Source organism: Ascaphus truei, chromosome 21 (genome assembly GCF_040206685.1).
Source record: "Ascaphus truei isolate aAscTru1 chromosome 21, aAscTru1.hap1, whole genome shotgun sequence".
NCBI lineage: Eukaryota > Metazoa > Chordata > Amphibia > Anura > Ascaphidae > Ascaphus > Ascaphus truei.
Window position 1 is genome coordinate 6,698,591 of NC_134503.1, and position 71,604 is coordinate 6,770,194.

General features: G+C 44.8%; 4 protein-coding genes across 17 annotated transcripts in view; 2 read left to right on the forward strand and 2 right to left on the reverse strand.

Moving 5' to 3' along the window:
- Window positions 1-8,647, reverse strand: part of AK8 (adenylate kinase 8) — a 58,526-nt gene extending 49,879 nt beyond the window's left edge. For 2 of the 4 annotated variants that reach the window (XM_075578756.1, XM_075578753.1), the window contains exons 1-2: window positions 8,442-8,646; window positions 7,114-7,198 (exon numbers count right to left, since the gene is read on the reverse strand). In XM_075578756.1, the coding sequence (XP_075434871.1) occupies window positions 7,114-7,198; window positions 8,442-8,525 (169 nt within the window). In that variant the 5' untranslated portion in view covers window positions 8,526-8,646. Of the gene's footprint in view, window positions 1-7,113; window positions 7,199-8,441 lie in introns of all 4 variants that reach the window. The other 2 variants (XM_075578755.1, XM_075578754.1) reach the window with 2 other exon arrangements.
- A 5,674-nt stretch (window positions 8,648-14,321) lies between these two features.
- Window positions 14,322-21,651, forward strand: SPACA9 (sperm acrosome associated 9). Of its 4 annotated transcripts, none has more exons than XM_075578759.1 (5): window positions 14,322-14,486; window positions 16,046-16,208; window positions 18,528-18,730; window positions 19,561-19,789; window positions 21,582-21,651. In XM_075578759.1, exons 2-5 carry the CDS (start codon window positions 16,065-16,067, stop codon window positions 21,588-21,590), a joined length of 585 nt encoding a protein of 194 aa, XP_075434874.1. In that variant the 5' UTR covers window positions 14,322-14,486; window positions 16,046-16,064; the 3' UTR covers window positions 21,591-21,651. The 4 variants fall into 4 exon arrangements, with proteins under 4 accessions (XP_075434874.1, XP_075434873.1, XP_075434872.1 ...); XM_075578758.1 differs by lacking the exon at window positions 21,582-21,651 and adding an exon at window positions 15,591-15,639 and having other exon boundaries at window positions 19,561-21,545; XM_075578757.1 differs by lacking the exon at window positions 21,582-21,651 and having other exon boundaries at window positions 19,561-21,545.
- A 503-nt stretch (window positions 21,652-22,154) lies between these two features.
- On the reverse strand, window positions 22,155-54,218 carry TSC1 (TSC complex subunit 1). Of its 3 annotated transcripts, none has more exons than XM_075578761.1 (22): window positions 53,986-54,218; window positions 46,073-46,261; window positions 45,523-45,626; window positions 43,703-43,855; window positions 42,860-43,004; window positions 42,148-42,302; window positions 41,435-41,508; window positions 39,502-39,668; window positions 38,866-38,972; window positions 38,450-38,573; window positions 38,021-38,133; window positions 37,823-37,892; window positions 35,968-36,057; window positions 32,406-32,967; window positions 31,608-31,651; window positions 30,960-31,126; window positions 30,682-30,864; window positions 29,310-29,420; window positions 27,339-27,461; window positions 26,711-26,898; window positions 25,902-26,063; window positions 22,155-25,326 (listed from the first exon to the last, which is right to left on the reverse strand). In XM_075578761.1, the coding sequence occupies exons 2-22, from the start codon at window positions 46,176-46,178 to the stop codon at window positions 24,843-24,845; spliced, it is 3,432 nt and encodes a 1,143-aa protein (XP_075434876.1). In that variant the 5' UTR covers window positions 46,179-46,261; window positions 53,986-54,218; the 3' UTR covers window positions 22,155-24,842. The 3 variants fall into 3 exon arrangements, with proteins under 3 accessions (XP_075434876.1, XP_075434877.1, XP_075434878.1); XM_075578762.1 differs by having other exon boundaries at window positions 53,859-53,996; XM_075578763.1 differs by lacking the exon at window positions 53,986-54,218 and adding an exon at window positions 53,761-53,846.
- A 10,818-nt stretch (window positions 54,219-65,036) lies between these two features.
- Window positions 65,037-71,604, forward strand: part of GTF3C5 (general transcription factor IIIC subunit 5) — a 50,180-nt gene continuing 43,612 nt past the window's right edge. For 2 of the 6 annotated variants that reach the window (XM_075578782.1, XM_075578787.1), the window contains exons 1-2: window positions 65,039-65,319; window positions 71,399-71,513. In XM_075578782.1, coding sequence (XP_075434897.1) covers window positions 71,402-71,513 — 112 coding nt within the window. In that variant the 5' untranslated portion in view covers window positions 65,039-65,319; window positions 71,399-71,401. Of the gene's footprint in view, window positions 65,320-66,494; window positions 66,549-66,578; window positions 67,122-71,398; window positions 71,530-71,604 lie in introns of those variants that run through there. The other 4 variants (XM_075578783.1, XM_075578786.1, XM_075578785.1 and 1 more) reach the window with 4 other exon arrangements.

Consider the following 71,604-nt stretch of genomic DNA (forward strand, 5'->3'; position numbering starts at 1 on the left):
ATATAACAGGGCAAATGGCATGTGGCTGACAGCCTAGCCCCGTCTCTCTATATCACCAACTAACCCCGTCTCTCTATATCACCAACTAACCCCGTCTCTCTATATCACCAACTAACCCCGTCTCTCTATATCACCAACTAACCCCGTCTCTCTATATCACCAACTAACCCCGTCTATATCACCAACTAACCCCGTCTCTCTATATCACCAACTAACCTCGTCTCTCTATATCACCAACTAACCCCGTCTCTCTATATCACCAACTAACCCCGTCTCTCTATATCAACAACTAACCCCGTCTCCCTATATCACCAACTAACCCCGTCTCTCTATATCCCCAACTAACCCCGTCTCTCTATATCACCAACTAACCCCGTCTCCCTATATAACCAACTAACCCCGTCTCCCTATATCACCAACTAACCCCGTCTCCCTATATCACCAACTAACCCCGTCTCTCTATATCACCAACTAACCCCGTCTCTCTATATCACCAACTAACCCTGTCTCCCTATATAACCAACTAACCCCGTCTCTCTATATCACCAACTAACCCCGTCTCTCTATATCACCAACTAACCCCGTCTCTCTATATCCCCAACTAACCCCGTCTCTCTATATCACCAACTAACCCCGTCTCTCTATATCACCAACTAACCCCGTCTCCCTATATAACCAACTAACCCCGTCTCCCTATATCACCAACTAACCCTGTCTCTCTATATCACCGAATAACCCCGTCTCCCTATATCACCAACTAGCCCCGTCTCTCTATATCACCAACTAACCCCGTCTCTCTATATCACCAACTAACCCCGTCTCTCTATATCACCAACTAACCCCGTCTCTCTATATCACCAACTAACCCCGTCTCTCTATATCCCCAACTAACCCCGTCTCTCTATATCACCAACTAACCCCGTCTCTCTATATCACCAACTAACCCCGTCTCCCTATATCACCAACTAACCCCGTCTCTCTATATCACCAACTAACCCCGTCTCCCTATATCCCCAACTAACCCCGTCTCTCTATATCACCAACTAACCCCGTCTCCCTATATCACAAACTAACCCCGTCTCTCTATATCACCAACTAACTCTGTCTCCCTATATCACCAATTAACCCCGTCTCTCTATATCACCAATTAACCCCGTCTCTCTATATCCCCAATTAACCCCGTCTCTCTATATCCCCAACTAACCCCGTCTCTCTATATCCCCAACTAACCCCGTCTCTCTATATCACCAACTAACCCCGTCTCCCTATATCACAAACTAACCCCGTCTCTCTATATCACCAACTAACTCCGTCTCCCTATATCACCAATTAACCCCGTCTCTCTATATATTACCAATTAACCCCGTCTCTCTATATCACCAACTAACCCCGTCTCCCTATATCACCAACTAACCCCGTCTCTCTATATCACCAACTAACCCCGTCTCCCTATATCACCAACTAACCCCGTCTCTCTATATCACCAACTAACCCCGTCTCTCTATATCACCAACTAACCCCGTCTCCCTATATCACCAACTAACCCCGTCTCTCTATATCACCAAGTAACCCCGTCTCCCTATATCACCAACTAACCCCGTCTCTCTATATCACCAACTAACCCCGTCTCCCTATATCACCAACTAACCCCGTCTCCCTATATCACCAACTAACCCCGTCTCTCTATATCACCAACTAACCCCGTCACTCTATATCACCAACTAACCCCGTCTCTCTATATCACCAACTAACCCCGTCTCTCTATATCACCAACTAACCCCGTCTCTCTATATCTCCCACTAACCCCGACTCTATATCACCAACTAACCCCGTCTCTCTATATCACCAACTAACCCCGTCTCTCTATATCACCAACTAACCCCGTCTCTCTATATCACCAACTAACCCCGTCTCTCTATGTCACCAACTAACCCGTCTTCCTATGTCCCCAACTAACCCCGTCTCTCTATATCACCAACTAACCCCGTCTCTCTATATCACCAATTAACCCCGTCTCTCTATATCCCCAACTAACCCCGTCTCTCTATATCCCCAACTAACCCCGTCTCTCTATATCCCCAACTAACCCTGTCTCTCTATATCCCCAACTAACCCCGTCTCTCTATATCTCCAACTAACCCCGTCTCCCTATATCACCAACTAACCCCGTCTCTCTATATCACCAACTAACCCCGTCTCCCTATATCACCAACTAACCCCGTCTCCCTATATCACCAACTAACCCCGTCTCCCTATATCACCAACTAACCCCGTCTCCCTATATCACCAACTAACGCCGTCTCCCTATATCACCAACTAACCCCGTCTCTCTATATCACCAACTAACCCCGTCTCCCTATATCACCAACTAATCCCGTCTCTCTATATCACCAACTAACCCGTCTCTCTATATCACCAACTAACCCCGTCTCTCTATATCACCAACTAACCCCGTCTCTCTATATCACCAACTAACCCCGTCTCTCTATATCACCAACTAACCCCGTCTCTCTATATCACCAACTAACCCCGTCTCCCTATATCACCAACTAACCCCGTCTCCCTATATCACCAACTAACCCCGTCTCTCTATATCACCAACTAACCCCGTCTCTCTATGTCACCAACTAACCCCGTCTCTCTATGTCACCAACTAACCCGTCTCCCTATGTCCCCAACTAACCCCGTCTCTCTATATCACCAACTAACCCCGTCTCTCTATATCCCCAACTAACCCCGTCTCTCTATATCCCCAACTATCCTCGTCTCTCTATATCCCCAACTAACCCCGTCTCTCTATATCCCCAACTAACCCTGTCTCTCTATATCACCAACTAACTCCGTCTCCCTATATCACCAACTAACCCCGTCTCCCTATATCACCAACTAACCCCGTCTCTCTATATCACCAACTAACCCCGTCTCTCTATATCACCAACTAACCCCGTCTCTCTATATCACCAACTAACCCAGTCTCTCTATATCACCAACTAACCCCGTCTCTCTATATCACCAACTAACCCCGTCTCTCTATATCTCCCACTAACCCCGACTCTATATCACCAACTAACCCCGTCTCTCTATATCACCAACTAACCCCGTCTCTCTATATCACCAACTAACCCCGTCTCTCTATATCACCAACTAACCCCGTCTCTCTATATCACCAACTAACCCCGTCTCCCTATATCACCAACTAACCCCGTCTCCCTATATCACCAACTAACCCGTCTCTCTATATCACCAACTAACCCCGTCTCTCTATGTCACCAACTAACCCCGTCTCTCTATGTCACCAACTAACCCGTCTCCCTATGTCCCCAACTAACCCCGTCTCTCTATATCACCAACTAACCCCGTCTCTCTATATCCCCAACTAACCCCGTCTCTCTATATCCCCAACTAACCTCGTCTCTCTATATCCCCAACTAACCCCGTCTCTCTATATCCCCAACTAACCCTGTCTCTCTATATCCCCAACTAACCCCGTCTCTCTATATCACCAACTAACTCCGTCTCCCTATATCACCAACTAACCCCGTCTCCCTATATCACCAACTAACCCCGTCTCTCTATATCACCAACTAACCCCGTCTCTCTATATCCCCAACTAACCCCGTCTCTCTATATCACCAACTAACCTCGTCTCTCTATATCACCAACTAACCCCGTCTCTCTATATCCCCAACTAACCCCGTCTCTCTATATCACCAACTAACCTCGTCTCTCTATATCACCAACTAACCCCGTCTCCCTATATCCCCAACTAACCCCGTCTCTCTATATCACCAACTAACCCCGTCTCCCTATATCACCAACTAACCCAGTCTCCCTATATCACCAACTAACCCCGTCTCTCAGTCTCTCACACTCTGACTCTCGCCATTTGAACTGAAGCTTTTCCTCCTCCTTACTCTGCGATGTCCTGCAGGACGTGACCACCCCTCTTACAGGACTCTGCGATGTCCTGCAGGACGTGACCAGTCCTCTTACAGGACTCTGCGATGTCCTGCAGGACGTGACCAGCCTTCTTACAGGACTCTGCGATGTCCTGCAGGACGTGACCACCCCTCTTACAGGACTCTGCGATGTCCTGCAGGACGTGACCACCCCTCTTACAGGACTCTGCGATGTCCTGCAGGACGTGACCACCCCTCTTACAGGACTCTGCGATGTCCTGCAGGACGTGACCACCCCTCTTACAGGACTCTGCGATGTCCTGCAGGACGTGACCACCCCTCTTACAGGACTCTGCGATGTCCTGCAGGACGTGACCACCCCTCTTACAGGACTCTGCGATGTCCTGCAGGACGTGACCACCCCTCTTACAGGACTCTGCGATGTCCTGCAGGATGTGACCACCCCTCTTACAGGACTCTGCGATGTCCTGCAGGACGTGACCACCCCTCTTATAGGACTCTGCGATGTCCTGCAGGATGTGACCACCCCTCTTACAGGACTCTGCGATGTCCTGCAGGATGTGACCACCCCTCTTACAGGACTTTGCGATGTCCTGCAGGATGTGACCACCCCTCTTACAGGACTCTCTAGAAGAATATATATGACTGCTTTGGTTTACAGTAACGGTCTATTTCCAATTTTCACTTGTTGCAAGATTGTCAACAAATACTATTTTTGTTCCTGCTTTTATTTCTCAAACCCAGATCTCCATACTGTACATGCACGCATCCGCTAGGTGTACATAGAATACGAAACAAGAGCAAAATCAAAGACGCAACCATTCTCACTACTGTACATGCAATCCAGTTTAACCCTTTCACTTCCAGGGGGGCCAGCAAAGCCTTGATTTCCAATGTGTTTCAGGCCCATCTGGCAGCGGGAGAGTTAGAGCTCGGCTAGACCATATAGCCCAGGGGTGGGCAACTCCGGTCCTCAGGGGTCACCAACAGGTCAGGTTTTCAGGATATCCCTGCTTCAGCACAGGTGACTTAAACAGTCTCTGCTTCAGCACAGGTGGCTCAATCAGAGGCTCAGTTTTTGACTGAGCCTCTGATTGAGCCACCTGTGCTGAAGCAGGGATATCCTGAAAACCTGACCTGTTGGTGGCCCCTGAGGACGGGAGCTGCCCACCCCTGGTATAACCCGCCAAGGTCTGACCATTTACTAAACATCATAGTCCTGAGAAATACATCTGTTCCTGTTATCTCTCAGGTTATTGACACATACTGTATGTCTACTGGTGAGAAGAAAGGCTTGTATGCTGATATCTCTCTTAACAAGTTGACACAACAGAAAATAAGGAAATGTTCCACTTCTGTGACTAGAAGCCTTTTACACAGGATGATAAAAATCAATACATCTAATAACCCAGCTTTGCTAGTCAGTCACCGTGAGAGCGGGGAATACTTGTTTTCTCCACAAGATTCCTCTACTGTATGTGTCAAATAAATTCTGCCTTATGGCTGCATTTTGTTCTCCCAAAGAAGGGCACTTTAGAAGGGATATGTCATCAAAGATATATATGTCTTGTATATAATGTATACCCTGTTCACTTATGTAACTGTATTTGTAACCATGTATTATTTGTCATTATAACTCTGTGCCCAGGACATACTTGAAAACGAGATGTAACTCTCAATGTACTAATTCCTGGTAACACATTTTATAAATAAATAATTAAATAAATAAATAAAGGGAATTAGGTGACTTTTGGGTCCAAGTACGTCTCTTAGCAACAATCACGACGCATTGAGTAACGAGATTTATCGGATTGTGTGCCTGTGTGTCATGTTCTCATTTTAATCTGCGTAACAAATGCTACGTGTGGTGACACTATCGTCTGTAAGAAACGGTCTGTACATTTAACACAAGTGTGCACCGAAAGGTGGAACAGCACATCATAACCCGCTTCTCAGACAGAGGCGTCTAAGTACCAAGTGTCGCAAAAGGAATACTTCGCATTAAATTGATGCATGAAAACTAAAAACGTACATTGCCTGTGTGCGTCTATGTACAAAACCAGTGGTTTCCAACTTTTTTGGTTAAGGAACCCTATGTGAAATTGTGAAGAACCCCAACCCTCTCTAATAGTGTGTCTGCCACCAGATGCATTGTAAGGAATCCCAACCCTCTCTAATAGCACGCCTGACATCAGATGCATTGTAAGGAACCCCAACCCTCTCTAATAGTGTGTCTGAGATCAAATGCATTGTAAGGAACCCCAACCCTCTCTAATAGCGCGTCTGAGATCAGGTGCATTGTAAGGAACCCCCAACCCTCTCTAATAGCGCGTCTGAGATCAGGTGCATTGCAAATTCTTCTGTATTTGGTACAATTTTAAACATGACCTGAAGATTACAGGGAACCCTGGTTGGAAAACACTGCATTAAACGTTTGTTTTTTCAATGTGTGCGGTAAGTGCAAAAAAAACTTTCTGAGTCAGATATTGCGGCGCAAACAGGTGTTTAAAAGCGATGGAGCAATATTTATGTCCATGACTGACAGATGTAAGTGGTATGTACTAAATGTATGTACTATATACATCAAAAGAATAGTCACAACTGCATCAAAATTGTACGCCAAGTTGTAAATCCTACCATTTCTCTTCATTGTTAGCACAGAATTGGCAATTCTTCTGTTGCTACCAATAATTTAAAAAAAAAATATGTGGGCACAGCCCGAATGATTATAATCAAGAACAAAATGTCATTTTTACATTATGGCTATTTTAAAATATATCAAACTAATAACTGATATATACTGATGCTAGTTATAAAATAATGCACACATATCATTCTGATTTAAATTGTATCAAGCAGGTATATGATGACGCATTGCGTCAAACATTATGTCGCGCAACAAACTAGGAGTCGTATGTAAAAAGTCATATAACGAGCTTCATAAATACCAGGCACATTTCATAAAGGGTTGTACTACATTTTGCCACTACAATCCTGATAGGAAAAGAAAATGACAAATATCTGTTAGGACATAGAACCCAGAGACCTCCATGGTCTTTATATGACTTATTACACATCCAGGATAGTCCTTCTGCATAGCTACACGGGCCATTTCTTATAGAATCAACTTCCTTGATCCTTGTTATGATGTATCAAGTGTAGGCACCTCCGGGTACCAATCAGACGTACTTACTTTCGTCGTTATCATTCCGTAAATGATCTATCAGGTATTGAATAGGGTCCTCAGGTCTGTCCACTAGAAGATTCCCCACCATTTTCTGGAAAGCAATAGCAAATTAAATGATCATATGTTTTAGGTGACAGTTTGTCACTATCCTCAAACCCAAGTTCAGCCCTCGCTCCTCAACTGTAACAGAGTCTTACTGATTCAAGTCACTACTTTTCTATTAACCTATTTGTAGTGAGTTACAGACCTGTCTGACAGCCAAAGGGTTAAAATGTTGGTATATTTTTTATTTTGCCCAGAATCCACAAATAACATGCGGATGTTTGGAAGATGACATTGCTGTGCCCACTCTAATCATGTGCTATTTGTTTTTCGCATAGACCTCCATGTCTTACTTTTCTCCCTCTCTCCCCTACAACCCACCTCCTTTATTCGCCCATACTGACCCTGGTTCTTCTATTGTATATCTCAGCATTTCCCTCTCCCTCCCTATATGTATACTAAATCTGTACTACATTCTCTCCCCCTCAGCCTACATTCTCTCCCTCGCCCCCTATGACTTTATAACTCTCTCGCTCTGCCTCTGTACCCCCTACAACCCTTACCATACCCCCCAATAACTCTTCCTCTGCACCCCAACATCATATGATCCTATAAACACACCCCTGCAACTCTTTCTCTAGCCCTAACCTCTTACCCTTTCATCTGGCTCTCCCTGTCCCAGCACCATATCCTCCCCTCATCCTATCTATTCCCATGAACCCCTACACCAACTCTCCCCCACTTCCTACCTTACTTCATCCTATAACCCTCACCCTGTCTCACTCTCTCTTCCTCTCCCCCTAGCCTACATCACCGCATATCCGTCTGCCCCCCTTTCTCAATCTGAATGGTCCCCTTAACCCTGCCCCTGCCCCATCTCTCCCTCACTCCATCCTACATCACCCTATAATGCTCTCCCTCACCCCATCCTACATCACCCTACAAAGCTCCCCCTGCACTATGTCCCTATCCCCCCTCCCCCCATCCCATTCTACATCACCCTACAAAGCTCCCCCTGCACTATGTCCATATCCCCCCTCCCCCCATCTCTCCCTCACCCCATTCTACATCACCCTACAATGCTCTCCCTAACACCCCTACACTATGTCTCTAGCCCCCCTCCCCCTATCTCTCCCTCACCCCCATCCTACATCACCCTACAATGCTCTCCCTGCACCCCTACACTATGTCTCTAGCCCCCCTCCCCCTATCTCTCCCTCACCCCCATCCTACATCACCCTACAATGCTCTCCCTGCACTATGTCGCTATCCCCCCTCCCACGCCTCCTTACCTGGAGGATATCGAACACCTTGTTCTCCTCGGCATACACTGACATCTCCGGGGGGATGCGCAGGGGTTTCGTAGTGGCGTCCATATCGGATCCTTTCCCCCAGGAAACCTACCCAATACTCAGGCCTCTCCGACCCCTGCACCTAGACAGCTCCGCTCCCTAGCAACCAACCGCACTTGCCGGCTCCCTTGCCAACCGACGTTACCAAGGACTCTCGTGGCGTCATCACCTCGCGACGTGCTGCTGCCTTGCGTTCCACTGCATGCATGCGCGCTTTGCTCAGGCTGGCTTGAATTAAAGCTCTGTTTGTTACCAGGAACAAATGATTGAATGAAACGTGTGTATAACCTCATTAATCCAATGCAACGGGCTGCAGCCCCCTCTGGTGTCAAGGGGGGGGGTCAAACATGTTTTTAAATTGTTTAAATTAATATGAGAGAGGAGAGAGAGTAAAAGAGAGAGGGAGAGGAGGAGGAGAGAGAGAAAAGAATGAAAGAAGGAAAGAGAGAGAAAGAAAGAGGGGAGAGAGAGAGGAAATCATGAAGTGGAGCATGCAGTCTTTTATTCACGGGTTTGTGGGACATTGAATTGGTGTGAATAGGGTTGAAAGGTGAGATTTCCCTGATCAGGGAGAGAGCAGGGCTGTTGCTAGGGGGCTGCTGCTGAGTAATGGAATTTTTTTTTTCTCCCAAAAGGCTGTGCAGTAGTTTTGGCTTCTTCTCCATGGTATCTTTCAGACATGGTGGTTAATGGCTAAATCCATGGGAATTTTCAACTAAAAAAATCCCAAACAGCCGCTGCGGTGGATGTAGAATAAACCCCTAAAACCTCTATTCAATAGTTTGTGAAGCCAGTTCCCTGTGCTGGAAAAGAGATCAGATCCATTCCCATGAATGTGATTCGGAGGCTTCCAAGTTAGAAATAAGGCATTTCAATATCCAGAGTCTCTTACTCTCATATTTCACTGAGCATGTCATTAGTAACCAATGCATTACAGGGACTTCATATATCTATTTTGCTTATGTATGTAGTATCCTAATAGCGCTGTTTGCATATTGAAATGGTATTCTTTCCTATTTGGCATGTTCTCTCTCCTTTATAATAATGGAAGGTAACTGACTCTTGCACAAGTTTGAAGTTTAAGGCTGTGCATTTCCGTCTCAGAGTTTGGCAATCGGTTGTATTGACAGCCAGTGTTTACATCCACCAATCTTCCTGTTAGAAATCACTGACTGTTAGAATACACCCATGAAAGGAGAAGGTTAAATCAACAGACCACCATTCATACAATCTTCTTGATCTGATGACAGAACATATTCTAGATGTTTAAAGTAAATAGTAACCCTGGCTTTGTGTACCAGAAGTAAATGTTGACAATAAAGTATATGTGTTTCCAAACACGGCTTTAATATGTTTTCCTGCAAATACTGTATACCAGGGGTGGCCAATTCCAGTCCTCAAGACCGCCCAATAGGTCAAGTTTTCAGGATATCCCTGCTTCAGCACAGGTGGCTCAATCAGTGGCTCAGTTGAAGAGCCTGCTTCGGCACATTTTTGCGGGCTAGCTGAGCACGCGGTAATTATAGATTTTTTGTTTAGCTAAGCGCCGATCGCGGCTGAGCGTGTGTGCACGAGCGTCGCGCGCACCGCGTGAGCGGGGACTTACATATATCTATATATGTAAGTCTCCTCTGCAAGCGCCGCCCGCTCAGCCCGATCAGCGCTAGCGGGGACTTAGCCTAAGTCCTGTTAGACACAGGCAATGTGGGGGATGAGCTCTCTCATGAAGGCCTTGCTTGTTGTTGCAGCCTGGATACACTATTGCTGTATCCAGGGGCGGGCCTAACAACAATCAGAGAGTGTCATCCCTGGGGAGGATACTGGCTGGGTCACACGCCCGTGATGTGATTTCTGTCAGTATCGGACCTGCCCTGTTATGGGGCAGGGTTACCATCCCCTCCCCTGGGGTATATAAGCTGACACTCTCCCAGCAGTGAGTCTCCCTTCCCTCCCCCAGTGCAGTGGATGTGATTACCCTTTATCCCATCAGGGGGTAAGGGGAGCTGAGGAGGGGCCTGCAGGGCCTCCAGCCCGGTGGGTCTGCGCCAGGGAACATCTATGTTGTAACCAGAGTGATGCCAATAAAGACACAGTTGAACCATATGTTGTGGCTACTTGACTGGGCCATTATCTGAGTTGCCAGTGTGGACCATCCTGGCTGTACCAGGATCCTCACCGGCTGGAGACGCTGCGCTACGGATGATCATTACTGAGATCCCGTCCTGATACCTCACTATACCATCGCAGAGTTCTCAGGGCCTTCTGGTCAACCTCACAGGTATGAACCACACCAGAATACACCGGTAGCTCTATGATCTCACGTAGGGTGGGGGAAAAGGTGCTACAAATATATCGGGAGTGCGCAAACTCGGCGGTTGCAGAGGCCCCGCGCTCTTCCCCAAGGCATTTACATTAAATGCCAAGGGATCGCGTGAGGCCTCTGCAACTTCACTTACCTTGATTCAGACAGCTGGTGAGACACGTCACCATGGCAATGCGGTGTCAAATGACGCAGCGGGGTCCCATGACGTGACATCACATGACCCGCGTCAAATGTCGCTGGGTCACGTGACATGACCCCTGCAGCATCGTTTGATGCTGGATACAAGGTGAAGGGGGGGGAGGCAAGGGGGCGCAGGGCAAAAAGTCTCCGCACCCCTGGTATATATCACCGGATTAGTGGAATCCTGCAGGAGAGCTTAATTGCACTGGTATCAGCAGTGAGATGGCATAAAGTCCTGCAAACGCAGTCTTATAAAGTCTATTCCGGTAGGCACCCGCTCCTGGTTTCAAATGTACATACGTTCAACGTAGTGCTAGGGGTATCTGTTCCGGTAGGGAAGGCACCTGCTCCTGGTTCAAGGCGTCCACACCTCATGTCCAACTCTGCTTAGCAGTTCAAGCTGAGGTGATCTCCGTTTAGGAAACAGCTGAGAGAGAAACGCTCCGAGATGACGTCACCGCATAGATTGTAGCCAGGGTACTTTAACAGCCGCACGTAGCTCAAATCGAAATAGGTTCAATGGCAATTGAAAACGTTCAAATGAACAAGTTGAAAAGGGCACTCAGTGAGACCAGTAGAAAATAGCACAAAGTATCATCCAACGCGTTTCGTAGCAGGTGCTACTTCCTCATTCTGAAACCATCTCTTTGACTAGCTGCATCTCTCACCAGGGCGTATTGCCCCATAGCACCTTCTTTTATCACTAATAGTTTACAGCGCACTTTTTGTTTTCCATATACTAATGGCAGTGCCACGTGTAACGGGTCACAGCTGGATGATGCCTTTTTTTAAATTCAAATCGGGCTTCTCCAAGTATTATTATTTTTTTCATCATTTGTCGACGTTAATTTGTAATCGTGGTGAGCTGACACATATGGGAGAGAGGTGGATTTCTGGTGGCTGCTCCTTTTTGTTTGATGTCATTGTGTTCATTACGAATTTGCACAGGCAGAACCTCTCGCACCCTCCCTCCCCCCTTTTCCTTCCCCTTATCTTTATTGGCTCTCTGATAAGGGGAAGGTGGTTCAAAAGGTAAGGAAAACAATCAATTATTTTAAAAAATTCCCCCATTCAACGGTTCTTGAAGGGATGCTATTTATAATTCATTTTCAAAAGCAGCCAAATTGATGCTGCTAGAATCAGTTATATAACTTTAAGACAGACAATTAGATTGTTAAATTCTTTAGAAACCATGGTTTTCTTGGTCCAGTTTTAAGGGCAATGTGGGATCCAGTGGCTGCTTCTGCGAGGTTAGACAAGCCGCTTTTCAGGCAATAAAAATTTAGACTGTAAGCTCTTTGGACAGGAATTTATAACGGCGGTAAACTGTACACTGTATACTGCAAATAATATACAAGAATGTGTTATTTACATACGTTTTATATAAACCTTTTTGGACACAAGATCAGCTTGTCAAAACATGGCAGGGGGTTGGGAAGAAATGCATATTTTATTAAATATCATATCTGAGGTTTAAAGATGCAGGACCCCTCCCGTCCATCCTTCAAGATCTAAGTATTGAAAAACAGCAGGACTATCAGCCACCTCTTCCTATAAGCAAGCTCCAGAGTGAGACATTTCTATTCTACGATGGGGGTTTGTTTAAGGTCTTGGTACCAGCAGCCTTTTATCGTTGTTATCCAAGCTCTGTACGGATTGAGATAACATACACGGTGAGAGCTGTTCTTCACTTGCCTCTTGTGCAAGACACTGTTGCCCTGTGAATGTTTGATTTTCAGACTTTGAAAGAGTTCAAAAACATTTCTGTTTATGCCACCATCAAAGCTGCGCCTGCTTGGAGCCTGCAGTATTGCAACACAATGAAGCATAGAAGTTCCAGAAGAAAGCAAAGGCATAAAGTTCTGCAGCATAAACAGGAGCCCCACATTCATTCATACTATTCATTGCCTGAGAGGCTGCATGTCACCTTCTGTTTTAGGACATCTTGCCCGTGGGTGGTAATAAAAGAAAGGTTACTTTCCTTTCACTCTGCATTATATAATGGTGTGGAGTATCTCTGTGCAGCCACCTAAATCTCATGAACTAAAAAATGCACCTTCAGTGCAGTGGTTGTGCCAATGCTTACGAAGCGCCAAGCTGCCATATGGGCTAATTGGTGTAATGTCTCCTCTGTACACCTTCATAATCCTGAAATCACCATATTGTGTGGGGGTACCGTGAAGCCCAAAGTAATATTTATTTATTTATTTATAAAATGTTTTACCAGGAAGTAATACATTGACAGTTACCTCTCATTTTCAAGTATGTCCTGGGCACAGAGTTAAGACAAATAATACATGGTTACAAATACAGTTACATAAATGAACAGGGTATACATTATATACAAGATATTGCATGCACAGTTAAAGAAAATATATATTATAGGCTTATGTTACAGTTACAGACCAGATTAAAGTGTGAGACATCCTTAGATTTGAAAGAACTTAAACTGGTGGTGGATGTGAGAGTCTCCGGTAGGTTGTTCCAGTTTTGGGGTGCACGGTAAGAGAAGGAGGAGCGGCCGGATATTTTGTTGAACCTTGGGACCATGAATAGTCTTTTGGAGTCTGATCTCAGATGATAGGTGCTGCATGTGGTAGGGGTGAGGAGCTTGTTCAGGTAGCTGGGTAGCTTGCCCAGAAAGTATTTGAAGGCAAGACAGGAAAGGTGAACTTTGCGCCTAGATTCAAGTGATGACCAATCTAGTTCTTTGAGCATTTCACAGTGATGTGTGTTGTAGTTGCATTGGAGAACAAAACGGTATATTGAATTGTAGAGGGTGTCAAGTTTGCTAAGTTCCACCAATGGAACTCTTCCCAACTCCCTAGCATTGGGAGCGCTTAGCAGGTGGGGGGGGGGGGGGGGGGCTACTTCATTTTTGAAGACTTGTAATGCGGTTTGTTTTGGTTGCTCTCAGTCCTCGTAGAAGGTCTAGCCAATTACCAGTGTACAATGATAATCAGTAGTACTTTAGATTGCTGTCTCGGATATTTAAGAACAGGGGGGTTTAGGCATGGAGCAGACAATGCACCTTTACACCAACAAGGTGATTCTGGTCTTATGAACCACTCATTCTCTGTTCATTGCTAGAAATGGGCCTTGTCCTGAAATGAAGCATCTCATTCTTCTGCTACCTTAATGTCCGTAGATTGTGGTTGTTAGCACTAAAGGGGTGAAGGGGGAAGTTTGTCTGTAGCTTTAGTTTAAAATACATGCCACTATCAGGCCCATGCTGAGGTTGCTAGTCAAACTAAACAGTTGCTGGAGATGTCATAATGGTAACCATGCAACGGCTCAAACAATCAGTTTGGAATCCCCACGCACACACAAACTGAGCCTACTCAGAGGGAGAGAGACAAAGGAAGAGAGAGGGAGAGCGAAACAGTGAGAGAGAGAGAGAAAGAGCTCGGGACACCATCAGCTGTCACTCAGCGACTCCCTGGGGGCATGTAACAGCCGAGCTTCTGATTTACCTGGCACAGGTGAGGCAAAGAGCATGCAGGGTCAAAGCTTGAGAGTTACCTGATATATGTGAGACTAAGAAAATATAGGAACAGCATATGAGTTACCTGATATAGGTGAGACTCAGAACACATAGGACCAGAGCCTGTGAGTTACCTGGTACAGATGAGACTAAGAACATAGGAACAGAGCCTGTGTGTTACCTGGTACAGATGTGACTAAGAACATAGGAACAGAGCCTGTGAGTTACCTGGTACAGATGAGACTAAGAACATAGGAACAGAGCCTGTGAGTTACCTGGTACAGATGAGACTAAGAACATATAGGAACAGAGCATGTGTGTTACCTGGTACAGATGTGACTAAGAACATAGGAACAGAGCCTGTGAGTTACCTGGTACAGATGAGACTAAGAACATAGGAACAGAGCCTGTGAGTTACCTGGTACAGATGAGACTAAGAACATAGGAACAGAGCATGTGTGTTACCTGGTACAGATGTGACTAAGAACATAGGGACAGAGCTTGTGAGTTACCTGGTACAGATGAGACTAAGAACATAGGAACAGAGCCTGTGAGTTACCTGGTACAGATGAGACTAAGAACATATAGGAACAGAGCATGTGTGTTACCTGGTACAGATGTGACTAAGAACATAGGAACAGAGTCTGTGTGTTACCTGGTACAGATGAGACTAAGAACATAGGAACAGAGCCTGTGTGTTACCTGGTACAGATGAGACTAAGAACACAGGAACAGAGCCTGTGTGTTACCTGGTACAGATGAGACTAAGAACATAGGAACAGAGCCTGTGTGTTACCTGGTACAGATGAGACTAAAGTTCTAGTTGAAGCATAGAGGTCATGCACACTAATAATATTGAAACAAGAAAACAAGGTTACTAAGTGCTCCAGGGTAGACAATTTTTTGTCCAGAATCTAGTAGATATAAAAAAAAATGAAAAAAAAACCATCCAGGCACTCCGAAGGAAGTATTTATACTTATTTGTATTTATTCGATAGGCTTCCTATACAGACCAACGTTTCAGCATACCAAAGCCTTCATCATTGGTATGCCAAAACGTTGGTCTGTATATGGTGTCTGTATTCTTTCTCTATATATACAGATGAGAACAAGAACATATGGGATTAGAGCCTGAGAATTATCTGCTGCAGGTGAGACAAAAAACATGCAGAGTTGTAGCAATAACTTAGTGTAGATGACACCAAAAACATGTGTATTCAAAGAGTCTCCATTGCTTGGCACGTGAGACAATGTAGACCTTGACACCTTCATCTAAATGCAATATTTTTGGGGAAGGAATTTCTGCTCTGCGTCCTGAAAATAAACACGCTTGCAAATACACAGTGATCATAGGTAGCTTAGAGCATGCTTATCGATTACACACAAGTAAACGTAAGACTATAACATTGGCAAACTTTCAATTATTCAAGCAAAAAAATATAGCAAGCATGAATGCTCATGTCTTGTAAAGAAAGATATCTGCCATTACAGCATTTGTGTTCATGGCACCTCTCCCAGCTGTGTGCATCTCTTGACCTGCCTCTCCCATGCCTGCAGGACACAGACAGGTGACACCATGAATGAGGCAAAGCAGACACTGAAGATCCTGGACCAGCGCTACAAACTTCTGAAACAGCAACAGGTCACCTTAATCACTGCCCTGGATCGCACCCGTGAGAATGCTCATGATCAGATCAAGCCTGTGAAGACCCTGGCACAGGTATCAATGCCCCACCTGCAAACACTGGGTTGTAATCAAGCAGTTGTGCTGCTAATGGAACTGACCCCTCGCCTGCTCGAGGTGACCGCTGGAGGTTGAGGTTAAAAGCAGCAATCCCAGCTATAAAGAATTTGTTTCAGTATTTTACCCGAGTCCGAAAGAAGTCCCTAGAACCCCCAGTCTCGGAGTGACGAGCCCGGGGGTCCACCAGGCAATTTGGGTAAACAATTTGGATACCAAGGGTAGGGCTCACTCTGGCAGCCAATAGAACAAGGGGTGAAGGGGGAGCTTGTGTGGTTCCAGAAGCAACAAAAAGATTGATGAAAAATCTGCTTTATTATATGACTCTAGAAGTATCACAATCGCCTCTAGTGAAGAATGTATTGTATTGTATGTCTTTATTTATATAGCGCCAAAAGTGTACTCAGCGCTTCACAAAGAATACAGTACAGGGAATTATAATAATACAATAAGTGCAGCAAAAATCAGACAATGGGAAAGGAAATCCCTGCCCCGAAGAGCTTACAATCTAAGATACCCGTCTTCACGATACCCGTACTGCCTCAATGTCGAGTAATTTTAGGCGATATCATTTGTGATACAGGTAAATAAATATAAATAAGCCTGCGTTGTATTGAAGTCCCTCACTGATTGCCTGGATTCTTCTGGAACAGCACAGATCAAGATGTTCTCTTAAGCCCTTTTCTAAGTATGGCGGTATTAAACAAAAAAAGACAGGGTTGCCATGCTGCAGGGAAAAAAAAAAAGGGAAGATGTCACTCAGGCTTCTAAGGATACCGTAGAATCATCCCCAAATTATTACAGTCATTCTAAATGGGGATGTAACGCTTGCAGAAGCTGAAAGTATTAAATATGTTTTTTTCTTATAAAGCGCTGACTGAAGATGGACCTTTAAATCCTTAAAGATTGAGGCAGGTATCTTTGTTCCAATAATCGTTTATTCTTCAGAGACAAAGAATAGTACAGGCATACAGGGTCATCAGAGTGGGGAACTAGCATCATGATGGTATTCCCTAATTCTGTTCTCTGTATCAGGGGTGTGCAAAGTTTTGGAGCTGCGCCCCCCTTCTCTGTGACCCGGTGGGTCATGTGACCCCGCATTTGACGCGCGTTACCATGGTGACGCGTACGTCATATGACGCCACGTTGCCACGACGTCACGTCCAGACTGCAGAACACCGGTAAGTTGAGGTTGCAGAGACCTCGCGCGGACTCGCGGCATCTAAGTTAAATGCCTCGGGGAAGAGCGCAGGGCCGTTGCAACCGCGCCACGTCCCACCACCCCCCCCCCAACAAAATGCCACGCCCCCCAGATCTATATGTCAAAGCAAAATCTTTATACTCTTTCTAGTAACCAGCTATACAAGGCAAGTTACCCTTTTTCTCACCATCATCCAAATTATACATGGCAATGAATATTAATAGACAGCAAGAAAACATATTTCCGTCTTTACCAGTTATCTTTTAGACATTCATAGTAGTACAAAGTTTATTTATATATATATATATACACACACATATATTTATTTATATCTCAGATATCCCTGTGAGATGTTTACTTGTACAACCAAACTCCATTCTGAAAAACCTCCCTCATTCCAGGCTGATTCATTACTACTACTATCTTTAAACCATCTTTTTTATCCTACAAATATTCTTACTTTCTAAAGATGCTCTTATCATACTGATTTAAAGCCGCGGCCAGGGGGAAAGCATGCGCGCTCTCGATCACCGTGAAGCTGGGGCGATTCCTGGCCTGTTTAAAAATTGTTGTGTGGGGGGGAAGGAGGGGAGGGGGTTGCGGAGCACATTTTGGGGGGCATGGCCGTGATGTCACGCAGCTGGTTCAACCCATTGGGCGAACCGCTCGCGTGGCAAATATAAAATTATTTGTCTCGTCAAGCTGCTCTCCATGGAACGCACACGTGCGCGCGCGCTATGGCCAATCACATTGCCATAACGTCATACATTGCGCTGTTCACGCATGTACTATCACCCTGGCCGCGGCCCACTGGTGTGAACTCCTCACACATTCCAAATTCATGAGCTCTGCTATGTAGAATTTCATCAAAACGCACAAATCCTAGTTACCAAGGTTTCGACAACATAGACACAATGGATTCTTGTCACAAGACTTTTCTACGCGGACAATGTTGCAGACACGAGTTCTCTGCTCCACAAAGCTCCCAATCTAATGTTGACACGAGGAACAGGGAAATAAGTGGACTTGCCCAAAGTTAGGACACTACCTTCAGTTGCTCTGTAAATCCCGATAGTCTCTTTGTGTTGAACTTCCAGGTACGCAACTACTTGGATAATTATTGTAATAACACCACAGACAAGCGTATCCTCTCCATGTTCCTGGATATCTGCACGGATTTGAATGATTACTGCGTGAAGTTGGATGGGTTGCAGACGGACATGAGAACAGCAGGGGGCACGTTGGACGAAAGTACCTACCTTCTCAGCCCAAACAATGACTTGTCAGGTCTCAGAGCCAAGTAAGTGTCAACGGTACAGTCGTTACAGCAAGAGGCAGGCGCTTTGAGTAATCCCATCAACGCTGTATGGGAAAGCAACATACTTTGGGTGTCTGTATCAAGGCAATAGTGCCACAAAACTTGAACAATTTCATCCTGCACCTACGGATCACAGTGTTTTGCCCCAGCTCTCCTAGCTTGGGACGAGTCCAGAGTTAGGAAGGCGTTACACAGTGCACGTTATAATGAGATGTATTACATTGCGCTACTAAAAGTCTGCATCCAATGTAAGAAACTGTTCTTACATAGGCCACAGCTCTGCTCAACAAAACAAGAGCAGTGGGTCTAAACCATCTTCTCTCTGCATTGATACATGGGTCACTTGAAATTGAGCTCCTAGTCAGAGGTGATTTGTACAACTAATGGGGGAGGTGGCATGTGGATGAAGTTTTGCATCCGAGAAACCGTAAATAGCCCCTTTATAAGACAGTGGACTTCCAATAGGTTCAACACAGCACCAGAGTATAATTGCGCTCCACATACAGTCAATGTTTGGAACCTGAACTCAATGAGTTGAAGGGCCAGATGTATTAAGCGGTGCCAAATGCCTTAAGCCAGTTTAGTACCGCTTATTGAAGTGGTCAATGATTCGAACCAGGTTTTCTTGCTTCTCAAGCAGGGACATTATCACAAGGTCACTCCTTCCAAAAGTGCTCATGCTGAACACGTGGGGGCAGGTCCAGAATGGACCACTCTGACTTCAGAGCAAAACTATTGCAATCTACTGTATATGGGCAACAAAGCCAAGTTATCTGCAAGTAGTTCAATGAGTGCAAATGTGTTTTATACAGATACCCCCATGATGTTGTGAACCATCTGAGCTGCGACGAAGCCAAGAATTTCTATGGGGGAGTGGTGAGCCTGATCCCCATTGTTCTGGACATCATCAGGGAGGCTGTGTACAAGATGGAGAAGCCACAGCCCCACATCCAGCAGCTGACAGACCGCGCCGGTCAGAAAAACCAGAGTGGGGCTAAGGCAGGAGAGAATGTCTCACTAACCACAGGGACTCAGACCAGGGTTAGTCAGTTGGATTCTTCTCACCAGCAACACATTAGAAAGAGTAAAAATAAAGGCTCTTTAGAGTCACTGAAACCAGCCTGGAGACCTACAGGCAGATTGTACACCTCATAGAATTGTAACACAGCCACGCACGCGCTTTGCTCGCCTTTCACTTGTTTGCAAATCACTGCTACAATTTAGCTCACACTTTGCTATCGATAGTAATGTGCGTTCTTGAGAAATGGAGCAGTGGAAACCCTACCCCACTAAAGACCCTAGTAATGACCAAGCATCAAACATCCATAGACGCACGCAACCAGTGTGAGGGACAGATGCAGTTATCCAGCAGAGGGTAAAGTGACAGTCAGAGGGGCTTAATGCTAGTTGTGATTGGTCTCCAACTCCCTGTGCTGAAGTGGCACAATGAGGCTTTTTCAAAAGACACTGCACTTCCCTCATCAGAACAGTGGGGGCTGTACTGTGGTCAACAGGTTTTATTACAAACAAAAATTTCTTTAAGGTAGCAACCCCCATCCAAAAAATGCATGAATAGTTCAGTTCAGGTTACAATAGGCTTGCTCCACAAGCAGAAAGTCTTGTTAATCCTAAACATTGAGGCAGAATTAACTTTACACCTATGGCAGTAGTTTGCAAACTTTTTTGGTTAACGAACCCCCAACCATCTCTAGCAGCGTGTCTGAGATCAGAGGCAGGGTCAATTCTTCTGTATTTGATGCCATTTTAAAATGACCAGTGAATTGTAGGGAACCCTTTGAGGATGGCGGGGTAACTCCGATTGAAGGAGAAAAAACCCCCCAAAAAAACAAAAACACCCCCCAGTATTTGTGGCTAGCAGAGTGGTGGGCAAAACCAGTCCTCAAGGGCTATCAACAGGTCAGGTTTTCAGAATATCCCCACTTCACCACCTGTGCTGAAACAGGGATTTCCTGAAAACCTGACCTGTTGGTGGCCCTTGAGGACTGGAGTTGCCCACCCTTGCGCAAGCAGGTAGAATTTCTACTCGCAACCCCAGTACAGCTATCGCCAAGTCACGTACAAGCACCTATGTAGGCTTTATAAAAGGAGGATGCCGCTTCACACCTTCCTCACTCAGCCATTCCACTGACATAATTGCATCTGATGTAAATGAAGTCATATGGACACAAGACAAAACCTGTGTAATGCTGGGCACAAAAAATAATAAAATATTGCTCCAGGAGGTATGATAGAAAAAAGCCCATTGCGTTCAACAGGATTTTTCTGATGCATCATGTACAGCGTTTCTCCACCCCCCCCTATTTGCCTGGATAGAGCTAGATCCCCACAAACGGCAGTGTAATAGATTTACAAACTTTTGCGAGTTAGATGTGTTGCTGTTGCCTTTTGTATACTGTATATGTCACACCTAATCTCCAGTCTTGCACAACACTGCATTTACACTTCCTGATGCTAAAGCCCAGAGTTACTAAATGGTGCTAAAGCATTGACATTACTTACGCCCCATTCAAGCAAAAGAGACTCAATGCAGTTTTGCTCAGTTTAGTAGCCATGGCTACAAGTCCAATGGACTTCATGATCTTGCATTTGAATCAGTTGGGGTCAGTGACACGACTCTGCTTGGGTTGTAATTTCATTTTCTCAGATAAAAGGAAGCCTGAAGAATGTACCCAGTGTTTACATCGCAAACCCCTAAAATTGTGTGTTCACCTCCAGCACTTTGTTTTTTGTTGTACACTTCCAGCACTATATTTAAAATAAAACTATGCAGACAATTCTCCTTTTTGTTCAACAATTTCTCTTTTTCCTTTAGGCGATATAGCGGAAACCTTTTCTCGCTATGGAATTTCATCCTTCATAATAAAAATAATGCAGCAACTTCACCTTAAACTTGTCCTATTAGATTTGTTCTTCCTAGTCCAAAGTTCATGGTAAAGGGGATTAGATTTTATTTTCCTATTCCCTAAATAGTTAATATAGCAGTAAAAAAAAAAAAACCAATTATATATATATATATATATATATATATATATATATATATCTCTCAAATAGAAATATTACTGTATGCTCATTTGCATGTCTTAGACAGGTCTGCAACCTCACCTTTCACCATTATCATCCAGCACACAGCGCTTCCACTGCAGCAAGGGATTCTGGGAAATGACATGCAATTGTTTCGAAACCATACAACATGGTTCCCTGTAAGCTTTCGCTTGCTGCATTTCACAGCTTAGAGCACAGCCTGGGTTAAGATGCATAGCCAGTAAACCCACCCAAAGACAGCCGTTTCGACCTTAATGGGTCTCATCAGTGTGGGGTTGGTTATACTGGCTAAGTGTGATGAAACACAGTTTTTTTTTTATTAAAACACCAGCAACAAAAAAAATAGTGCAAAACAATCATTTGTTTTATTTGTTCACAGTTAAACACAAGCAAACCGTCTTAACATTTCTGGACACCCAGACAGCTCGAGTTTAACATTCTGTGTCTCTAACTGTGGAATTGCCCCTCTCCACGGCAATCCAATTGCATTGTGAAATTATCTACCTGCTGGACAATTAAATATAGGATGGCAAGAATGGGACACAAAGAGAAAGGAAGAAAAAAAAAAAATTTTTAAACTGGAGGTGACAAGAAATGCAAATGTGAAACTCCCTGTGTCTGTTGGTGGGTAGACTTCATTCGCAGCTTCCATCACATGCATACAGATACTCTGCACATCCAGGGCATAACAAGCTCCCCAGTTCAAGCACCATTGAATCAGAGGCACATCTCAATGGTGTCCAAGCTGCTTTTACTAATCCTGCCGTACCATATACGTGGGTCAGTCTTGCATGGCTTAAGCAGATACACTGTACCTACAGGCGTGGCCAACTCCAGTCCTCAATATACCAGTGTCAGGTTTTCAGGATATCCCTGCTTCAGCACAGGTGGCTCAGTGCTGAAACGGAGATATCTGAACACCTGACCTGTTGGGGGAGAGGGGTGAGGACTGGAGTTGAGACCCCCTGTTAAACTACAAGCTGCACCTCCCAGGTAACAAATGGTCAAGATTCATGGGAAGTCAAGAGTGGGGAGGTTAGTAAAGACCAGGGAGACTTGCAAGACGCCTTGTTCCAGGGTTTTCTGATCTGTACGAGGATATTATTGGACAAAATCAGAATCACCAATGTTACAAGCTAGTTTAAAGTCTATTGGTCACATTGATCTTGGATAATCCTAGCTTTTTGGCAGGCTGTGATCCATTTCATTGGTTCAATGAAAATATATTTATTTTTTTAACATTGGTATCCATGACCATTCAATCCAAGACATCATAAATCTTGATGTATTATGTGCTTGAGAAGCTAAAGTCCTACACCATTCATGTTGGTCCAAAGAAAGTAAATCAGAAGCGGCATAATTCAAAGGTATATCAAAAAGGTGAAAGCGCATATCCCCAGAACACAAAAGAAGCCAGTTCTGAAGTCAACAAAAATGCATACCCAGGAACGATCCTATCTCAAGGTGTTTAAATCCATAGCAATGGCTGGTTTTAGTTTGGACTCCTAATGGTGCTTGTAATGCATTGGTTAACAATACATTGCATGAAAAGGTTCATGCATTACAATTACACCATCCCAACACTTCAATAGCTTGAGAAGCAAAGTCTAGCAGACTATGTTTTTTTGCTCTAGTACAATTTTTGAATTTGCCAAATTGTAGAGTTGTACATGGTTAACATAAAAAAAAAATCCAATTAAAAACAAATCTAAAGATTAAGCCTTTGTCAATGGTGCAAAGCCAAACTGATTTGAGGCGGTGGACGACTCCTGTGCCAAGGAAAATCTGATTCTTTTGGACAGCTGTGTATTTGCTCCGGGGTAGGCCTCATTTAATATAATCTTGCACAAACAGCAAGAGCTCAGATTATGTCAGTATAATTCTGAATGCCTTCCATATGTACACAAGAACATGAATGTGTGAGGTATGCAGAATGCTTGTACGTAGTGTTTAATCTGAAAGGGTTAGTGTCAGTGCCACATTGTTTGGTGAAACTACCTGCTCCATTTTCTGACGACCTTCGGCCAGACAAGGATTGTTTTGATGCCAGTGGAACAGAACAGATCCTTCAGCAGTTAAAAGGGTTCAACACATTGCAAAATGAAAAGATGAAGCAAGGAACCAGACATGTGCATTGCTTGCCACACAAGAGAATGCATCCCTTCGATGGCACAGCAATCTCTGGACTGGAGACACCTCTTGGCAGAATTAGAAGCATGAGAGTTGCGTCAACAGGATAAGCCCCTAGAAGCGGTTGGTCCCCTATGGTCATTTTTGGCACTCCACTTATTTATGAAGTCACTTATAACCTGAGCCATATTCTGGACTAAGCTGGAGTATCCCAGTGCCAGAGAGAACGACGGAGATGCTGTGGAAAGGTAAAAACTACCTACGCTTTAACACCTCTGCGGAGAAAGAGTCTAACACATTGCTCTGCCAAGAGCCAATGGTTTCCAGTACACAGATATTTAATGTGCTTTGGTAAGGACAACTAGAAGGAACTTTAATTCACAATATTCTGCCATTACTTTTTAAGTCTTCCAAAGCCATAGCCACTCGGTGAATGCAAGAGACCAGCAAATCAACGTGGACATGATTTTAGAAACCAAAAGCATTAGTCTCAGTCTGACTAGGGCAGATGGTTGCGGCCAGAAGGGATAAAGGATGTGACCAGAGCACTGTCACCCACTGTCCATTACCCACTCATTCCATCCATTCACAAGCCCACTCTGCCAATTAAGGGAGGGAGGGGAGGGGCGGAGAAACGTACATCTGGTAGGAAGAAAAAAAAAAAAAAATAAGTTGAGATGATGGAATATAAAAGGAAAGAAGGGCCATGGAAACATCGAAGTATGGTTAAAGTGTCTATTCGGACATTCTCTTCCAGTTCAGGAAGTCTGCTACCATTGCACCGCAGAAGTAGCAAGACAGGTTTATTGGAGTTTTAGACCCTCCTTTTGAGCCAGGAGCCAGAAGGAACATAACACTGATTGCTCGGCTCCTCTCCTAACTGTGGTCATGATGTGTCTAGCTAGTCATAGTCCATGATTTGAAGCCGCCTCACACGTGGCGGTTCTGTATTGCTTGTGATCGGCGAGCCTCCTGCATTGCTTGGTGTAGGCGAGCCTCCTGCGTTGGCCTCTGTGCCGGGTTCCTGGCAGAGTTCAGTCTTTACAATCTGAGAGAGGCTGCTGATGCCGAGCGTTTCCTCATCGCACTGGCTCTCGCTCTTGTTGCGAAACAGCTCGCGGGCCCGCATGCCGAGAAAACTTTTGGAGTTTGGGTAGGAGCCAACAGTCAGAGGGACCCTGGAGGGTAGTGCCATCTCCCGCCGGCTGCATGGTGCCATTGTTCCTCTCTCCGGGGTGGAGGCGCTGCTGCTGCTGCTCCCACCTCTGCTGCTTCCTCCACTGCTGCAGATGCTTGTGCGCTTTGGGGGATTGCCATTGCTACCATTTATTTCTTCTTTGATGCCAACTGCAGGGCCTGCAACACTATCGTTGTTTGTGTCACACCTGGAAGGGAGGGAGTTGGGGAGATCATGTTTACATCAGATTGAGCGAGAAGGTCAACAATTCCAGCTACAGTCACCCAATCATCCATTAAAAACTCTAATATTGTGCAGAGTAACACTTTCATTTCTTTCATGGAATCGGCTATTGACTCAAACCCATGAGCTTTAGCCGACTATAGGGGGCTGCTACCATCAGGGCTCGAAAAAAACACAACTTATCCATGACTACTGGAAGATTGGGGGAAGACCAGTGCTACTGAAAAGACTATCTGCATCTGCAGCAGAGTTGCGAATGCTCTGTAGAGCGCGCCAAGACATAGTTCGGCACAGCTTTTGAAAGCAGAGCGGTAATTGGCATCTCTGCTTCTGACGCGGTTCTTTAGCAGCCGTGATCATTCCTGTTCTGGGTCCCTGTGGTGGACAAGTGGCCTCTCACAGTGAACTGGATGCAGGTAAAGTTACATTTTGAGACTTGGCTACTACAGGGACCCAAAGAGTGGAGAGGCAATTAGCTGTTGCCAAGCCTTGAAGTGCCCTATGGCTGGAAATAGACTGAGAAGATATGCCGATGCTCACCTTTCCTCAGCCGCTTCTGCGGTTTCTGTTTTTTCTTCTGCTGGATTCTTTATAAGACCTTCCTTCTCCAGTCGGCTGTACAGACCAAGGATATCCATCTCTAAAAACTGGGTTATCCTCCTCTGAGCTTTGTACCTGCTCTCCACAGCTTGCAACAAGCCTCTGAACACAGAAATATGTTAAAATTACAACTGGATCCACTTCACAATGCGTTACTGTCCCTTCTGGAAACAAAAGCACTGATTAAGAGCAAAACATGGATAGAAGTCTTAGGCTGCGCTTGAAGTGCCTGGCGACGTCGCTCCAAAACAAATGCATTGTCACCGTCGCTTATAGTAAGTGCGACGCGACGGAGGGACAATTTGGTAGCCAGTCAAACTTTATTTTTCAGAGGCTGTCGCCACGTGACAGCCTCTGAACCAATCAATGGTCAGGTCGCTAGTGACGTCGCTGCAACGTGAAATTCAACTTTCGTGGGTGGCGACGTCACCCGTCGCGGGCACCATACACGCGGCCTAAGTCTGTGCCAAGTAGATAAATAAAAATGCATATTATGAACCAATTTAGTCTAGACTCCTTGATGGTCTAAGACAATTAGCTACCGCTGGGCCCATTCACCGCCTGAGGTAATATCCCCTAACCCCCAATTCTAACCTCAGGACCGAAACAGTCAGTGGCTAAACGGCAGTCACCATAAGGTTTGCCTAAATAATCCTGCATCATATAATCACAGAGCAACTCTGCAGCCTGAGAGATACTGAACTATTGAAACAAAGATGGAGAAAGGCTTTGCCAGATATGCAGATTACCTGTCCTTAACCTTCACATCCTCCAAGAATTTCTTCTGTTCCAGGAAGAGCAGCTCTTTCTTTGCCAGCTGAGCATCCAGCTCCACAATGCGTCTCTGCATGCATTCCAGTCTCTGACTTTGTTGAACAACAAGACTCCGAGCTTTCTCCAATTCCTTCCTAGAGGAGAACTGCAGTAACTCCACTTCCTACAGGGATTAAGGACCTCAATTAGTCAGTAGGGAGGGGGGGGGGGGGGGGGGGAGAGGAGAAGAGACTCCAGGGTGTAAAAATGAGACACACACAAAACTACCTGGGGTGTAACATATTTCACTGCTATACATTTTGGGTGAAATGTAATGCAAACAAAGAAATGCGTGCATTTTGAGTGATTAAACAAGATAAGAAAAATATATATATAGACTGCACTTCACAGGAACATGTAGGAGTTACAGAGCAGTACTATAAAAGGCATATTGAATATCAGTATTCAGAAGAAATCATCCTGTCTTCATGCACTTATTACAATTGCAGAAAATAGTGAGGATAACAATGCAACAAGCCTTTTTTCCAAAGGCAGATCTTTGGCTATGAGCCACCTATGGCTTCCACAGCTGCATCGTGTACCCGCCAATCGGAGTTTAAATACCTTTGCGGTGTTCGTATGCTTGTGCTGCAGCTGCTCCACATACAACTCGTTGACCTCCCCCAGCACCAGAAGCTGCCTGTTCAGGAACTCCATCTGATGCTGTACCGACTCGCTGTTAGAGAGCTAGGAAAGAAAGCAGACACGATTACACCGCTCCGCAGTTGAACTTGAGTATGAAGGACATTTTGCATGAAAATACCATGTGAAAAACAAAAATACATACAATAAAAGGCTATTTGTGCAACGAGAGATTACAGATCACAGAAAGTGTTCATACATATTCCTCTAGCAATATTAGGAAGCTCTTTATTACAAATGTTTTGAAGGTAGTTTGCAGTGCTTGCACAATACAAGAAAGTAAAATACCAGGCAACACAACATTTGCGATTGGGAGCGCTCCAGGGCAGGCGGCAGCCATCTTGGATGTTGCACATGCAGGAGGTGCGCATACGCAGTAGGTGCAGAGTGCGGCGGCCATGTTAGATAGCTCCGCAAGAGCGGTGCGGCACCACATGGGCAGCCAATAAGGCTCAAGAAGCAGGATATGCGTTTGTCCAACTGGCGCACTGGCTCCATTCGTGCCAGAGGGAGTCAGCAGAGCAGGTAGTGCTTCCCTGGACTAGGTCTAGAACTGCCCCTTAGGCCCTAAGTCCCCTCAGTATTGTAGGGAAGGCCCCAGGTAGGGACGCTCCCCTTAGTATTGCTGTAGTTACAGTGTTCAGACATCGGTGACCGGACGGCCACGCGGTGCCCTCCGGCCTAGGACCAGGCCCCTATAGACATTACGGGACACACTCCTGCTGGAGTTCCCCCATGAGGCGTATTAGGACTGTAAGGAGAAGAGATTATTGGAGGCCCCATGTTGTGGGACCAGACTGATACCTTGCTCAACAGCGGTACCTGGGTACAGGATTGCTCAGGGAGGTATTAAGTGCACCAATGGTCTAGAGGGGTAGTGCTACCTCACACTTGGGTTGGACTGACATTGGGAAGGACACCAGTGTTATTGGCGTCACTGCACCCCGAGTACGTTGTGGCATTTGTCTATGCTGCGGCTATTGCACTGGGATACTGGTACTGGTTTGGTGTGGGTGTGTACAGTAAATACTTGTTTTATACCTGTGTGTATTCATTTATCTGAGTTCCTGTGATAGGGTTATCCCACCAAAGCTGGGATCCCTCAGAGGTGGAGGCGCTGCACTAAGGAGAAGGAGCTCACCCTAGGTTCCCAGTGGCGGGAGTTTAGGCCTCATGTGAGCAACAGGTATAGCAGCACGCGTAGTCGCCCGCGTAGTTTCCCTTGGGCATAGGAGGCTACATAAGTATATGCATTGTCCATAAAATGCAACTATCGCACCCACATGATCAACAGCAGCCCGGACAACGCTTGGCGTGCACTTTGGGTCTCTTCCAGGGTATAAAATGTGACCGTCACTGCACAATGTACATGCTGCTGCTCCAAGTCCCATCTGAAGGGCAATCTGGCCTAAGACGCAACTCGGACACCGAGGCAGAAGCCTCCTGCTCGTTGCAAAAGTAAAGCCTTTTCTTGCCCTGTTTATGGGGGTTTCAGACTGTCAATAAATACCTTTCCTGCCTGGTACTGTAACTTTAGTATTGCCTGTGCTAAGCCAGGGCACCAATAAAAATAAGGGTACCTGGACTATACATTTAGAGATTGAATAGTTGAGTAGTGTGCATTTCTCCCCCCTCTAATCCTTACACAATGTATATTGCAGGCTCTTTTTAACCCTGCCAACCAAATACATAAACAATCTTTTTTTGCCGTGTGCACAAATATTTTGATGCATTCAGGTACAGAAAAAAAGTGTTTGCCATTTTCTCAAAGTGATGGGCAATAGCCCTGCCATAGAACCATTAATTACAACCGCACAATGCCCCATACACAAATACATATGGTAACAGGTAGGGGGGGCGAATGGAGAGGATGGAAATTAACCTGTTGCTTACCTTCTGAGACACCTGGCTGAGTCGGAGTTCGGTGTTGCACACCTTGTTATTGGCTTGCTTCACCTCCAATCGCAGGTCGGCTATCATACTCCAACAATCCTCCAGCTTGGTCTGCGACAACAGAAAAAGCATGAAAGAGCAGCACTAATAGTAGCCTGCACGCACTGACTCAAAGCGGCTTAAAACAAAGATATATGTAACTAACCATGCCTTGCATTGAACTAGTGCAGGGATTCCCCAACAGGGAAAGGAATTGCGGATCCCAGGCAGTATAAGGAGTTCCTGAGCTCTTGTCGGGACTGCGCACTTAGTCGGGTCCCAAACTGCACCTTATGGTTGGTATTGCTGTCAATTACAGCAGGAGCTTCCAAAATGGCTCCCCACAATGGTCGCATTCACAGCAGCAAGGCATTGTGGGGCATGACTTTGGAAGCACTCGCAGTAATCGATAACTATAACCCCTCCCATGCGGTGAGCACACCCCCGAGGTGCAGATTGGGGCCTTTAGAGGGTTCCCCCACGAATGCAGTACATGACACCGCCAGAAATCAAACAGTTTTGTTAGCAATTGACTGATCTGTCGGCAATACATTGTTAATTAGGCGTTTGTGCACTCCCTGCTAGAAAATATGCAATGTAAATAAGGTTTGGAAACGCTGAACTAGTGTAATGCATCGGGAGTGTAAACCTTGTCGCCAGTCAGTCACATGGAGGAAGTCTCACTCAGCAGGTTGACAGCATCCAAGCTCCAGTGCATATATCTTTTTAATCAATAAAATCATTGCAGCACAGGGTCAAATCACAAGGCAAATGGTGAACATTTTAATACCATGGCTCACTTTGAAATCAAGATTATACCGTGTCTTTGAACCATGATAACATCTCCCTTCCTTTCCCAGCCTGCATGCTTGGACACCTTGCGGTCAATTCAAAAGAGACTTGTATTCTGTATTGCTGTGCGCCCAATGTATAGTCCTGTTATTTGAAATACTATCATTTTGTTTACGCATAGCGCGATTTGAATTGTATGTAAAGGTAGGAAAATAAGCGTATTTACCCTACTGTAAAGCAAAGTGCAGGGAGAAGAAAACGTTTTCTGTAGATCACCGAATATAAAAGAATAAGAAGTCTTGTTGAACCCTCTCGCAGGGAGGATTGCCTCTAAACCCCAATGTATAATCACCATGATAAGCCCCTCCTAGCTGCACAACAGAACTACAGAGAGCCTGCTATTCTGTGACAGTATTGCACCAATGTCCCCCCCATCCTCATTTTACAGCTAAGGTTTGACATGACCGTTCTGTCACACGGAAGAGACGAGTCATCTGCCACTGAATACAAATGCCAGCTGCCCCGTAGGTCAGTTTCCCACCTGCAGCTCCTGGGTCTGGTTGTAGAACTCCTTGCGGTCGTGCTGAAGTTGTCGGATCTGATCGTGGAGCTGAGCGACCACGGACACCCTCTCTTCCTGCACCCCTATGTACCGTGTCTGCTCCTTCTGAAGGCTCTCCTTAAGAGACTGGATGTCCTTTTCCTGCAGCTTCAACTGACCTTTCTACCATGAAAGAAGGTGAACACTTGATTAAGCGAGTGGACGATGGAACCCTTCAATACACTGCACCCATGACAGGCTGCCAAAAATGCACTGACCATAGCAGCATTCTCCTCCTCCAGCGCAGTCACTTCGATCACTTTGCGCAGAAGCCTTCGGTTGCGCAAGGCATGTTGCTGCCTCTTGAACCTCTCGTACAAAAGCTGGTTGTGAAGAAGCACCAGCTGGTTTCGCAGTGTGTGGATCTCATCGGACGGGGGAGAACCTGCCAACAGGTTGAAATGTATACAAATGACAGAACCAGACCCGAGATGGTTACGTGCGTCATTACAGAAAGTATGACTGCCGCCTCTCCAGCAGCGAGACATTGCAGGCCTCATTCGTGAAACGAAAGTATCGGCGTCACACGCAATAAGCTCGCAACCCTGCCTTACGACACAGTCGCTTCCCGTTTTCTGGCTGAAGCCAGAAGAGACAGCACTAATACGATTCAACAGCAGAACAGGACTCTGGGAGCAACACATTTGTGCACGATAAAGCAGGATATTTAAACAATTGTTTAAAAAACAGGGGTCACCAACTCCAGTCCTCAAGGGCCACCAACAAGTCAGGTTTTCAGGATATCCCTGCTACAGCGCAAGTGGCTCAATCAATGACAGCCAACTGTGCTGAAGCAGTGAGATCCTTAGAACCGGATAGTGTGAAATAGCATAGCGGCGAAAGGAATAGCTTTAGATAAATATTACCTCCAAAGTGAGTCCAATCAGCCGATTTGCTGGGTAAAGGCAACCTGTTGAAATCAGAGGGGAACCGTTAGATTTGTTGTTATAGGGTTTACAAGCAAGATATTGGTTTCTGGCCATGAGATATTCTGGATGATTAAAGAGACCAAACAATTGGAGAAGGCTGTAGGAAAAGGCTGCATGATATGGTTGTATATGCATGGAGCAATGGGGTAGAGGCAGTGAAAATAAAAACCAAGAGAAATAGGAATATGCCTAGAATAGGAATACATTGACCGCACAAGATCACTTCAAATCGGAACCTCTGATGGGAAACAGTTTCTGCTTCCAGTATGCCCCAGTTACAGAAAGCCAGCTGATGTGCTGAACAACATTCATCTTCAGTAATATGCAAGGCTGCTGAAGAGGAAAGCAGAGTGCTGGGATGCAATCTGCATTAAGGCTGAACTGCTGCCACCCTTCAATACATTTTAATATGGCTTAAAAGGCAGCAAGGAATTTCATAGCTGCTCAGGAATGCATCACAGGGTTCTCACACCTGTATGGTGTGCAACATGATTCGAGCCTTCCTTTGCAAATGGTAGGAATACTTTTGCTATACTGTGTATTTGTAGTAAACCATTTTGTAGTTCTCTGCTGCAAAATAGGCAACTCCCTCCCAAAAATGTTAGTCTTAAAATGCCCATCTTCATTAAAAACTAACAAATAAGGTTAACTAAGTGTCCTTGACTCCTATTGCACGAGGACCGTTCATAGGCATGTAGGGGCAGACAAGCCTTGAGCAGCGAGGTCACCTCTTACTTGTTTAACTCTTTGGCGTGGGCATCAGCTCCAAGCTGGATGAGCCGGTCCAGCACCTCAGCTGGTGAGATGGATGCTGCGGTCTCCTCTCCCTCCTCCAGGCTCCCCTTCATTTTGTTGTACAGCTCTTCTGTCTTCCTGCAGATGAACAGGCCGGCTGTTTTAGGCAGCGCCAGCTCGAAAAGATGCTCGTAGGCAGCAGAGCCGAAACACGCTCTCCTGTGAGCGGGAGCTTTGCAGGGGCTGGGGGTAAGGATGCTCCCGATGTTGGGCAGAGAGTTGGGGGTCTGTGGCTTCCCTGAGCAGCCCTCATCCTCTATGCCATTGGGTCGCTCAATGGGGGTGAACGCCTGTTTGGGGGTGTCCTGTGACCCATTGCAGCCGAGCTTCTCAGGAGTTGGATGTTCGGAGATCTGGGTGATGCTGCCTGAAGGGAGGAGCTTCTTCTGAGAGCTGGGCTGGCTGTCGCACTGACGATAGAATGGCGAATCAAAACCTCCGCGGGGGACTGCAGGCTCGTTGTCAGAGGTGGTTATCTGAGACAGCTCTTGTGATATTGCAGCTGAGGGTGGGGGGAAACAGTGAAGGGAAATGGCAAAGAGGCATGTTAATCACTTCTGTCACTTACCAGGGGCAGCTATGGTAAATTACCGAAAGAGAACAAAGGAAAAAGCACAAATACTGTATTATATTATCAAGTGATCACACTCGAAATTGTGAAGAAAGAATAAGAATAATACACAGTCCTCGGAAAGGGTGCTGCTGCTTAAAGGTCAAAGTCCAAAGAGATAGAGGCAGAAAGGGGGTAGGGAGGAGGAGGGGAGATCAGGAACACACTCACATCCAGGAATATGTAAAAAGAGAAGCCACACAGTGCAACAGTTTATGATACAAAATATGGATAAATAAATGTTTCCCGTGAATAATCAAGGCTTTTTGGTTATCTGGCGTGAACTCCTCAGGTACAGGTTTCAATGGTGTTGTCAGTCAGCATAAAGTCATGCAGGGGGATGGTGGAAGGAGGATCCCATATGTGGAAAATGGAGGACGCCGAGTGCAATATAGCTTTATAACATGAATTAATATAAAAAATAAAAAAATGTATACACACAAACATAAAATAGATTTGGGCATTGGGACCACCCAGGGTCAAACCATGGCAACAAGCAGCACTTCCTCTCTAGTACTCCACCCACGGCAGCCGTCCATAATGGAGTTTTGCAGGAAAAGGGAACTAATTCTTTAGCAGAATGTCAAAGTACACCAAGAGCCGGATAGTCCCTTTATAGTATGTGCCGTCCACCCTACGCGTTTCGCCCTAATCAGAGCTTCCTCAGGGGTTGACATCTTTCCTCCATTCCTTCCTTTTATACATGTCATTTTCAAATTCCCCGCCGATGACGGACAGGAGCGTGGTGTCATGTCATGGGCCGACATTGCTGGTGTCTCGGCGCGTGATGTGTGTCAGAGAGATATATAGATATGGCTTTTAAACCATATTTATATAAATTGCAGACAGTACCATTAAATTAAGATAAAATAACTAAATGTAACTATAAAAAAATGATATCGTAATTTTTTTTAAAGGTACTAAATAAAACAAGAACTAAAAACGTTATCACTTTATCTGCGGGTGGAGTACCAGAGAAGGAGGAAGTGCTGCTTGTTGCCACTGTCTGATCGTGGGTGGTCCCAATGCCTAAATTCATTTTATGTTTGTGTGTATGTATACTTTTAATATTAATTCATGTTATAAAGCTATATTGCACTCGGCGTCCTCCATTTTCCACATATGGGATCCTCCTTCCCCCATCCCCCTGCATGACTGTATGCTGACTGACACCACCATTGAAACCTCTACCTGAGGAGTTCACTCCAGATAACCAGAAAGCCTCGATTACTCACGGGAAACGATTATTTATCCATATTTTTCAACAAAAACTCTGTTGCACTGTGTTCTCTTTTTACATATTCCTGGATGTAAATTACTGACTGTCTAGGGATTGCTCAAGATCACAGTTTAAAGCGTCACTTCATCATTGAATGCAAAATAATTGTATTTCTTCCTACTGCTCTTAGCATTGGACTTATTTAATCACGCGGTATACCATTCTTTTACCTGAAGTAACCCATTACATAAAGGGGGAAGACTGCTGGTGATGGCTCCCTGTGCACACCGATTTCTGGAGCTCCATAATACCACAGGAGAAACTACGCTGAAGCGCAGCACATTTTGGGAGCACTCCCAACATTTTTTGTCATTTAAACCCTTCAGTGACATAGGAAATGGTATGCAACAAATTAACAATATGGGAACTCCCCAGCACTGAAAGGGTTGATCAATCTCATGGTCAACATGTACACTTGCTGCAGGGTTCTCTGAAACAGGAAGCCTCTATAGGTTTGACACCTCTCAGAAAGTGCAGACATAACTTCTAAAGTGCACATTACCATAAAAACCCAGGTGAAAATGAAATGAACGAACCTTTTCTTCTAAAGGGACTTGCAAAACAATGCACTGAAGCTCCCTCTGGCAGAAAAGGTGTTTAAGGCAGCACCGTCTTGGCGAGAATGAAAAACCAACATGATGCACTGTGCAACGATACCGAATGTTTGTCACTTCCAGCACAAATATCTTCGTTATACTTAGAGGCTCGCCAACACGAAAGACCAACACGCACAGAACCGTGCTCAATGTAGACACGATTTGCTCTTTTATCCCTTGTTGGATTTACTTGTTTTGGGGTAATGCTAGAGGGCATTACTGGTGTTGCTGGACAATACCATACAAGTGTCTTGAATCTCTAAATGGGAGTTGGAATTTACGCTGTTGCATCATGTTCATTTTCCAGGGACAACCCCGTACGAGTGCTGCTCAGAGGTGGCTTCCCAACCATAGCCCTAACACCTTGTTGTGCCTAGCTCTGGAGCTAGGTTTACCTCTAGCCGATTGTTCAATACCAAACCTTCTACCGTTCCCATTTTTCTTTTGTCCTGTAAGGGGGAGACAAATCATACAGCATATGGCCTGGGTTCCTTGCGTTTAAAGGACCCCAGATAACATATGGATTACGGTGCCTGATACACAATTTACATGGCAGGAAGATTAAAACACTTTGCAGTGCAGATAAAGTTCCATTTAGTCACTTTCACAAAAAGGCCCTGGTGAAGTACGTAATCAATTCGTTTTACATCTGCAAGGTCCCACCTTAACCCCTTCACCGCACAAAATGCCACCCTAGATGCCCTCATGACAATGCAGTGCGTATGTTTTGGGGGATATTTGCAGTCAGTGCTCCATGGGAGTTCTGATCTCAAACTACATTGAAGGGGGATGTTCCCATTTCCTTCTGGTCCAGCTGCCGAAACACGGAAGCCATCGCATAACCACTCAGAAGAGCAGTCGTGATCCGTCAGTGGCGGAGGGTACAAGCCCACAGATGTAGGACCATCTGGTACCAGAGGGCGAGCTGTTCAGTCAGAAGTCCTGCGCATAAAAACAAAACTTTTGCATAGAACAAGACGTGGTAACACTGTGGCAGATCGAGCTACATAACCTCACCTTCCTCTGTGCTGTTGTGTTCCGAGGCCAAATCTTCCATAATCTCAGGAAGCTCTCTTAATGATACAGTTTTGAAACTGCTAGGAGATTCTTCCCCAGAAAAACAAAAAAACAAAAAAAACAGAAGACAGAACGATCACGTTAGACAATGCAAAAGTATTTCTCATCAACTGGGCTCGTGTTTGTACTTAGAATGAAGCATTAGTGAGCACTCCAGTTCATATGCATTTCACCCCAACAGGAAGAGGGGGCAAAGGAAGCTTCGCTTTAAATAAATAGTTTGACGCTCTAGTTTAAAGACCTTTAAAAAACATTTAACCCTAAATGAATGCCTTTTCCGTGAACGGGGCCAACAGGCTATGCACTTCAGGTACGTGGATTAACGTTATACATACATTAAAGATTTATTGTTTAAAAATAGGCTGTGAGCCAACTTCAAATGAAGGTCGGTGGAAGGTTTATTAGATCAAGGCAGAAACCCCCCCTCCTTCCCCATCAGAAGCCTATATGAATTTAGCTTCTATGTGCATATCATGCCCCACCCGCTTTGCTTACATCTCCTGAACAAAGCATCAGATTTTTAAAATCATTTAAGTGGAGGAAGAAAAAAAAAAAAAAAAAAGCGACCAGCTTGTCGGAACAGATCAGTTTGACGGACAAGTGTATTTAACATGCACGATAACGCTTTGTTGGGTTTTACCATCTTTATCGAATGTATTTTGGATATGTGACAGTCAGTCCTCAAAAACTAGAAAGTGAATGGTTTGGTGCATAAAATGTTTGTATAGCAATTCATTACGAAGCATCACTAGTGAAACAGGCTGGCCTCGTGTGCTTTCCGAGGTATGCGACATTCAAGCAGAACATACATTTAAGCCAGATGCAAAGAAGTAAAACAGTTACTTTAAGCCGCAAGCGTCTCAATCTTTCGAAGGAAGCCAATTACACCCCATAAGTAATTTAAAGCTGCAGTTCAGTCTTTTTTTGTTTTTACATTTATTTTTTTACTTCAATAGTTTCATGTGGGCAATCTCTAATTAGCTAAAGAACTGTATAGCTGCAGGTCAATTCGTTCTCCGTGTATTGATAGGTCGAAATTTGGTAACATATTAAAAGCTGGGATTTGTTTATAATCTGCTTGTCTGTCAGTGGAAGCTCATGAATATTCATGAGCACTCCTGCACTGACATGTGCTAGAGGGAGGGCAGGGCTGACAAAGGGGTGTGCCAGGGCTTGTGACAGGACATGAAGGGGCAGTGCCGTAGCAAATGGCTGTTAAAATAGAATACAAGAAAATTGGTCTTTCAAAGTTGTTTTTTTTAAAAACAGAAAATGCTAAAAGTATTTTTTCTTACTACAGAACTGATTTATTAAAAAAAAAACCACACATGCAGGATATTGACTGAACTGCAGCTTTAAACCAGCAAAAAAGAAAAAACACAACATCAAGCCAAGTGTAGAAGCATTTGAGCGCCCTCTAATGGTAAATGGAAACCAGGCAACAATGTGGCAGGCTACAACTCAAAAAGGGCTGCACGTAATATACATAGTGCTCAGGCAGGAGCGATTTTGTAGCAATGGGTAGGAGCTTCTCCCTGCCCCCCTCCAGTCAGCTTCTTAATGCCAACGTTGGTCAATACTGTCCGTCTGCTCACCCTGGGAACTAGTGATTAACACAGTCATTAGGCAGCTCACAGACTGGGAAGGAGCTACAACCAGAAATATATCCAGTCCCTCTGTACTGGGGAGAGAGGGCGGGTGGGCTGCCCGTTACCCACCAATGAGCTAAATGTTTCATAGATTAAAACATTGTAAACACACAGAGCGATGAAAATGGTGCAGCCAATCATCTCACCAAAGCCTTTGTCTCCCCTGACTTGGTGATGGCGGCTTGCGCCCGACTTCCCAGTTTCTGGACTGTCATACTGCAAGAGTAAAAATACAAGTGAGGCAGGCGCTGCATTTAATCAGATACAAGTAGGTGGGCTTTGCATTTAATTAGATACGGGTAGGTGGGCTTTAGTCCCCTCCTAAACACACATTCTTGGCTTGCCTTTTTTGGGGGTGTTGCAGTGGACGCAGCGTTTGAGAGGTGTACGTATTCTTCAGAGCCGTACATTGGAGGAGGCGAGATTGCTGGCGTTCCCAAAGGAGTTAATTTGCCACCTGGGAGAGGGAGCACAGCAGGAAACAAAAATAAAAAAGGGATACTACAAAAAGGAGCACTGCCAGACCACAAGTACCCAAGATATTATTACCAAGATGTTACAACTGCTGGATTTGTCAGACATTGCTGATATGGTTATTAATCTGCCAGCTCTGATCTAGTGTCCGAAAGGGCAGAGGAAGCTTAGGAGATCTAGAAAGCACGGTGTCAATCTACAATAGGTTTCGATTTCCCAGGAGCCCATGACCACTATAACCAGACTAAGGGTGTGAGGAGAGGGGAGAGGAAAAGGAGACAAAAATCTGCCAAACCTACCGGTCGTGCCGAGAACTTTGCTCGGAGGGCGAGAGGAAGCCTGCGGTGTTTCTGCTTGCACATTGGTGGGCGAGTTGGGTGGGGTGGTCATTCCACATAAGGTGGAGGGGGTCCAGGCGCAATCCTGGACAAGAACAAAGGGAAAAGGTGCCCCATAGAGGACATCAAAACGACTTTACAAAAATACACTGATTAAGCAGATCTAATCCTACACAACATAGAGGTCACCAACATTGTAGTTTCAAGCACCTATGGAATACAATTCTCTGTTTGCTTTTTATGGCAGACCGGGCCTATGTAATAATTTTAGGATGAAGGGCGCACACAGAGTGTGTGGAACGCAGAGCAGAGAACTCCAAGAGGGAAATGTACCTGCCTGGACACTCATTGGGTTACAGGAAGCAGTGGCAACTTACCTGCTGTGGCTCAGCTTGTAGCAGGAAGGCCTGTGTGCCGATATGAGGTAGTTGCCCTTGTGAAGTACACAATCTAGGAGTGGAAAAGGACGTGGAGGAGGTGTTTCCTAAACATGGGGATGGAGGGTTTAAGACACAAAAATGTTTTAATAGAAAAGATTGGATCCCAGAAAGTGGTTCTAAATCTAGCAGTCGTAGTGTGATAAGCACGACCTATGTGATCAATCCCGTACAAGCAGCGGTGGTTCTAGGCTATAAATTAACAGTGGGAAATTCCTATTAACTGGACTTTTACGGTGTTCTGTCATTTGCATACGGAACGGGTTTCACGAGATTAAATGTAACCCTTCCGAAGCACTATAAATTGTTGGCTCCTCTGGCAGCAAACACTTAATATAAAAATCTGTATCCTTGATTCCATTAAACTCAACTTTACAGACCCCCAAGCAGATGGAAGGGTTGGGAGCGGCAGGAAAAGGGAGCAATTGTGGGATTTGGACGCGTGCTTGGCCTGAACCACAACTGCATATAGAAATTGCATGAAAAGTTACGCATTATGTAACATTAAAAATCGGTGCGACTACAGTTTGCTGCAAGGCCTGACCCATGGGAGCAGAACTGGCTCAGGATGTGTACCGTAGCTGCTGTTTGTGTCGGTGTAGGGGCTGGAAGTCGCCTCCGGATGTCGTTGCCTAAGGCGCGTGGAGAGTGGGGAATACCCTTCTTCATAGGAGGCTTCATTAGGGTCCAGAGAAATCTTGGCACATTCTATCACAATGTCATGTGTCTCCAACCTTTTCCACCTAAACAAAGAAAGGAAACTATAGAAAACTATAGGATCTAGGACCGCTCAGTCCGGGTATCCCTAGACCAATCATGTTTATTATATGCTTTGGGACTATTGGACTTGCAGAGTTCGAATGTAGGTCCTGGATAACACTTATGTACGGGTATGAAGGCGTGGCTCAGTGAGTCAAGGCACTGACTGATAAAGAGGCGAGCCGGGTTCAAATCCAGATGTCAACTCCTTGTGACATTGGGCAAGGCTATCTCCCTGTCCCTCAGGCACCAAAAAAAGAATTGTAAGCTCTACGGGGCAGTGACTCACGCCTCCAAAATTTCTATGTACAACCCTGTGTAGTGTCAGCGCTATACAAGAAAAGCTATTAACGTGCACACCATGTGTTCTTCATTTTCCAGGCCAACATGAAAGTTACTTAAAATTAGATCGACAACACCTCAAAAAAAAATATATATTTTTTTTTTCAGCCCATCAAACAGTCGTCATGAATGCCCATCAGATGGGATTCTACATCTGCACATAAATGCAACACAATATACTGTAGTGCACTGGGAGACATTTAATATGCTGTGAAGCCACTTCCCTATGCTGGAGAACATTGTGGCTGCACTGCACGCAGAATCAGCATATTGAATAAGGGCATAAAAATAAATAAAAAGGAGGCACGTATACTGTATTCCAGAAGTCTATGCTTGACCTTTCGTGTTCGTAGAAAGCAAGACAAAGCTACATCTTCATTTGTCAGTTATGTCTTCACCTGTCAAGTTAATTTTGTAATTGGAGTGACTTTTTTCGGAAGCCCTGGTGAGTCCAGTGACTCCCGAGATATTGCCTGGCCGCTTTAAAGGGACTGCAACTTGAATGCATACTGTAGCTACGTGAAACCTCAAATAAGTCATAAGTTCAACAGCAAATCATGAGAATTGAACATGTTCCTTGCAGGGATTCCTTCCAGTTTGCAATCAGTAATTCTGCTGTGAGCTGGATGGCAGTTTGCTGAAATCTGCAGCCCAGCTTTCACTTGTTTCAAGATCTTTCTCTTAAAGTTGCTTGTTTACCAAAGTTCCTTACTGTCAAAAAGCAGTTATAAGACATGAACAAAATGCTTCTTTTGCTCATTCTTTTGACAGTGGCGAAAGAAAGTTAATGATAAACACCACATCTAAAATAACATTGTTTATTTGAAATATGAACTTTGCGTACACACACACACACACACACACACACACACACACACACACCATCGCAACAATTGTGGCAGAATAGGGAAAACATTCTAGCACTGAAACCCAAGTTAAAGCCATGGCTTCCTGTGCGGCCTATGCTTCTGGAGTCTGCCTTTTGCCAGGTCTCTAGGGACTTTCAGTATATCCAGGGCCCGCAAAGACTCCACACATACATGCACCATTAGACATGGGACCGGTGGAACCCAAGGGGAATCTGCGCTTTCAGCTGCTCTACATGCATTGCTATCACAAGCTTAGAAAAATGCTGCTTCAAGACAGCAAACCATTGTGGGCGGAGGTCCCTGCCAAACCATTTTTCCCCAGGCCCCACAAACCTTGAGCCACCTACATGAAAGGAACTTATGACAGATAAGATATCAGGCCGCTCTCTTTATAAAGTTGCACACTGGTTTGTGTTTATTTATTTTGTAAACCAGTGTTTTATCTAGGGTCACTACAATTGAATCTGTCCTCTGGGGTTTACACAGATTCCCAACAAACGCCAAACAAATCCTAGAGAACGGATAACCTCCAGGGGTACCTGCTTGGGTCCAGTTCATGGTCCTTTGAGCCAGTCACCAATTCCGGGTGGATCCTCACATGCTCCATCATTGGCTGAGGACGAAAATATGGACAGGGTAATAGCCGGAAGAACAAAGGCGCCTTACAACTATGTTACCAAGATCTTAACACGAGAGGGGTTCAAGTGTCCAAGCAAATAAAGATTATCTTTATCAGCAATGTTAATATTTTACTGGGAAAAATGCTGCAGCTAATTTCTTTAAGTTATGTTTTAGAAACACAAACATTGCACAACAGACCACCCTGTATCCGAAATCTGTTAGAGGATTATCAAGTCTGCCTTATATTATAGCAGAAAACCATCTATAGTCCTTAAAAAAAAAAAAAATTAAAAAAAAAAAAATTACAAAAAAAAAAAAAGTTTACCCATAGCCCATTTTTTCCTCCCCCACTGCTTTAGGCCGCGCTTAGTGACGTCGCCCGAAAACAAATGCATTGTCGCCGCCGCGTGTGCCTATAGTAAGCGCGACGGCGACAAAGCGACGCGATTTTTGGAAGCTGGGAATATTTGATTATTCAGGGGCTGTCGCCTCATGTGACAGCCCCTGAACCAATCAATGCCCTGGTCGCCCGCGCCGCCGCCACAAAGCGAAATACAACTTTCGCTGGCGGCGACGTCACGCCGCAGTCACTATACGCGCGGCCTTACAGAACTAAAGCTTTTGTGGTTACCTTGACTATTTCTTCAAAGGTCTCCAGGTTTTCCTTCAGACTGTAATGTGAGCGCAGGAACGAAACAAAGTTACACGGGTACATCCCATAGAGGCGGTGAAAGAGAGCGTACACGCCGGCATGAAGATGGACAAGGCAGGTCTCCGCTACGTGACCTGTGAAGTACGAGTGCAACTTACAGGGCGGCAAACAAAGCAAATCGTGGCGAAGGATAAAGCAGACAGATTGATAGTTTTATTTTAATATGCTACACTGCAAGTATTTATCCCACAGCTGAAACAGTACATCCTGCCACTGACCAGCTAAAGCAGCAGTTCACGTAAACGGGAAAGATTCATCGTGCTCGTGAACATAAAACATGCTGAACAATCCTCAATCTCTTTAGAAAAATTAAAAGCTTCGTCCCAAAAGAGCTTTCCGAGGTCTGACTGTCACGGTCTGCCCCGCCACTCATTAAATCATAAGCACAGGAGAGCTCTTCCACACAGCACTATATTCTCTGTTGTTGCTTTGCAGACAATAGTAGTGGAGTTACTGCAGTAATTGTTAGCACCCCATAGTAATTTTGGGTTCCTTATTCTCAAAAAAAAAAAAAAAAGTAAAGTAAAGTGCCAGTCTGACAGATACCCCCACCAGTGCAGAAAGAGCTACAGGTTCCTAAAATAGAATGTAAGCATCTCATGTGTAATCGATTTAAGAGAGTACTGCTCACCTGGGTTCTTCAGGCACCAGGCTGACAGACGGCCAAATATGTCAAAGAACTCATGCAGATACTGTTTCCCGGACTGCGGGATCATTGGCAGCACAGTAATTAACACCAGGACGCCGGTGGTGAGAACGACCACATCTGTGTCTGTCTGTAAAGCAGCACAAGCACTTTAAAAAGGGGATCTAGACATGGCTTTCATGCAAGATTCCTGCCTCTTACTGTTCAAGGAAAACTAGTATCACACTTAACCCACTCCCCGCTATAGAAGCCTTCAATAAATTGGCAAGCAAGCTCCCACTGGCAGCAAATGGGTTAATGATGAATAATGTACACACAATAGTATCAAGGAACAGTACATAACAGTAGTTTTCGGTTTCATGTAAGGCAGCCTAAATACCTTAGACCATAAGACCCTTCTGTTGGGCAGGACAAAAGCATTCTAGAAGCATTAGCATAGGGGTTTAAAAAAAAAAACAAAAAAAAAAACAAAAAAAAAAACAAAGCAGATCCTTCTGAAATACCGCAACAAAGGAAATGCATAACAAAGCCTATTCCGCACTGAAGATTTTAGGATATCTGCCGCAGAAGGTGTTGGGTTCTCACGGTCAAAGATTTCAGGTCATACTAATGATTGCAAGCTGGCAGAGTACATCTGAAGGGGACACTAACAAATTCATGTACAACCGAAGTTAATCCAGAACTCATGTGGGTCCCTGGTAAGATATCAGAACCAGCAACGTCATACGTTTACTAGAACTGCACTACACTCTCTTGGTGCAATCAACGTAAACTAGTGAAGAAGCCCGTTCCTGCTTTAGAGAAGAACGCACACAGAGCGATGCATACCTTGAGACACTTTAATAGGGACTGCAGGACGGGTGCTTGCGACAGTTTGTGCTTCCAAGATGGCTGACGGCGGATCACATGGCCCAGTAGTGTCAGGGTGGGTAAACGGTTAGCGGCTTTTCCTGTATACTCATTTATCTTGTCCAAGAGGTGCTACAATAGGAAAAAATGGTGCAAACATTTGTGCGCGAACCAACTACGAATTGACAGTTCAAAAATCTACGATTAGCCGATCCAGCAATGGACTACTAACTCGTTAATTGTAACTGATAGCAGCATTAAAGCTGCAGACCAAGCAATATCCTATGCTTTTTTTTAAATGTATTAATCCGTTCTGTACCAAGAGAAAATACTTGTAGCATTTACAACTCTGAGCTACATATTTAATGTATTATAATGTAACAAGCATTTTCTGTTTCTATAGCAACCATTTACAGAAAGTCACATCCCCTTCCTCTTCTGAAACGGGCTCTGGCACACCCCATTTTGAGCCTTGCCCTCTAGAAGTGCACCAATTGTATCTAGTGACTTCCTGGTCACATGATCTTCCCCACAGAGCTTTGCATCTTTGGTCCTCTTCTGCTGCACTGACAGCCATTTAGTGAAACCCCGATCCGAATCTTCGATCGATCACTGGAGAACGGATCGATCGGCAACCTAGCCAATTACTTATTGCGTGGATTCTATTGATGCACATATTAAAAGGGAAAACAAATTTTAAAAAGCTTGGACTGACAGAGTTTATATGCCTAGGTTTACCCTTTTCCTTTAAACATATGCAGAGACTAATGCAAGATTTGTTATATTCCACGACTATTAAAAAAAAAGAAAAAAAAAAAAAAAAGGAGATACTGTTAACGTCAATCACACTGCTTTTAAACTAAATACCATTTGAAACATACAATGCTAACTTTACAAGATCGAGAACATTGTTCCTTTACAACATGAGCCAAGGATGCTGAGAAAGTAAATCTGAATCTGCTAGAAGAAGAGATGGCAAACGACGAGGGAAATGCATCTTCCAACATTTCTTGATTTTGAAGCAGAAATGAAAGCCCATGCTTTAAAAAGATTAAGGCCATTAGGAAGAGACCAGCATTACATGGCACTGCAGAAGACATCATACATACGTTACTTAAATCCTAGCTGGAAAACAGTCTTCAACTAAAAGTTTATAGTAGCGATAGGTATTTCAATAAATATAAAAAAAAGTACACAATGGGATACATAACGCCACTTGTCATACAATCTTTAGCGCCGTCGACAAGGTTCGGAATAACAGTCCTGACAAATCGTTACACACATTATAATATACATCTTTTCCAATGATTAAAGAATCCCTCAGGAATAGATGGTTTGGATAACAAATACTCTAAAGCAGGAATACTACACACCCCACCCCCTTCTCTTATTTTAATATGTAAAAGCATGTGACAGTGTATAATTCTACAGTGTTACACAAGATGGAAATATAGTTTGGTGCTCCTGTTTTAAATCCCGATTGTGTGTGAAAAAAATGGCCACCTCAGTTCCAATCAATCCTTCAGTCAGTGTAACTCAGCAGCTACAATGTATCCTTGTAATTACCATTATCCTTAGATTACCATTATCTAGTGTTACAGTTTACAGCTCAATCCTGTTGAGAATATTGGCAGCAAATGATAAAACAGGAAAGTGTTACAAAGATCTTGCACTGCTGGGGAGGTGGGCTACAAAAACCATGCAAGATTTCACAGGTTTTGCTGCTTTAAGACAGACGCCGTTGACCGCAAAGTACATAGGAAAAGTGGTGATTGTTAACCAAACGCGCAAGGTTTTACCTTGTCATGTGGCTCCTGAACCATAGAAAGGATGAGCATTGCTTGTTCAGAACCGGTTTCCAGGTAATGATCCACCAAGTTGTTCACAAGAATGGGAGAGCGATCTGAGGATAAGAGAAACATGATGGAAAAGGGGCAAGATCTCGTCTTAACCAGCTTCTTAAATGCAAAAAGTGACAGCAAAGTGATGCCAACATGATACAGAGCAACGCTTGGGCGGTTACCCTGGAATTAACAACATGGAGTATCTACACAGACTCCATACACCACATTCTCATCTTCATTTAGCGATATCAAATTATGTGGGTGGAAAAATCCAAGGGGAGCTTCTAAAGGTCTAAAATCAGCATGTGGAGTTTATAACCGACTGCTGGTACCAAATCTCAACCTTTTCCATCCCCCCCCATCATTTCCCCATCATTTCTGTACTTGGCAGCCACCAAACAGCAGTATTAAAGTAAACTTTACAATGTATTCTTTATAGTTGCGCACAGTATCTAGTGTCAGACCAGGCCTTACAGTGTGTTCATCTTCGCCACAGCGGACATACCTGCACTAAGGTTGTCTCTTATAAGCTTGTGTATTTCATCCAGGTGTTGAAGGTCTGGAGATTCGAGTAGGTCAAGGTGCTCCCCCACATTCGCTTGCTGTGCCATGCTGCAGTTTTTCGGTGTGGACTAATTATTGGAGAGGGGAGGGTCAAGGGCACAGCAAGCTCCTCATCTGCGCCTCCTCCAATCTGTGCATATAAACAAAACTAATGTAACCCCCTATGCTGCCAGAGGTGCCCACAACAATCCACTGCATGTCTGGCAAAAAAAAAGGGTTAAAGAAACATTGTAATCTTCTGTCTAAGGTGAATCCTTTAAGTGTACATACAATGAGCTTGCAATCAGTTAGAGAATCAAAAGGAAACAGAAGTCAGACACTTTCCAATTGAAAGAATTACATTTCGATTCAGTGTGGCTTCATTTTAAACACACACCCCTTTATTTGCACTGGAGAAAATCAAAACACGTTATTGTGTGAGAAACTACATGTAATGGCAGGAAAGCAGCCATGTGACCATATTTCCTTCGCTTTCAATGACACCCATGTTTACCTGAGGGCATGAGCAACTTCTGATACAGATGTAACAGTTACCAGAACCTGCCAAGCCACTAACTGCTCTGGGCAAAAAATAAATACAGCCATGAAAATGATGCAATTTAAACAGAAGGGTTTTTATGGTCATACACACAGGACAGGAGAAAACAGACACCTGGACTTTTGGGTGGGGGGGGGGGGGGGGGGGAGGGGGGAGAAGTGCTTAATACATGAACAAGATTAATGCAGAGTGACAATGTATCATGGCGAAAGCGGAGTAAAGGGTCTGAGTGCAGGGCAGAGCTGCAGGATACCAGTTAGCATTCTTTAATAAGACCATGGTGTTAGAATAATTACTGCGTAGTGGTATACAATGAAAGGACCAAATCTCTGCTTCCATAAAAACAAACAGAGTGCGGCTATCTTCAATTGAAAGGATTTGTGCATCACTGCTTTAAAAAGGGCCTTATTTTGCAATATCAAACGCACAGCAAGATCAGAAAAAAGTACCAAAAAAAGAGAAGACCAGAGAAAACATGCTGAGATTCAGAACAAGCTATCAATGCAGGACAGCTCTTAACCATTGCTCTTTCTGCAACAGATAAGAAGTTAAGGGAAAGTCACATGGCCGGGCTCAGAGATAGCACCTGCTTATGCAATGGCCAGTTATAATCCCTTTCAAGGGAAAAGGGTCTACAGCACTTTGGCTCCACACCAAAAAAAACTCTTCTTCCCTATCCCTAGTGTGGGAGAGGCATCATATATCCGACACATTCCACTGGACAGCCTCTCTGTTCCAGGACTGCAATGCTTCATACAACCCTAATATCATTGCTCTGGCAAATAGCACAGCGATAAGCAGGATCTGGGTATCTAGAAAAAACGGGTAAGAAAGTCACTTTGGAACTTACGCCTCTGGACACCTACAGGCACCTTAACAGAGAACACCCTGCTTATCACAGATGAAATAGTCTCAAGTTTTAACAGCATTTCCATTCATTTCTGTAATGGCATGACATATGTACTGTTTACTTAATGACTAATTTTCCTTAACAGAGCTCAAAATCTCTCTTAAAAAAAAAAAAAAAAAAAAAAACAGTCACCCCATGCATGTATTGAACCTTATTGCACAGTCTGGCAACACAGGGGCTGCTTCTACTAGTTTCAGCAGGGCTCTGGGACACCGGACATGGTGGCATAAAGAAAGATCTTTTCTACCCACATTTGCACGTCTTTATTTAAAATTTGCTTTGAGATTGCGTTGCCAGTTTATCCAGTTCTGCACAGGCAAAATTAATGCAGGCATGATTTACCAGCCCCATGCAATGCACCTCCAATTTACAGTACAAGAAGATAGTGACTTTATAGGGGTCACAAAAAGAAAAAGGTTTGGGGGGAAAAAAAACCCCTTGTTTTATTGTAACACGTCAATAACACCAGCCAAGGACCCCAGACCTCTGGGCTCCCTCTACTTGACAAGTATGTACAACCTTACATTATGTGCAGAGTTGCCCCCCAATACTTTAATTGGAGACACCCCCACTGCAAACGGCTTATTCTTGACCGACTAGAACGGGAGTGACCAACTCCAATCCTCAAGAGCCTCAAACAGGTCAGGTTTTAAGGATATCCCTGCTTCAGCATTGAAAAGCATGGATTTGACAGATCCTGTGGCACTGAAGGGGTTAGCTGGATTTGTCATGTTGAGTTTATGAATACCAATTGCTTATGGCAGGGGTGCTCAACTCCATTCTTAACCCGACCTGCTGGTGGGGCTTTTTAGGATATCCCAGCTTCAGCATATATGGCTCAAATCAGAAGCTCAGTCAAAGACTGCACCACATGTGCTGAAGTAGGGATATCCCCAATACATGGCCTGCTGTGTCCCTTGAGGACTAGAGTTAATCACCCCTGGTCTAGGTGTATATCGGGATGTAACTGTAGTTACTTCTTAAGCCCGTAATATAGTGGGCGCGCTTGCTCCGCCTTGCGCGCAGCACTTATAGTTGGCTGTGGATAGCCAGCCTTCCTATACTAGGGCCGCGCGCGCGCGGTAGTGAGCCGGCCGACAGGGGGGAAGATTGCGAAAAGTATGTTTTCGCGCCGCTACCGCCGCCACTGTAATGTATGTACAATGTTAATAAATAATTTATTCTTACACAACGTGTCTTTTTTTAATTAAAAAAAATATATAATAAATTCACACAAAAAGTGCACGTAATGTGCACGTGCGTTCGCACAGGCACCCGCACCTACTATAGAACAAGCCTTAGGCTGCGCTTATAGTGCTGGCTACACCGACGTCACGCAGCACCGTAGCAAGTACATGCAGTCGGTCACGGGTACCCATAGTGGGCGCGACTGCAACGGTGCGGCAGAGCGACAGAGCGGTCGCCAGTAGTCAAAGGATTTTCACTTTTTCGGAGATCGCCGCGTGACATCAGCAGTTCAGCTAATGATTACGAACCCGCTCATGGTCACGCCTCCGCCAGGCTCCCTGTCGCCCACCCTTGGTCTACTGCACCAGAGTGCAGGAATCGCAATAGCTACAGCGACGAATGACATCAGCAGTCGCATAGCCAGCACTATAAGCGCAGGCTTTTGCAAATCTGCATCCATATGTACACTTCAATTGTATTTGGTTGTGCCCCTTTTTCTGTACCCACCTTCACAACACCAGACAAATGTGTCACAAGTGGAACCTGTGAAGACTTACTCCGTTGTTGGAAGATACTTTTGGTAGTCTACCTAAAATAGTAAACAGGCAGGTCGTTCTGTTTCTAAGCAGTCAGCTGGATTTCTATGCGTTGCATGCCAGAGAAACTACATTTCCTAAATGTTCCCATATTTTGGGCCGAGAAGCCATTCTAAATACTAAACTATGAACTCATCCATAGCACACAAGAGGATATTGAGGGGTTCATGAGACTACTGTGACTTAATTCAGCCCACACAAAGCTTGCACTCTGCTTTCCTTTTTTCTGCTATAGTTCATTAATCAGCTGAAAGAACTTTGGAGACCTGCCAAAGCCGTGCTGTTCTATTGAGAATATCAGATCGTGCCATAAACCAGGGGTGCTCAGCTCTAGTCCTCAAGCACCCCCTAACAGGTCAGGTTTTCATAATATCCCTGCTTCAGGACAGGTGGCTGAGGCTCAGTCAAGGAGCCTCTGACTGAGCCACATATGCTAAAGCAGTGATATCCTGAAAACCTGACCTGCTGGGGGGGTGGGTGTCCATAAACCCATAAAAACCAAACCATAGTTAACCCCATTCAGTGCAGTGATTTACAAATTCATGCTTTGCATGCCATTCTGGCAGTGAAAGCATCGAGAGCCCATGTGTAAATCCTAAAACTCCGATCAGACGCACGCAATTAAACTTCATCTAAAAGGAGGGGGGAGACGACATGTTACAGGGCAACCCGATGAGTGAGATGAACAGAGCTGAACACTGGTAATGCACTGGCAGGTGGCCAAAGAAATGCAGATTATGGAGCAGCTTTATGCTACACTATTCTCCGACGATGGTGAAATCGAAGCTCGTGTCTACGTTCTAAACACGGCTCAGTAGGGAAAGGGCATTTGTTTTTCTCTTTTGCACACACAGATTAAAAATACACCCGCACAGTTTCTGGTTAGATAAACTTGGTTGAATTATTATCTATAGCAGGAGTGCGCGAGCAGGGAAAGTTTGCGCATCCCTGATCTACAGAATACTAGACCCTAGATGATAATAATAATAACAACAACAGCTCGTGCTGTCTGACAATTTAGGCACTTAAAATGCAAAACGTCAATTTTTTAAGATACAATAAAATCCCTAGTCAGACTGCATTAATTTCTAAATATTACACTGCTGGCAGGACCCGCTTTGCACATGCATACATGCTCCTGCAAAAAATTATAATAATTTTAAAGCATCTTCAGCAAGCAAAGGGTTAAATGATCACCGTCTGCAAATTTGAATGTGTTATTAACACTGAATTCCATGTACATTACCAGCATCTACTCTGTTAAAGTTCACAAAATGTATTTAATTTTGAGGTCTTCTAATTTTTCCCTGTACTCCAATACTGCCATTAAAGTGTCCCTTACAGTTACAGCGCTGCTAGGTTTGCAACCAACTAAAATGTCATGCCTCACTGACAAGAAAGGAATCCAACCATAAAATTGGCCCATTGTCTTAGTGCCAGCAAAATCTAAGCTAATAGCTACTCATTTTCTCATGTGACCGATGCAACATGCTGGTTCAACTTTTGATGGAACAAGCCAATTGGAGGCAGCAAAGATGGCATCTTCCAGGATTCATAGCGAGGACACCAGATGGTGGAGCTTTGTGGTAGTAATAATATTTTTAGGAGACTGCATAACCACAACAGAATTACCAGGAGTCAGATGAGAGATGAGACCAGAAATTGATTGGTAATTTATTGCTGGTCCTTTCAGCAGCACACAGATTAGTCAGACCAGGCCCAAATTCTGCCATTGTGAAAAAACCAAGACCGTTATCCGAGTTCTGGAGGTATATTACCAGTGTTGTTGAAAGATACTCGGCTGCCAACTCAAACTAAATTAACCATGTAAAATAAAACCAATTCAGCTACATTTTATTTAGAACATTTATATAGCACCCTAATACAGGGCAGTGTACATTAGTTAGTAAAATATGTGTTATATATGGAACATTTCATTTAATAGGCATATGTCTGGTGGGCAGGGGTGAGAACATTATGGTCAGGTTGTGGGTTAGATGCATTAAGAGCTTGTTAGATGGTGGGCAGGGGTTGAGGTCAGGTCTCTGGATTTAGTCTCGTCAGTGGCATGGGATCAGTGAGATGGGGGACTTTAAAGAAGGTTTAGGAAGTAGTGAGGGTAGGGGAGATCATGGGTGGTGGGGAGGGTGGGGTACATCTCGTGTCTCAGATCAAGTAGTAATGCAAGTATCATAGAATAATGCTTGAAGAAAAACATCTATAACTCATGTCGTAATCCAGGGACATTTGCAGACAAGAGAAATCGCTGTCATGTGTTCATTTCTACCAGCCCTGTGCTCATTGTTCCCCAAAGATGGAAAACGTAGTAGACAACTATGTTCATTGTTTGATAGTTGTCCAAAAATATTTAAAAAAAGCCACTCTGTCCTTTTTCAAACCCTAGTAAATTAATGCAGAGGACCTCAGCTAAAAACTGGCGGTAATGGATTACATAACGAAGATGGCACAGGTTTGCCAGATTAAACACTCTAGTATTTTACAGTGAGTAAAGAGAAGCAGTTTCAGAATGATAGAAAATGAACTATTTCTGAGCTACCATCTCCCGTGGACAAGCGTAGCACAGGTTACAAAAACTACATTTTACCACAGTTTAAAAGCATAGGAATCACACATTTGTACTCCAGAACTTCAACTTTGAGTAATATTCTACTTTATTTATATGTCTATGGGTTGAAATTTTAGGCAACTGTATATAATGTAGAGCCAGATTAAAATGGGAATTAAAAGCATTACTGCAACCTAGTTTGCTGCCAATGGATTAAAACTTTGAAAGCCAAATGGCATAAGACAGCAGTGCAAACATGCCCTCCCAGACTGCTGAGCACCTAACAAATTCTCAATGACAACGCCAGCAGCAATATGAATAGAGCAATTTCAATAGGAAACCAGTTATTCAGGAGCCTAGACATAAAAAAAGGTTTATAATATTGGTACGCCAGACAAGGCTAGAGATTTATTAATTTACCACCCACAACCCCCTATCCCTGTAGAGGTAAGCAAGCTAGATCTACACGCTTGAAGCAGTGTCATAAATGGACTGGATTGATAATTCCACTTTGAATCGTGATGTGCTACTTGTTTGTTCTGTACAATATTGCTACTGATGCATATATCACCATCTTCACTCTTCCCCTATGTACAGTTTAAACCATTTCACAAAGCAGCTACATTTGTTATTGTGAATTTCCCTTCCCCACTAGCATCCCTAGCAGTCAGGTTACAACCATTCTAGCAGATTGCCAACTATAGGTTTCCTGGAACCCTGCAAGGACAAAAATAGAGCAACTTCTAGGGTCCTCTTTCTGAGGGCGTAACATTGTGCCCATGAGCGCTCCTAAGGCGGCAGTAATACAATAAAGTGAACATAGGCCACTCAACTAATCCACATTAGGAAGGCATCGCCCGTCCTACGCACCACACACTTGTTTACCAAGTGGCTGGCTCTGTAGCCTGCTCTTGATCCCTTAAGCCACGCTTTTAGTGCCAGCGACACGACGGTCGCTGGAAAATCAAATAGAGATGACTTCCAGCGATCGCGACCAATCCGTCACGTCGCGCTTAGTATAATCGCATCCGACGGCGGCAATGCATTTGTTTTGCCGCAACGTCATGTTGCCGCCACTAAGCGCAGCCTTATATAGCCAGCAATTATTTAGGCAGTGCTGGTTACGATTGGGGCCAGGCTGGCGCATTGGGGCCAGGCTTAAACAAATCCTATTTATCATGCTGTTGACTACGAAACAAAGCTGAACAAGTCTCTTTATTTACCCAGCTCACCAGGTAAATACGCACAAACTTTTATACATCCATCAGATGCTCCCGCAATGTTACATTAAAAACCTCTGCAGCCTTAACTCATTCAATAAAAAACAGTGCACACACACACAGGTCTCTAGAGAAGATGCACTTGATTGTAAGCTCTCCTGAGCAGGGTCATTGTATAGATACACAGTCACATATAGTACTCATTCTGTTAAATTCTTAATATTTTACTCATTCTGTTTATTGTACACGTCACCCCCCCCCCCCACCCACCCCCACCCCCACCCCACCCCCACCCCAGTGTACAGCGCTGCAGAATAGGTTTTTACTTTATAAAATAAATGGCAACAATAAAGAAGCCAAGTTTCCAGAAAAATCATAAATAAAAAAAGAGAGAGAGGGGGGAAAAGATATAAAGACTGCAACATCGTTACTACAAAAGCAATAGACACCTGCAGGGTTAGATTAGGAGCAGTGTATATCCCAGTAAGGCCCTGCACATTCTTCCCCCCCCCCCCATTGGGATGTATTGGGTGAAGATAACCTAACACCCGAGGTGTTAAGGGGCTACAGAGGAGTGGCCACAGGATCTGCCCTTTAAAATGAAGTCTCACCAGACGATCAGACAGTCTCTGAATCTCCTGGGCAGGATTATGCAGGTGAATATCCCAAGTTGGGATCATTAAACATGGCAGACACGTCCCCCCGTTACCTGACCGCGGTTGCCACCCTGTCCCTGGCTACCTCCACCCCGGCCTCCGGCTGTGAGCGAGGTCCCGAGCCAGAAGAGCCTCCTATGGGCTCTCGGTTTTTGTACTCCTCGCACACAGGCTGTTTACCTCAGATCTCCTCAGGGCGCCGCCATCTTGCGGACCGCAGTGCCGCCCCCTCTTCCGTCCTTCGCCTTCCGCCCAGCGGAAAAATAGTGCGGTACCTCCACCCGCTCCTCCCTTCGCCGTCCGCTCGCTGCAAACCGGCCCGCTCTCTTTCTACATCCGTGGCCGGCGGCCGCGCACTCTGCGTGACCGGCAGCCCCTCGCTGGGAGAAGAGCGTTCACCGGTGGCGGCGGATGGATATTACAGCGGCCGCGGTGCCACTCGTGACTGAGCAAGCCGGGACTTTGCGGCGTGACGTCACCGCTCATCTGTTGAAGGGGGGGGGGAAACTTTGATTGGTCACGTGGTTTTGGAGTGTCAAAGTAGAGGGGCAAAAAGTGTCAGTCACCCACCTGGATGAATGAGGGGCTGATACAATGTGACAACAGCGGCATAACCCAGAGGTCTATGGGACATTTAATTGTACAAGACATCTTTTTGTTATGCAATCTGAATATGTTTGAGCCATACAAATAAAGGAATATAAAATTAATTGAACCCCTTTTCGATAAAACTAGTTTATATGTGTGTATATCTTTATTTATATAGCGCCATTCATATACATAGCGCTTCACAGCAGTAATACGTGTGATAATCATATACATTACAAATAACACATAATGGGAAGAAGTGCTTCAGACATAAAAGGGACACTTAGGAAAAGGAGTTATATATGTTAAGCTATTGAGGACAGGAATGGCAACGCTATTTACTATATACATTCGGATGCTTGCTCTTTATCCTGCGCAGTGCGCTGCAGGCCCCTCTGGGCAGAGAAAAGGTTCAACTATTTCTCGCTACCAGCCCTAATTTCTTGTTATACACCTGCCTGACTCTTGCGTTCTGCTCAAGGATGTCTTCTGTCAACCCCTTTTGTATCTAAAGCACACTCCCGCCTAAAACCTCTCTCACTCACTGCCCCACACTTCTGTAATGCCATTCCCCTCAATATCTGACTGCCACCCTCTCTATCAACCTTTAGGACCTTTCTTATAATGCACCTCTTTAACGAAGCATTTGGGTAGCTCCTCTGACTGCTCCTATACACTTATATGCAGTGACCATGACCCCTTGCAGACACACTTACCAGAACACCCTCCTACTGTCTCTGTAAGTTCTCACCACTTACCACTTTGATTGTAAGCTCTTCGGGGCAGGGACTCCTTTTCCTCTTGTTTTATGTCTGAAGCGCTTTTTCTCATTGTGTTATAATATTATGTCACTTGCATTGTAATGCACTATATACAGTACCTGGATGGTGCTACATAAATAAAGATACACATACAAAATACAACCACTATATTTTATTTGGGGGGGGGGGGGGGAACGGTGTGTTTTGCCGGCGTCCGTGGCAGAAATAAAATCTGCACAGAATTCGATATTTCGTTTTGAATGTCGAGAAAAAAAGAGGTAACCCTAAGCCACGTTAACCCTTTCACTGCCAGAACAACGTGTCCCAGGATTCCTCAAAATAAATAGCAACGCGCCCTAATATTTAAACAGTTTGTCAGCAGTAAGGGGTGCAAACCTGCGCCGTTTCAGAAGTCTATCAGCAAATATAATCTGTTATCATGGCGACATGATTTTATCTTCTTGTAAATACTGACTCATCACACTCTCCAAATAATCCTTTGAATTAGTCAAATAATTTTTTTTATTTATTTTTGCATATGTATATATATAGTACCTTTGGATTAGTAATGATAGGAGGGCTGGTCACTGTATATAAAGTACTTTAGAATACTGTATATCCACTGCAATGTCGCTCCTAAAACCAGCGCTGCAGCGCCCTGCTGAGGACAATCCTCAAACTGCAGTTTGTTTTTCTGCAAGAACAATGTAGGCTGGGCAGTGAGTACACATACCAGCACGGTTATAGCTTGTGTCAAATGGCATTCTCAACTGCTTTGTTCCACAGCTTTTTGCTGCCCTAAATCTAAAGAAACTTAAAACTGAGCCAAGATAGCGGAAGCCAACACGTTCAGAAGGGTCTTCAATCTAAACCAATATTTGCAACGACAAAAAAGTGAATTCATCTCAGAGATGTATTATTTGCTTGTCACCCTTAGTAGGGGGTCTTTAAACGAAGCATGCAGTTTATCACAGGGGTGGGCAATTCCAGTCCTCAAGGCCCACCCAACAGTTCCGTTTTTAAGGATATCCCTGCTTCAGCACAGGTGGCTCAATCAGTGACTCAGTCGAAGACAGCACCAGCTGTGCTGAAGCAGGGTTATCCTTAACACCTGACCTGTTGATGGCGCTTGAGGGCTGGAGTTGCCCAACCCCTGGTTTATCAGGAAGATTCCCTGATACGTGTTTAGCTAAAACATTTCATTCTCCCCCCTTAACCCAAATACAAGGCTATGTAAGATCTCCCTGGCCTGGGTATAACTTCCAAGGCTGTGAGCAATCAGAAGTTTGGTTAACAGACCTTCCAACATTTTGCACATGGAAATAGGTAGTGCTGTAGTTCCACTGTTGGACGGAGGAATTTCCATGCAATACCTATGGAAGTCCCCTAACCTACGCGCGCATTACTACAGACACGTTCTGTTTAATAGGTTCAGCTGGTTTTACAGAACCCAAACATGTAGTGTACCTGCTACAGTTGAGTTAACATACATTAACATTGTATTGTATGTCTTTATCTATATAGCGCCATTAATGTACATAGCGCTTCACAGTAGTAATACATGTGGTAATCAAATAAATAACAGATAATATAAATAACAGGTCATGGGAATAAGTGCTTTAGACATAAACGTAACATTACAATAAGGGATTGGTTCTCAACTGTAGTCCTTAAGACCCCTCAACAGGTCAGGTTTTCAGATATCCCTGCTTCAGCACAGGTGACTCAATCAGTGCCTCTTGAGCCACCTGTGCTGAAGCTGGGATATCCTTAAAATCTGACCTGTTGGGGGGGGGGGGGGGGGTGTTGAGAACTGGAGTTGAGCACCCCTGCAATAAGGGGTGTTATTGGTAACAGATTTGGTCCACGACCTGATGCTACTTTGACTAATTTTCATGGGAAAACAGCAAACCCTACCCTTTTAAACAAGGGTTTGGAATTGGAATATATGTATAGAAGCGGCATGGCATGACAGCAAATAAAAAGGGGGAAATTGAACGGGTGATTATGAGGGCAGGACGCCAGGGGATAGCAGTTAGGCAAACACAGCATTGTTATAGCAGAACTCTAGGGACAAAACGAAGGCCCCCATCTGTATTATTATAATATAGCAACGCCTCTCTGTGTGCTGTACACCAATACATACACCATTTCATATCCCTGAAAGAAAGATACACCGTTTACACACGCAAGAACTGTAATTCTAGAGCCAAAGCATAGGGCTGCCATAGTAACTGTCATGGTCTGCTGCTTTTTATACACGGCGATAGCAGAAATTAGTGTCTTTACACCAGGGGTAGCCAACTCCAGTCCGGAAGAGCTACCAACAGGTCAGGTTTTCAGGATATCCCTACTTCAGCACAGTTGGTTCAATCAGTCCCAGCTTCAGCACAGATGGCTCAATCAGAGGCTCGGTCTTTGACTGAGCCACCTGTGCTGAAGGAGGGATATCCTGAAAACCTGACCTGTTGGTGGCCCTTGAGGACTGGAGTTGCTAGCCCTGCTTTACACACTGGGTTCCTCTCTATTGCTTATTGGCTGTGTCTTTTTTTCATTTGTTTTTTTTTAAAGGGAAAAAGGTGCCGGCACCCACAGGAAAAAATATTCTGTATCCAAAGGACAATAAATATTCCGGCTTTAAATGAAGAAATGTGGTAAATAAAAAGCATTTCTCCCACTTTCCAAAGTAGTACACAGCCCCATCCCTAACCATTTCATAATTACTATATGGAATAACTTTTTGATCCCTAAAAAAAAAGTTTTCCCCTGAGTTCCCCCCCCCCCAAAAAAATGTAACCCAGGTTATTGGTCAGGCGACGGCCCTGGAAAATCAAATAGAGATGACTTCCAGCGATCGCGACCAAGCCGTGGCGCCATCGCGTTGCGCTTAGTATCAGCGCATGCAACGGCGACAATGCATTTGTTTGGCCGCGACGTCGCGTTGCTGTCGCCGGCACTATAAGCGCAGCGTAAGGCTGCGGCCCCAGTCACTGCGTGCACGGGCACGCCGGAGCACCCGGCGGCGTGTGCACCAGTTTCAGCCGCGTCCTGTGGTCTGCGGTTGCGCTTCCAATGACGAGCAGGAGATCCGATGGGGGGCGGGGCCATGATGTCACGTGGCAGATTCGCCCACATTGGCTGAACCGCCGCAGTGAAGTGGCCAACGCACCAAACCGCGTGCACACACGCCCACTGGGGCCTGCCCCAGAGAGGGCTGTACCGTGTGTGCGGCGCGCACGCCATCGCAGCCGCGGTCACCGGGGAGGAAGCCGTCGCAGCCGCGGTCACCGGGGAGGAAGCCATCGCAGCCGCGGTCACCGGGGAGGAAGCCATCGCAGCCGCGGTCACCGGGGAGGAAGCCATCGTAGCCGCGGTCACCGGGGAGGAAGCCATCGCAGCCGCGGTCACCGGGGAGGAAGCCATCGCAGCCACGGTCACCGGGGAGGAAGCCATCGCAGCCGAGGTCACCGGGGAGGAAGCCATCGCAGCCGCGGTCACCGGGGAGGAAGCCATCGCAGCCGCGGTCACCGGGGAGGAAGCCATCGCAGCCGCGGTCACCGGGGAGGAAGCCGTCGCAGCCGCGGTCACCGGGGAGGAAGCCTTAAACAGTTTCTACCGCGTGACAAGGAAGAGTTACGACACCAAACCGATACAGCCATGTTATTGAGAGAGAACTGACAAATAGTTATACACAACCGGCAGCGTTTAGGGATTATAAATGCACATCTCGCTCATTTAGGGCACTTCACATGCTGTGTTTATTACGGAAAAGGCGAAAACGTCCCTTAGCAGCAAAAGAGGCCTGCAGTGCAAGGCATAAATAATGCCACAGCAGGGAGGGGTCAAAGCGTGGTGTCTCTGGCCACTCCAGCACCGAGAGGGTTAACCCATTGGTTCCCAACTCCAGTCCTCAAGACCCCCCAAACAGGTCAGGTTTTAAGGATATCCCAGCTTCAGCACAGTTCGCACAATCAGTGGCTCGGTCGAAGTCTGAGCCACTGATTGAGCCACCTGCGCTGAAGCAGGGACTGATTGAATCACCTGTGCTGAAGCTGGGACTGATTGAGCCACCTGTGCTGAAGCTGGGACTGATTGAGCCACCTGTGCTGAAGCTGGGACTGATTGAGCCACCTGTGCTGAAGCTGGGACTCATTGAGCCACCTGTGCTGAAGCTGGGATATCCTTAAAACCTGACCTGTTGAAGGGTCTTGAGGACTGGAGTAGAGCCCCCCCCCCCCCCGGGATAAGTATTATTATATCCATCCTTTTATTTCTGCCACCACTTTTTCTTTGGAAATGCCCTTTCTCCCCCAGTCCCAGTTTAATAACAATAACTGTTTTGTAACTAAAAGCTGGAAGTGGAACTCGCTGGGTTTATGCAAAGCGGGCAGCAGGCTGCATTGTTCACCGTTTCTTTCATGCAAAGCAGTCCTGGGATAACGAGATTGAGTTCTGGAGAGGGTTAATCGGCAGGAGGGAGGGGTGGCTGCACATGGCAACTCAGGGGAGCTGCGTCTTTATCAGCAGTGGGCAACTCCAGTCCTCAAGGGCCATCAACAGGTCTGGTTTTCAGGATATCTTTGCTTCAGCACAGGTGGCTCAATCAGGGGCTCAGTGGAAGAGCCTGCTTCAACACAGGTGGCGCCACTGATTGAGTCACCTGTGCTTAAGCAGGGATATCCTGAAAACCCGACCTGTTGCTGACTCCCATATGTTTATTCTAGGTGCATGTCAGAAAGGTTTTTTGGGGGTTTTTTTTTAATAAAGGATTAACGGAGAACATTTTCATAGATGGAATAATAGAGAACAGAGCTTTTGAGCTCACAGGTATTGCACATCTGAAGAAGAGACCAGCGAGGTTTTAATAGCTCTGTACACTCTCATGGTGGTTCCATCAAGGGTATCACATCCTACAGTGAATCTACGTTTTTTCCCAGCACTAATTGGGCTACTAGAACTTTGAACTACTTGCCTGATTAGCGAAGCAGTTCAAGTTTAACCCTATACATCTCATATGCACTGACCTTGCCCCCTTGCAGACGCACTTACCAGAACACCCTACTACTGTCTCTGCAACTTCTCACCACTTAGATTGTAAGCTCTTCGGGACAGGGACTCCCTTTCTTATTGTTTTATGTCTGAAGCGCTTATTCCCATTGTGTTATAATATTATGTACCGCGTATTACTGCTGTGAAGCGCTATGTACCTGGACGGCTATATATATATATATATATATATATATATATATATATATATATATATATATATATTATACATACATACCCAATTAATTTGAGCATCACTAACGAGGCATATTCATAGCAGCATAGGTGCTGATACGTAAGGTCTAAAGACACACACTGATATAGTATGCCATTTGTAATGTTTGTATATATATATATATATATATATATATATATATATATATATATATATATATATAATGCCCACAGTATACTCAGCACTTTACAAAGAGAGAATACAGTGAATTATAATAGTTATAGTAAAATAAGTGCAACAAACAAAATCACGGTTGTAATCCCTTCATATCTGATCACTGCAGGACTGATGAGTGACACTGCATAACATAACCAAGCCTTCAGTGTTAATAGGTGACGTGATCCAATTAACACCTGTAAACTTTGAAGGATCCAAAGCCCTTAATAGCCGGCCAAATATGGACCAAGCGATAAAATGCTCTCCCGAATCTATTAGAAATAGCCGTGTTACTCCAGTGGCGATAGTGCAGAGCGAGTACTTCAGTATTAGGTGATACCCTTTTTATTTGGACTAACAATTGATGTTATAGGACAAGCTTTGGAGATTTCTCTAGAAAGCTTGTCTTATAACATCAATTGTTAGTCCAAATAAAAAGGGTATCACCTAATACTGAAGTACTCACTACTCTGTACCATACACATGTATTAAATCCATTGGCCAGTAGGTGGCGTGTTCAACTGTCCTGCAAAACCCTTCCACTCCTACAGTGTGTGCTTTGCAGTTCCACATTAAAACACTGCCTCCCAAACCGTGGTGCCAGAGGACCTGGGCAGTGCAGATGTACAGAGCACCATTTGTAACCACCTACATGCCAGGGGGTGCAGCAACGCATTGCAAAGCTATGGCCCCCAGCAGTAAAGAGGTTAATAATGGCCAGGGCTATTTATAGGTTGGACTCAGACCTGATGCTTTCCAGTCTTACTGCACATTCACCAACACACACACACACACACACACACACACACACACACACACACACACACACACACACACACACACACACACACACACACACACACACACACACACACACACACACACACACACACACACACACACACACACACACACACACACACACACACACACACACACACACACACACACACACACACACACACACACACTGATTCCAACACAGCAGCCAATGGAAGAGCTCTTGAAAAATGCTCCATTGGTCGAAACGTTGAGCAAGTAAAAACACATTTATTGTACCATTTGGTGATCCTGTTCTTTCACACGCACACGCACACGCACACGCACACACACACACATTAATCGGTTGGTACATGAAATATTGTTCTCTTATTATAATGGTATAAAGTAGTTCTGGGAAGGCTCTTACTTTAATGCAGCCACCTCTGGGCTGGAATCTGTGCAGGTTATGCGTATGTCTGTGATCTGTAACACAGCTTTGGTAGTGGGAGACAGGAGCAATTTTGAAGCCGTTATAATAATTACAGGGCTCTGGCTTCAGATGTTCTTGTCCTCTGAGGCCAAGAAGCTTCAGGTTGTTGGCAGGGGGTCATTATAATATTATCATTATTTATTTAAAACGCGCCAACATTTTAGGCAACGCAGTACAAGGGGGTCGGAAGGCGTTAACAATACAATGACAACATTAGTATAAATGGGTACAGTAGGAAAGGAGTTTACAATCTATAAGAAAGGGAGAGGGGTCACCCAAGGTACAGGAGGAGGAGGTGGTGGGTTGCTTCTGGACCCTTCTGGAAGTAAATGGGTTTGTTTTCTGTTTGTCTCCAAAAAAATTCTGTATGTCTTGCTGCTGTAAAGTGATTTGGTTGTTACAGTAGAGATATCTATAATCAGGGAGGATTCTCTGCATTGTGGTTATGAGTGGCCGTGGCACTGCCCTGTGTTATCTACAAAGGACCTCAGACAGACCTCTTATCCAATTGTGGCACAGATACCAGAAGTAAGATTGTTAGCTTTTTGGAGCAGGGATTCATTGGCCGTGCAGTATTTGCAGCAGCACTACAGAAAAAAGGAATATCTTATTATTAATATTATTATTATTATTATATCTATTGTCCGGAGTCATCAACTTCTAACAATTCACTTCTTGGATACTTCCCCACTCATGCAAATTAGGGAGAGTGACCCAACTCCCCCCACACTGTCTTTGGTGCGGATGGGATACGTTGCAGATGTATGTACCGTTGTATACATTAGGTCACAACCCCAGTAGCACTCCTTATGACAGAAAGATATATACAGGCATACCCCGCATTAGCGTACGCAATGGGACCGGAGCATGTATGTAAAGCGAAAATGTACTTAAAGTGAAGCACTACCTTTCCCCACTTATCGATGCATGTACTGTACAGCAATCGTCATATACGTGCATAACTAATGTAAATAACGCATTTGTAACAGGCTCTATAGTCTCCCCGCTTGCGCACAGCTTCGGTACAGGTAGGGAGCCGGTATTGCTGTTCAGGACGTGCTGACAGGCGCATGCATGAGCTGCCGTTTGCCTATTGAGCGAGATGTACTTACTCGCGAGTGTACTTAAAGTGAGTGTCCTTAAACCGGGGTATGCCTGTATGGTGTGGTGAGTTTGGGTTCTGAGCTTGCAGGGCTTGGAGGTTTGTGATCCGTCCTCCCTGGTTTAAACCTCGCCCAGACCACTTTTAAATAGCAGCTCCTGTATTGTGATGCACCTGTGAATGAGCAGTCTATGAAGACGTCTTCCTCTGTCAGAGGCAAACAGAACGTTTCCAGATAGTGTTAGGACCTGTAATAATAAGGTTATACCTTGGGGTGGTTGCAGGATTAAAAATATGTTGGACAAAGAATTTGATGAAGTGATCCTCACTTATGAGAAGAGAGACAGATACGTTTTTGGCGAAATCATTTGGCATGTTGGATGTAACACTGGGGCTTTTTGTTGTTAGTTACAGATGTAGCAGAACTTATCATCTCCAGCTGTGTGACCCCAACCGTAGCTGTCCTGGCGCTGTAGGATTATAACTATGGGGGGGTCCGATCCGTGAGCATGGACCCCCCCCCCTGCACCGATGTCACGGCGGCGTTATCTTGATAGCTGTGGCGTTTTGCTTTGCCAGCCACGCCTCTGGAGACGGTGAGTGCGGTTACGTCTGTAGTGTGCAGAACAGCATCATCTCCTTGGGACCTTCTGCAGGTCACTGTGGGGGTCTCCTTACTAAAGTGTCCCGGCTGCAAAAGTAGGGCAAAAAACAGCTAAATCCATCAAAGAAAAGCAATCCGAGATAAAGCAGTGGAAGTTTCTCCTGCGATAACTCTGGGGCAATCCTTTTGCAGAGACATTGCCTCCGTTTTGCAGCTGGTAGACGTTAATAAATAACTCCCTTTATTTCTCCAGCTCCAAAATCGCCCAGGACATACTTGAAAGCGAGAGGTAACTCTCAATGTATTACTTCCTGGTAACACATTTTATAAATAAATAGATTGCAAGCTCTTTGGGGAATAGAGTCGCCAGCTGTGCCACACTTGGCAGAACCAGTGTATTGTTCCAAGTGAACCTGTCCGCGATTGCATTGTGCAGTTGGAGTTACCATTGAGTAGCCCTGAGAATTACACCGAAGGTTGGCATGACCGCATGGGCAAGGCTCCCCCCCCCTCCTTACCGCAATCTGATGGGGGCTGGCAGGATAATGGCGTCGCCGCCCCTGGGGGATTTGGCCTGGGGGGAGGTGATATAGGTGGGGTGCCGGGCGGGTTCTTCAATCCGCGCCTTCCCACGCAAGTAATGCTTTGTACTTCTTTTAAAAAAAAAAAAAAAAAGAACCATGATACTGTATTAATAATAAAGGATTATATTAATATATTTTGAGGTGTCTGTTGGGGCGTTATGTTGCCTTTGTCACAACGACTGTTTGGGTGGGGCAGGGGTTAAGTGCAGGGTATCCTTGCCAGACGGGCTGTGGTACGTTAATGCCTGGTGTTGGCATGGATTGGCGAGTGGGCAGGGCTCATTGTGCTTTGGGTACCTGGGACCCATTCTCGCAGTTGACGTTGAGACATCGGAGTGTCTGCAGCTGTGCCAGGCTTGCGGGGTGTTTTCCAGGCCATGGATGAGGACCATTGGCCTTACCGTTTGGGGTGGGGGCACTCTGGCAGAGTTGGGCACTTCCTGTTTTGGCATTTAATATAAGCTGTGGACATTGGACCTCCAGACCTTTCTTGTATTTACGGGCATAATCCAAAGGGTGACGGGGGCAGCATCGAAGACTCACAGGTCATGTACTTTGGGCTTTTAAGAAGAGGGCTTGGGTGGCCTGGAGATGTGTAGAGGAGCAACAGCAAAAGTATGCTATGTTACATCAGAAACCATCGGTTAGTCACTGCTATAACTATCTTAGCACCATAGGATCTAGTAATAATCAAGAGTTTTATCATGTTTAATGATATCTACATATATTTCTATACTCACACATTTCTAATGTGATACACTCATGTTGGTGAAAACAAGGGAGTTGAGAGAAGAGAACGTTTCAGCGAATCGCCCTTCCCCGAGCGTTTGTCTGCCAGTGATAAGGGTCAAACTGCACATAACAAACCCAAAGAAAGTTTCGCTATAGGTTTTTATCACCCTCGCACGCTGAAAGCAGATGTGTGGCGGGCTCGGCTGAACTACTCAAGTCTGCTGGAGTTTTGATAAGCAAATATTGCCTGAGCCATGTGCTTGCCTATTGGTTGCAGCGTCTCCAGATTTTGACACAAGTAATCAGATTGAAAAATCAGGGCGGGGGGAAAAGACAGAGGCCGAAGGGAAAGAGAAGGAGATGAGGACAGTTGCACTGTACATCAGTGTGTCGCCAGCAGGCAGAGGAGAGAGCACAGCCCTGGGACTCACCCCCCTGCATCAGGAGCATTGAGGTACTGTACTACAATTGACATCTACATTGAAGGAAATCAGTGAGGAGTTGTAGGTTCAAAGTAATAATAATAGGTTTGTTTATTAATCGTGCTTTTCTCCCGATGGGACTCACAATATCGGGCAGCATTGTACATGGGAATTTTTGTAGACACAGTCCCTGCCCAGGTGAGCTTACAATCTATGTGTTTTGGTGCCTGAAGGCATAGGGAGATAAAGTGACTTGCCCAAGGTCACAGGGAGCTGACACTGGGAATCGAACCGGGCTCCCCTGATTCAAACTCAAAGTAGATGCAGGTGATATTTATTCATTGAGTATATTTAGAAAATGCCTGTATCAGTCTATGTTCAAACACACACCCTCATAGCTAGGGGTGGGCAACTCCAGTCCTCAAGGGCCAGGTTTTCATGCTATACCTGCTTCAGCACAGGTCAAGTCTTTGACTGATCCACCTGTGCTCAAGCTAGGACTGGTTGAGCCACCTGTGCTGTAGCAGGGATATCCTGAAAACCTGACCTGTTGGTGGCCCCTGAGGACTGGAGTTTCCCACCCCTGAGCTGTGCTCTATTAACCTCATGCATTTATATTTCTTGCCCCTACAAATGATCCAATTTTCCAATAGGATTGTGAAACGCAGTTACATGTCTTTTATCTCTGATAAATCTGACGTCGTTGTGCCAGTGAGGACGGGCGTCAGAAAACTGGTGAAAAAAAAATAAAAAATAACAGCACAGGATTTATTAAATATATTGAGGCACAGAAAAAATCTTGTCCTGTTTCTTTCTGCGGTTTTGCTGCTACAAGTGGTTGATATAGAATCGCTGACATCTACTTTCATGTGTTTTGTTGACTATTCCAAAGGATTTGGAATTAGATTGTAAGCTCTTTGGGGCAGGTACTCCTTTCCCTAATGTTACAATGTCTCAAGCGTTTATTCCCATTGTGTTACAATATTATGTCTCATGTGTTACTGCTATGCACTTTGATGGCGCTATATAAATAAAGATATACATACTTATATACATTCATTCACTAAAATGTGGTAACCTTTCATTAATTAACTGCGTGAATGGATGGTAAAGATCTGTAATGAGTTTTTCACACTTTCAATAATAATGAATCCAGTATAATTTATCGTTTGTATTCTAAAATGTATTACTACGACTTATTTCTTAGGTTCCAACTTATGCCAGAGCGCAGTACAACGAAGGCTTGAAAACTACCCATAAAGTATATATATTTTTTTATATATTACAAATATTTGCTGGTGTACTCGGTATTGTAGCTAATCATAGACATAGTGCGGTTCTGACCCAAACAGCTTACAGTCTAATTTTCAATAACTGGCGCAAGTTGAGATAAAGTGATTTGGCAAAGTTAGTTGCACCCCTCCAGTAAAAGGTTACGGGGGAACAATAATGCTGGTTAGCAAGTACACATTTTCCAACTTCAAAGGACAGTACCTTAGTCCCTCTCTGGCATTCATGCAACTCTTTCTTACCTTCACCCTTACCTGGCTGCCAGAGAGGACAGCAACGGGGGTTAATCAAAGATGTTGTAAGCCTATTTCCCACTTGAACAAGTGAAGCCGGATAAGAAGCGGCATATCCGAGTGAAACATGGATCAGCGAACGAAGGCTCGACGTTAAAAAGAAAAGGAAAAAGAGCTCGTTTCGCGTGAGATTCGGGTTTGGGGAAGAGTTTACGGGGGAGCGATTTGAGGCAGAGGAAAACAAAGACTTTGGTGCTCTCTGTGCCCAGAAAGTGGGATTAAAATAACCAAATACACCACAACGTGCGAAGGTAATGTCACTATAAAACTCTGGTGGCTGTTGTACAAAGGTGTTGTGGCTGCAAAGGGCTTAATAATATAACACGATCCTTACTAAGTGCAGCGCTGCTAAGGCCTCAGTAGTGTTATAACACAGGGACCTGGTGCGGCCAGTGGAATGTTCCTTTGCCAGAGTTCTGGCTCTCGCGGCTATGGGTACGACTCTATATTTACTTTCCTAGATCATTTTACACCTTTTCTTAACCTATTTAATTAATTTCTTAATGTATAGGCATTAGACCAGGGGTGGGCAACTCCAGTCCTCAAGGGCCATCAACAGGTCAGGTTTTCAGGACATCTCTGCTTCAGCACAGGTGGCTCAGATTGAGCCACCTGTGCTGAAGCAGGGGTGTCCTGAAAACCTGACCTGTTGGCAGCCCCTAAGTCTGAAGTTGCCCACCCCTGCATGAGATGCAGCTGATAAAAACCCTCAATGGCATTTGTTTACCATGGAAAAGTTTATTAATATGTATTTATTATTATTTTTTGTTTTGTTTCAATATATTTTTTTTTTTAATTATTTTACTTAAATAAATTAACCTCTTACTTAAATGTACAATTTTGATAAAGGAACAATATTTATACATCTATCTTAGTAAAAAAAAACAATTATCTTCATAACAATTTTTCTTTACTATTTTCTGTATGTTGCAAATCAATGTAATTGTTATATATAAATCTCTTTGGATTCTTTTAAATTCAAATTATTCTTATTTTTTTTTAAACATAGAAAAGATAAAGAAAAAGGATAGATAAAGGTGGGGCCAGAGAGGAAAGGGACAAGAAGCCCCCCCCCCCCCCCCTACATCCAATATGATATATTATCTTGATATATACTTATCTGTTTTTCTTTTCATAAGTGAGGGTTTTTAAACACTCATCATTTTTATTTTCTCCAATCAAACCAATGGTATTTTATCGGTTATATAAATGGGTTACACAATCCGGTGCAGAGTTTTTGCTCCAGTTTTGCAGCTGGGGGACTTCGATAACCCCCCCCCCCCCTCCCAGCCTTCATGCTCACGGATCACAGCGTCTGATAAGGTTGCTCTCGGACGGTATTGACACACTTTGCTTTGCAGTTGTGTTAACACACGAACCTGTGCGTGGGCAGAGCGCCAGCGCTGCTTTCTTATCTACAAGATCAACGCTGGGATGTGCATGATGGGGACAGTGCTAAATCCTTGCGGGGCACATGCAAATGACCATGCAAAGGAGTGTCCACCTGGAACCGGTCTGACGCCAGTGTAGGATCAGTTTTCCATCCTCCCTTGCCAGGCTGCCCGGGTACACCGCTGCCAGCTGGTGATGTGCAGCAGAGAGCGAGCTATATGTGCAGGTTCTGGGGGTCAGGTACCAATGCGAACAGTGGGGGAAGTACTGTACCCAAGCGCCTGACATCTTCCCAACCCATAACTGAATGCAAATGAGCACAGGGCTGTGCGTAATGCAAATGTGGAGATATTTCCCCAAAGCAACAGTTAGGAACAATATATATATATATATATTTTTTTTTTATTTTTTATTTTTTTTTATTTCTTTTGGGAGAGAGAGAGATGTTTTTTTTAAAAAATATATATTTATTTATTTTTTTAACAACCCAAGAATTATTTTTTTCCCCATCATTTTTTTTTTTTATAGCAAAAAACAATCCCAAAACCAAAATCAGGCACGCTCTGTCAGAACCAAAAGGTGAAACATTTGTGGAACCAGACCCCCCGGTGAGCGTGCCACCCTCATTGCTAAGATTGGCATTTGAAGGCGTTTTAATAAGCAGGGCACATTTCTCGCGCTGCCTCAATCAGGAAGAGGAATCAGGACCAGGGCAAGCTTGAAAAACGAAATGTGTGGCGTTAGGTCCCTCTTTCCCTTTATATTAAGGGGTCTGTGTAGGGTGAGCAGATTTGCAAAAGTAGAAACCAGGACACATTCAAAAAATGATTTATAAAACGCATGACATCACTTAAAAAAAAAAACTCCAGTCCTCAAGGCTCCCCAACCAGGTCAGGATGTCAGGATATCTCTGCTTCAGCACAGGTGGTGCAGTCATTGACTGAGCCACTGATATCCTGAAAACCAGACCTGTTGGTGGCCCTTAAGATAGGAGTTGACCACCCCAGCTTTATATTAATAAACCATTTCATTAGAGATGACCAATATATCATTAAAATATTTACTCTTTGATATGATCGATCACATAAAAAAACTTGCAGTGTCTATGTTTATAGTTTTAAGTGAGTACAAACAGGGTATAGCTAATCCCCCCGGGGCATTTCAATGGTTTTGGAGAATATTGCCAGGACACCCGGGCTTTCAATGAAACTCCGGGACTGTATGGTCACCCTAGCCTAAGTATTAACACTTGTATCGTCCATCGGAAGAAGGGTCAGTCAGAGCGGAAATGACCCGGAGTCATCCAGCCGCGATATGAGGTAGGGCGCGAGATATAGCGGTAACTGCCACTGACCGTGGACTGCTTCTCTGATCTGTGGGCTGCTTCTCTGTTCCGTGAGCTGCTTCTCTGATCCGTGGGCTGCTTCTCTGATCCGTGGACTGCTTCTCTGATCCATGGACTGCTTCTGTGATCCGTGAGCTGCTTCTCTGATCCGTGAGCTGCTTCTCTGTTCCGTGAGCTGCTTCTCTGATCCGTGAGCTACTTCTCTGATCCGTGAGCTGCTTCTCTGTTCCGTGAGCTGCTTCTCTGATCCGTGGGCTGCTTCTCTGATCAGCTCAGAACCAATAATACTCCGCAAGTTAGTGGTTTATCCCCTGGATATTAAGGGCGACTGTATTACCTTTTATGTTTTTAGTAAATAGGGTCATTTACCTGGAAACCCAGCTCTATTCTTTCTATGGAATATACCATGTTTTTCACCTGAGGCTGCAGCAATAAAAAGGCTTTTTTAAGGGCAATTACCGGTTTGCTGGAACATTACCTTTTTGTATATATGTATAATCTTTATTTATATATAGTGCCCACTCAGCGCTTTACAAAGACAATAGTGTACACGGTGTTTTACAAAGACAATACAGTACTGGGAATTATAATACAATAAGCGCAGCAAACTGAGACAATAGGAGAGGAAATTTCTGCCCCGGAGAGCTTACAATCTAAGTGATATGTTGGGAGACATGACAAATTACAGCACCCTAACCCGAATCCTTGCACTCTCTGGCTTCTTTTTGTTGTCGGCGACTATTTTTCATTTTTGAAGGCGAGCGACACCCTTCCAATATAGATGTGCACGAGTCCAAGTATTAAAGCTTATCAAAGTTTGCATTTTCGCACTGCACCATTATTTACTTGCCGCTGCCTTCCATGTACCCAGCTTGGTAACCAAATTAGGGAGGTTTGTGTCCCCTCACGCCTGGCAGAGGTGGTGACACAGAAAAATGAGAGGTGCAGAATTGGACACACCCTATTAAATAACACATCCATAGAGTAAATATTCTTTAACTCCTCGCTATGAATCCCAGATCGGTTCACAAAGCAAAAGGGAAGCAAATGACTGATATAATGGGGGTTATTTATCAAATTCAGTATCTACAAACACCCAAAGAGGGAACCAGCGCACATCAAAATAAAATAAAAGGTAGCTCTCCCGTTGGCTGAACTGCTGGCTGAATTTATTCCTCTGGCGTCAGGTGAGGGGACAGATGGACACGGAACACGTGGCATTGTAAGTGGGGGGGGGGGAAGGTTTATTCACCTCTCACTTCGACCCCCTTCAAATAAATTCAACCATGAATTCAGCCATCATGTGCGCTCTTCCTGTTCTCCTGATGAGTGCTGGCTTCCCCTTTTTGGGGGTTTGTGGATACTATTTGTCTGGATACCCAGGAGGGATACGGTACATCAGGAAACCTAAGCTCCTATTCAAGCATATCTCTACTGCAGGGGCGGGGCAACGCCAGTCCTCAAGGGCCACCAACAGGTGTTCAGGATACCCCTGCTTTAGCACAGGTGGCTCAATCAGTGGCTCGGTTGAAGACTGAGCCACTGATTGAGCCACCAGTGCTGAAGCAGGGACTGATTGAGCCATCTGTGCTGAAGCTGTGACTCATGAAGTCACCTGTGCTGAAACTAGGCCTGATTGAGCCACCTGTGCTGAAGCAGGGATAACCTGATCTGTTGGGGGGGGGGAGGTGTCTTGAGAACCCCCTGGTCTAATGTAATCCCTATGATAATTAAGGTGGGAGGGAATGTGACGGGCCGGCAAACAACCATGTGAATGTCTTTACTCTGCAGAAAATGCCACGCTCCTTTTTGGTCAAGAGCAAGAAGGCCCACACGTACCACCAGCACCGCTACGTGGAAGACAGGTGGCTGCCTGCATGGGACCCTGCCACCAATGTGTGCCACGGTGAGCAAGTTTCATGGTATGGGTGTAGGGAGAACACGGCAAAATCACAGCACCATTAGAAAGAAGTTGGAGTAATATTAACCTTTTAATA

What these genes read in the sequence shown, in the direction of transcription:
- SPACA9 (XM_075578758.1), top strand. Translation starts at nt 16,065, where the DNA reads ATGAATGAGGCAAAGCAGACACTGAAGATCCTGGACCAGCGCTACAAA. An exon ending in CTGTGAAGACCCTGGCACAG is followed by an intron (nt 16,209 to 18,527) that starts GTATCAATGCCC and finishes TTGAACTTCCAG; the next exon opens with GTACGCAACTACTTGGATAA. An exon ending in TTGTCAGGTCTCAGAGCCAA is followed by an intron (nt 18,731 to 19,560) that starts GTAAGTGTCAAC and finishes TGTTTTATACAG; the next exon opens with ATACCCCCATGATGTTGTGA.
- TSC1 (XM_075578761.1), bottom strand. Translation starts at nt 46,178, where the DNA reads ATGGCACAGCAAGCGAATGTGGGGGAGCACCTTGACCTACTCGAATCT. An exon ending in CAAAGTTCTCGGCACGACCG is followed by an intron (nt 38,134 to 38,449) that starts GTAGGTTTGGCA and finishes TCCCTCTCCCAG; the next exon opens with GTGGCAAATTAACTCCTTTG. An exon ending in TCAGCCAGGTGTCTCAGAAG is followed by an intron (nt 27,462 to 29,309) that starts GTAAGCAACAGG and finishes TTTCTTTCCTAG; the next exon opens with CTCTCTAACAGCGAGTCGGT.